General features: G+C 41.0%; 3 protein-coding genes, 1 long non-coding RNA gene and 1 pseudogene across 9 annotated transcripts; 1 reads left to right on the forward strand and 4 right to left on the reverse strand.

Annotated features, from left to right (window-relative positions):
- Nucleotides 1–3,792: 3,792 nt before the first annotated feature.
- LOC310715629 (CCN family member 1-like) lies at nt 3,793–7,479 on the reverse strand (annotated as a pseudogene). Its single transcript has 4 exons — nt 7,324–7,479; nt 7,045–7,089; nt 6,293–6,505; nt 3,793–4,178 (listed from the first exon to the last, which is right to left on the reverse strand). The product of its transcript is annotated as a CCN family member 1-like (transcript).
- Nucleotides 7,480–20,069: 12,590 nt separating this feature from the next.
- Nucleotides 20,070–26,134, reverse strand: LOC310715862 (lipopolysaccharide-induced tumor necrosis factor-alpha factor homolog). 2 transcript variants are annotated; one of them, XM_083522554.1, is made up of 5 exons: nt 26,011–26,134; nt 25,747–25,839; nt 23,716–23,865; nt 21,873–22,005; nt 20,070–20,356 (listed from the first exon to the last, which is right to left on the reverse strand). In XM_083522554.1, the coding sequence occupies exons 2-5, from the start codon at nt 25,823–25,825 to the stop codon at nt 20,251–20,253; spliced, it is 468 nt and encodes a 155-aa protein (XP_083378680.1). In that variant the 5' UTR covers nt 25,826–25,839; nt 26,011–26,134; the 3' UTR covers nt 20,070–20,250. The 2 variants fall into 2 exon arrangements, with proteins under 2 accessions (XP_083378680.1, XP_083378679.1); XM_083522553.1 differs by lacking the exon at nt 26,011–26,134 and having other exon boundaries at nt 25,747–25,965.
- Nucleotides 26,135–26,574: 440 nt separating this feature from the next.
- On the reverse strand, nt 26,575–26,838 carry LOC310715575. The gene is made up of 2 exons (XR_014530366.1): nt 26,696–26,838; nt 26,575–26,664 (listed from the first exon to the last, which is right to left on the reverse strand). It is a non-coding gene; the product is annotated as an uncharacterized lncRNA (long non-coding RNA).
- A 3,184-nt stretch (nt 26,839–30,022) lies between these two features.
- Nucleotides 30,023–48,065, reverse strand: LOC310715971 (B-cell receptor CD22-like). 4 transcript variants are annotated; one of them, XM_083522708.1, is made up of 21 exons: nt 47,917–48,064; nt 47,689–47,778; nt 44,985–45,332; nt 43,054–43,296; nt 41,237–41,494; nt 40,895–41,152; nt 40,549–40,806; nt 40,207–40,464; nt 39,861–40,118; nt 38,881–39,138; nt 38,758–38,796; nt 38,416–38,673; nt 38,076–38,327; nt 37,750–37,989; nt 36,999–37,104; nt 36,765–36,801; nt 35,257–35,343; nt 35,111–35,182; nt 32,269–32,355; nt 32,123–32,194; nt 30,023–30,571 (listed from the first exon to the last, which is right to left on the reverse strand). In XM_083522708.1, the coding sequence occupies exons 2-21, from the start codon at nt 47,744–47,746 to the stop codon at nt 30,551–30,553; spliced, it is 3,468 nt and encodes a 1,155-aa protein (XP_083378834.1). In that variant the 5' UTR covers nt 47,747–47,778; nt 47,917–48,064; the 3' UTR covers nt 30,023–30,550. The 4 variants fall into 4 exon arrangements, with proteins under 4 accessions (XP_083378834.1, XP_083378835.1, XP_083378836.1 ...); XM_083522709.1 differs by lacking the exon at nt 35,111–35,182 and having other exon boundaries at nt 47,917–48,065; XM_083522710.1 differs by lacking the exon at nt 47,917–48,064 and having other exon boundaries at nt 47,678–47,778.
- Nucleotides 48,066–49,668: 1,603 nt separating this feature from the next.
- Nucleotides 49,669–59,792, forward strand: tekt4 (tektin 4). Its single transcript, XM_083521942.1, has 6 exons — nt 49,669–50,880; nt 52,652–52,722; nt 58,030–58,173; nt 58,299–58,521; nt 59,158–59,312; nt 59,422–59,792. The coding sequence occupies exons 1-6, from the start codon at nt 50,389–50,391 to the stop codon at nt 59,633–59,635; spliced, it is 1,299 nt and encodes a 432-aa protein (XP_083378068.1). The 5' UTR covers nt 49,669–50,388; the 3' UTR covers nt 59,636–59,792.
- Nucleotides 59,793–72,089: the final 12,297 nt, after the last annotated feature.

Below are 72,089 nucleotides of genomic sequence, written 5' to 3' on the forward strand. Positions count from 1 at the left end.
CAAATATTTATGGAGTTATTCATAATTGGAGTACAGCGGAACCCGGTTATGTGGCCGGCCTAGGGGTTTGCCAAAAAGCGTCGATATAACCGATGATCGAGATAAATGAAAACCAATATGGCGGCAATATATTAACGTGCTTGAAATTTCTTTATGTACATGATGTGCGTTATTAAATGAGAATGTACATGCACGTGTTTTTGGAGGTTTTTTACACAACAGTGTTGCCGCGATTTGTTTGATGAAGGCATACTATAAAAATGTACATACATGTTTGCTAACAACAAAAGGCATATGTGCACCAACTAACAGCAGAGATTTACCAGTATAGAATACAAACCACCGTCGATTCTCAAAACAAACCTTTATTTTATTCTCCAACATTGCAAACACAAAGATCGCTCACAAAATCACAAAAAATGTGCGGGGTGTAGTTCGTTTTTACAAAAAGCTAACCAGAGTCAACATTAAATTCTCGAGTCATTTCACTCTGACACACAGCTCTGAAAAGTATCCTACACTTCCAACATCTGCATCTGTAAGGCTTGATTTTTACTACAGTGCTGTCTCACTACCGTATTTTCGCGTATATAAGACGCACCCTGGGTGAGGGGTATGTAAAAATTTCTATAAGATGCGTCTTATATACGCGAAAATACGGTAGTGAGATGGTGACGTGGCAAAAGCCAGCGATTGGTCATGTGGATCGAGATAACTGACGGGGCAAATTTGCCCCCCCTTGTGCTCAAGATATTAGGGTTCGGTGACATATAAGAATCAACATAACCGATGAGAAAATGCTGAGACAAAGAAAGAATTTGGCGGTTCCACTTCAAAAACGTCGACTTAATAGGGTCGGTGAGTTAACCGAGGTCGAGATAAGTGGGTTCGACTGTATATACTGTATCAGTTCATATACAGCTTAATAAATGAGATCCAGTGTTTGCCTTAGTACTTTGTCTCTGTTTGAGGAAATGTATTAGATTTCATTCCAATTATTTGACATAAACTGGTTGCAGTTTGGGCATACTAGCAACAACACTTTAAGTCATTTTCATTAGCAATACTGTGTGCTCCTCCTTCTCTACTGAATGTATTTATAGAGCAAGAATTGAGCAGCATGATTCCTAACCCAATGGAACTCTTTGTGATGTTTCCATTTCTGATCACCCCTTTATTGTGAAATACTAAAAAAAAAAAAAAAAAAAAAAAAGGAAACAACTGTGGAATCGTTTTTTTGTTTGTTTGTTTGTTTGGGTTTTTTTGCCATAGGAGTTCTTTATTGGACCTTGTCCTTGACCTTGACATTACTAAGACTTGTCATCAATAGCTACCAAAAGCTTATACAGTGAGGAAAATAAGTATTTGAACACCCTGCTATTTTGCAAGTTCTCCCACTTAGAAATCATGGAGGGGTCTGAAATTGTCATCGTAGGTGCATGTCTACTGTAAGAGACATAATCTAAAAAAAAAAAAATCCAGAAATCACAATATATGATTTTTAAACTATTTATTTGTATGATACAGCTGCAAATAAGTATTTGAACACTTGTCTATCAGCTAGAATTCTGACCCTCAAAGACCTGTTAGTCTGCCTTTAAAATGTCCACCTCCACTACATTTATTATCCTAAATTAGATGCACCTGTTTGAGGTCGTTTTCTGCATAAAGACACCTGTCCACCCCATACAATCAGTAAGAATCCAACTACTAACATGGCCAAGACCAAAGAGCTGTCGAAAGACACTAGAGACAAAATTGTACACCTCCACAAGGCTGGAAAGGGCTACGGGGAAATTGCCAAGCAGCTTGGTGAAAAAAGGTCCACTGTTGGAGCAATCATTAGAAAATGGAAGAAGCTAAACATGACTGTCAATCTCCCTCGGACTGGGGCTCCATGCAAGATCTCACCTCGTGGGGTCTCAATGATCCTAAGGAAAGTGAGAAATCAGCCCAGAACTACACGGGAGGAGCTGGTCAATGACCTGAAAAGAGCTGGGACCACCGTTTCCAAGGTTACTGTTGGTAATACACTAAGACGTCATGGTTTGAAATCATGCATGGCACGGAAGGTTCCCCTGCTTAAACCAGCACATGTCCAGGCACGTCTTAAGTTTGCCAGTGACCATTTGGATGATCCAGAGGAGTCATGGGAGAAAGTCATGTGGTCAGATGAGACCAAAATAGAACTTTTGGGTCATAATTCCACTAAACGTGTTTGGAGGAAGAAGAATGATGAGTACCATTCCAAGAACACCATCCCTACTGTGAAGCATGGGGATGGTAGCATAATGCTTTGAGGGTGTTTTTCTGCACATGGGACAGGGCGACTGCACTGTATTAAGGAGAGGATGACCGGGGCCATGTATTGCGAGATTTTGGGGAACAACTTCTTTCCCTCAGTTAGAGCATTGAAGATGGGTCGAGGCTGGGTCTTTCAACATGACAATGACCCGAAGCACACAGCCAGGATAACCAAGGAGTGGCTCTGTAAGAAGCATATCAAGGTTCTGGCGTGGCCTAGCCAGTCTCCAGACCTAAACCCAATAGAGAATCTTTGGAGGGAGCTCAAACTTCGTGTTTCTCAGGGACAGGCCAGAAACCTGACTGATCTAGAGAAGATCTGTGTGGAGGAGTGAGCCAAAATCCCTCCTGCAGTGTGTGCAAACCTGGTGAAAAACTACAGGAAACGTTTGACCTCTGTAATTGCAAACAAAGGCTCCTGTACCAAATATTAACATTGACTTTCTCAGGTGTTCAAATACTTATTTGCAGCTGTATCATACAAATAAATAGTTATAAAATCATACATTGTGATTTCTGGATTTTTTTTTTAGATTATGTCTCTCACAGTGGACATGCACCTACGATGACAATTTCAGACCCCTCCATGATTTCTAAGTGGGAGAACTTGCAAAATAGCAGAGTGTTCAAATACTTATTTTATTCACTGTATGTACTACATGTGTATTAGTGCACATCTTTGTTAAACATATAATACACATTAATGCACAATAATTTGGACATGAATTTAGACATAAAAAATGCACTTGTTAGAGTAAGAAGTAGAGCAAAATTAAAAAATGAAATTTACTCTAATATATTTTAGTCTGAATAACTAGACTGGTATTGAACATCGATAGAAGGATGTGTCAGTTGGTGATCAATTGATTAACGGGATTCCAGCTTTCTAAAGAGGACCTAAATTTGGCAAATAAATAACCCTGTTTTTTCAAACTGAACAAATCTTTTTTACTTATATATAATAATAATAATTATAGAAATAATTTGCGTAAGGGTGTAATTAGTTGGATTTGGTAATCCTACTTGACAACATAATTCTTTTCACCAGTACAATTACAGAAGCAAAAGCAGTCTTTGGCATTTTCACAGATATTGAAACATTTGGTTGAGCGTGAAATCTGTTTTTAAACAGGGTGTGGTACACAGAATGGAGCTCTGGTCCACCTGAAAACAGTGGTTTAACGTTTACATACAGTGAATTCAATGGTGGTCCTGGTTCAAGGTTTATAAAATTTTATAATGGGAGGAAAAGGAATGTTGCGGTCTTGCGCTTGTGGAAAAGGAAACAACTTCTTGCTATGTGGAGTGGGAATTAAAACGAATACGACCCAAAGAAGATTGAAATGTATATTTTAGATTGGCAGATTTGATAAAAAGGCTGCAGCTAAGCTTTTGACCAGTGTAGAGCAAAAGTAAAAAAAAACATTAATTCAGTTAATATTCTGCTGTTTTGCAAAAACCGCAGAACAACTTGTGTAATTTGTGTATTCATCCATTTATTTTAATTTTGGTGGTTTCACAGAGGATCTCAAGCTTATCCTGGAAACACTGAGCATGAGGATGGCAATCGAAATTAGCCTTTCCACCTATGGGTGTGTGACGTGATAGAGTCCTCCGCTCCCACAACTCATTGCCCGTTCTTGTCATGAGGACCATTAGCCTGCTGATTTGTGGCAGTCCACGCTGAAGCAGAATTGGCCAGGCACCCGCACCAGTCGAGAAGAGGGGCAGGAGGGTGATGACAGGGGCAGACTCGTTGTACAAAGAGGACCAGGACCCACAGCGCCATCTATGCAGGTACATTGGTATTTGCAGCCCATACAAATACTCTCACCATTCTGGTACATTCGGCCATGCACAGCCGTCTAGTTTGGCTGAACAAAAAATAAATAAATTAAGATGGATGAAGACTTCAAATAATGTGGAATGATGTACAGTATTAACACATATACCACAAAGTTCGATTCCGATTGATTAGAAAGTATACATTTTCTGTAACATTATCTGTATATCTGTAACAGTTATCAAATATCTGTAATGTTATATTAACATTTAAATTAATTGTCCTATTGTAATGTTGTGCACAAGGACTTGAATGAAAAAAGCATATTAATTGGCCAATCTCTTCGGTATAAGAGGAATAAAACACGTGGGACAGAAAATGATAAACTCTGCGGTGGTAACAGTAACTCCACGTCTAATTCCAGGCATTCCCCTAGCTTGCATCATCAGGCAAATTTCTGTAAGCACTATACAGTGAAAACTGAGCATTTCAATAGGAACTCCCCGTACAGAGATTTCTGCTTATGCAAAGGCAACACTCTACTTAAGATATCAACATGTCTTCCAGAAGGCCAAGCCTTTCAAGCTTGTAAGGGTAAGAAGCTATTTAAGACTTGACACTATCAAACCACTAAAGCAAGGCCTCAAGAGACAGAAATATGCTCTTATGATGATGAGCAGTTTTATTTGCTTGTAAAAGACATGGACACACTTGTTACTGATGACCCTGGCATTAATTCAGCAGTTCCATATTCTAAAATATTAAAGTTTTTTCTGAAGGTTCAGATTACAGCAGTTGGCTTTGTCCTTTCCCCAACAACAGGCAAACATGGCAGCAATCTTAGTCACAGTCACACCACAACTGACATGGCAAAAAACAAGCCCAAAGCAAGGGTCGGGGGTTACAAAAAGGTCAGATGTGATTGAAAAGTTTGACGAGGGTGACAGGAGGTAGAGACAGAGATGTACCGTAATTTTTGGACTATTAAGCGCACCCAAATATAAGCCGCACCCACTAAATTTTACAAATATTTAAATTTTTTACATAAATAAGCCGCAGGTGTCTACACTGAAACTAATGAACTTTACACAGGCTTTAACGAAAGACACGTTACACACTGTGTAACGGGTGAAATATGTGGCGCTTCCTTTAGGAGCATAGCGGTATTTTGGGAATAGCATGCCACTGCATTTATTCGGTATTACTGCATGTGTGCAAGACTCAGGATTACGTCCTTATTATTTTCTGATGCTCATTTCTAAGTTTCTTTGACTAACACGTAACGCTGTTACCAAGAAAAATAAAAAAGCACGAGTTTTGGAAACCTGTCTGTGCTTATATGATTTCTGTTGCAACAGGAGTTAGCGAGCTCTCCCTTCACCCAGACTCAACGCGTTACTACGGCTTGTATCTAAACAAGAAAGTAATTGTTCACTGTCTTCCTCCTTCCTTTCACAACTATTTCTCTCTAGTTTTTCTTTTGGCATCGTGGTGCGTTTAAAAATCACCACCGGTGATCTCCCGATGCCTGCACCTCAGAATACAGGTAAGGTGCGTTTTTTCATTTCCGTTCGGAAATTTCATTGGTCTAATGTTATGTCGCTCAGTTTTTTGGCTTGAAGTTTGTGAAACCGGGAAAAACCCAGGAAAAATACATAAATAAGCCGCTTCGTTGTTTAAGCCGTGGGGTTCAAAACGTGGGAAAAAAGGAGCGGCTTATAGTCCGAAAAATACGGTAATATCCGCTTTGTGATCAAAAGATGTCTATTCATTGCATAGACCGGCATCACCAACTTGGCCAGAATGCAATTCCATTTCCATGCATCTCTGGTGGGACTCGATAAAAAAACATCATCATCAGCTTCTAAATATCTTCAGTGTCCATCATGGCTCATGTTGTGCTTCATTTCTGTTTGGAGCCTCTCCTACCACACTACTCTTACACAATAAGGACTATTAGGTTACCATGACACGAATAAAAAAGATATGCAATTTTGTTGCTGTGTATAAATTTGGGATGAATAATGAGTCTGCAGATAAAAATAACACCAGTCGTTATTTATCCCAGTGTAACCTGTTCAAAACATGGCTGACCAAAGCACATAAAAGTATCCTAGCTCTAAATGAAGACCCAAAGCATCACGCTTTCGAGTTTCCACAACAGACACATACACACTCAAATATTCATAGTTTTACTTTACTCACCTCGACATATTCCTGCTCCCAACATCACATCATTGCCATAGTTGCACTCCAAGCCCTTATGGTGGTCACAGCGTTTGTAAGTATTACAGTGCTGGTTGAGTTGGGGGGCACACACTTTACAGCACCCCCAACCATCAAACACCAGCCTGACTCTAAGAGAACACATTGGCGGCATAGCAGGGCATTCTCACACACCCGGCAGCTGGCATCAACCTGGGAAATGAGATCAAATCATTGTTGGATTGTGGGTTGAAGTAACAAATTGGTAATAGGGTGAAAATTGAGAAGAGGAAAATTGTAATTATGTGAATGAACATCAAAGCTTTTGGAAATATCTAGATTCCTGTGACTGCGAGACTTGTGAAAGTCTTCCACAAGCTTCCACAAGCTTTCAACAAGCCTCATGTAATCAAGAGCCAAGGTGGTTTGGAAACTAGGAACAGGAAACAAGGACTAGAAAAACCTCTAGAGGTCTGGATGAGAAGCTTCAAATAGCCTGACTACTAACTATAGTCATCCAAGAACATAATAATTAGTTACAGTAAGTTGTAGATGATTGTATTGAATGAAAGGCAGGCTTGAGATTCTTCTGTGCTCTGAGTAAAAAGTGAAAAAACATTGAAAATTAGATTTTACAAGACACAAATAACTTCTGTTAAACATAACCGAAATAGAAAACAGTAAATACAAAGTTCACTTAGATAGTAAATTGATGCACATCATTATTTATTTGCTAATTATTGAAAACTTACCATGCAAGCTGATGCAAAAGTTAAAAGAGCCGCACAGGTCAATATCTTCCATTATTGCAAATTTAAGTTGACACAATGACATGAATCATCTAAACAGGACACGGTGCACCAAGAGCCTCTGTCTGTGAACTGTTATAAATAGCCAAACACACACACTATAAAAAGCGCAGAATGAAAAAATAAATAAATGAAAGGAGAAAGCACAACGAAACAATAAAAAAACCCAGGTGTCCTTATATACCTTTGATTTTGTCTGTATAAAGCTGGGCTCATGCGTGCCTTATAGCTCAGACTAGATTTACCAAATTCGTGTGGCTCGCTCAGGCTCCGCCCATCTTCATATATCCGCCTAATTATGTTTGGGATTCGTCCAATGTCTTCCAAAGGGGTGGGGAAGTGACCCTGTGAAGCGGTGAAAGGGGCGTGGCCAGTCATTCATAAAAACAGAATTAGTCTGCGCTTTGAGGCGGCCATGCAGAGCTGCGCTTATTTTCTCTGGTTTGTATTAAAATATTACCAGGGCTTATAAGTGCCCTTTATTTATTTATTTATTTATTTATTTATTTATTTATTTATTTATTTATTTATTTATAACAGTGTTTTTGGTTTTATTCAGTATTCTAGGTTGAACTGAGTGAATACAGCCGGATACAACAAAAACTGTGTCTGTTTTCAATTCCAGCTTAAAAGCAACAAAATGTGTTTATTTTAGGTTTGAGAAGTCATTCATTTCTATACAGACTGTATATTCATAGAAATATAGTAGTATAGTATATACTAGCATCATATTAAATGTAAAGTCTATCTTTAATATTCCAGATATTCTATAACATCAAAACAACTAGCAGTCTGATATGAAATACAAGATGACAATTACACAACTATGCAAAGGGAAAAAATGAATATGATTAAAAAAAAGGACTCAAGTCATTTAAAACCTTTGCCTCAAAAATGTGCACTGTGAGAAATGTGAAATTATCACATACAGCAGAAGGTTCTATACACAGGTTCACCATTTACTAACTAACTAACTAACTAACTAACTAACTAACTAACTAACGAACTAACTAACTAAATAAGTAAATAAATAAATAAATAAAATTTATTTTATCAAATTAATAACATTTATTGCCAAATGATATAATAATGCATATATACTTTTTTTTTATAAGAAATCACAATTGGAATTGTTTTTGTGTTACAGTATCATGACAAGGAACCTGACTTGGCTGAATTAGCTTATATATCTACAGAAAGCAGTGAGGAAAAGGACACATTCTTTAAATGTAGTTTGCCACAAGAGCCATGGTTCTTTTTTATTGACAAGAAAGAATGGCAAGAGCTAAGAAAGCATCAGAAAGGAAGATGTTTTCAAGGGTTACAGTGGACAAACGTGATTGCGAAGGGAATACGGTTCAATTCACCCATACTGCAGTTTTGGTTTTAAAAGACACAGTGTGAAAACCCTGCTGTCACAAAAAAACACACCTTTATTCGAATGTACGGGCTACTGCCGATTTGAAAATTGCCCAATTAATGTTAGTGTGGAAGTGACCGATGAGGTCACCCTGAAGGCAGCAGTGCTATTCACAGGAGGAGATGTTTATCACAGTACCACTGAACTGAAAAGGAGACCAGTGCGTGCAGATGCACGTTTATCTATTGCACAAACTCTGGAAAGCAAACTGCCCAGAAATGTATATTTGGAATCCATGCAAAAAATCCCAGAGATGGTGGTACAGTCTGGGTGCAGGGATGAAGCACCAACAAAAGAGGTTTTGAAAACCATTGCATGCACCCAAAGACAACTGAAAAGACCTCATTCAAACAAACTTTTAAGTCTACAAATATTAATTGATGAAAAGAAAGGATCAGACAATGAAGTCCTACAGAGGGTCATGATGCACCCAAAAGCAATAATGCTATGGTCTAAGAAAACACTGTCAGTGTTTTACAGAAGGTGCAAAGAAGACATTGTCTATCTGGATGCAACAGGAAGTATTATTCAGAAAGGAAGCTCCACGAGTCGACCATACTATGTGTATGAATTAGTTGTGCGTAATCCTTCCAAGGGGGCATCTCCTCTTCCAATTGCAACCTATCTTACTTGTGACCACACAACAGCATCTGTCATGTACTTCTTGCAGGCTTTCCAAACAGACATGATGAAAAAAGTCAGTCAAAAGTCCAATTATGATCATTTGTGATGGCTCCCTTGTGCTTCTGAATTCTATTTCTTTTACATTCTGCCAAATAAGTCTGGAGGATCTCCTGAAGAAGTACTTTGAAATAATCAGTGGACAATACCAGGCAGAAAAGTTTGATCTTCCCATCCTTCATAGATGCTTAAGCCACATAATGAAAAATGCAAAGTGTCTGTGCAAAAAACAGTAGGTTTTTATTTTTTTGGTTGTTTTTTTTTTTTAACTAAGATTAATGTATAAAGCATTTGAAACATAACCAATTTCTGTTTTTATTGCTGTCATTTTAGAGTGCCAAAACATTACAAACTTGCAATGCACACATTTGGGCTACTTGCATGTTCAGAAAATCTGAAGCAGATGGATGAGGTGCTCCTCAGTGCCACAGTCCTGTTTTGTAGTCCATGCACTGGAGACAATGTGGCTAAGCACTATAACAACTTGCAAGCACTGATGCAACAAATAGGAAAACTGGAAGTTGAGGAACAAAACATTGTTGCTGAAGACTACAAGGTAATTAACATGTTATTAACAGTTATTGCTATATATGTAGACTGCTGACAATACACACTATTGCGGCAAGGTGCTATGTTAAATCTCTGTCTTGACCTGCAGTGGATTTTTATAAAGGACATCTCCACCATGTGTGTTTTCATCATGTACATAAGTCCAAACTTTACATTCAAGGACATAAAAGAAGGTTTTATTGAAGACATTCCCTAACATTTGCATGATGTTTCTAAGTATTACTTGAACCACAATTTGATTTAAATTAAATGCCTGCTAAATTGTCTTTATGTGCATTAGCATAAATAATTTATATGTGCTATTAATAATAATATACATTATAGATAGATAGATAGATAGATAGATAGATAGATAGATAGATAGATAGATAGATAGATAGATAGATAGATAGATAGATAGATAGATAGATAGATAGATATTATATTTATATATAACTAATTCCTGTGTCTTGCTTCTCCAGCTACACAACGTAATTCGCTTCATAAACATTAATGTTTAAATTGTATATAATACAAAACATTTCCTCAGAATGATGTGGGAAACACACCCCTTGAAAGCCACTTCCAGAAGGTAATAGTGAAAGCACCTCTTGACCTTAATGGGAAAAAAAAACAGCTATTACGCCCCAACATTCATTGAAAATTTGACCAGGTACTTCCTTCCACACGCAACTCTGTGGTCTGGTCTATTGCTAGGTAGGTTTTTTGATAGGAGTGTTTTCTAACGTTACTACTGATTAAAAAAAAAATAAAAAATTTAACAAACAAACAATGTAATTCTTTAGGTGATATTGGACGTCATGGTACTGTCAGGGATCCCCCTGCCACGCCCCCCTCGATAGCTGTCAGGGATCCCCCTGCCACGCCCCCCTCGGTAGCTGTCAGGGATCCCCCTGCCACGCCCCCCTCGGTAGCTGTCAGGGATCCCCCTGCCACGCCCCCCTCGGTAGCTGTCAGGGATTCACCTTACATTGGGATTAGGCGTTGGACATTCGCGCTCATGGTGGATACTTCGTTACGAGCGGATGTCTGTGTTTGTTTTTGTTTTCATCGGCTTATGGGTGTTTTGTTTTTTGCACATCAATAAAGACAATGATTGGACTTTATCTGCTTCCGCGTCTGCAGCCTGACAGGTACAGGCTCAGCCTACCAACATTTCAGGCAGATTTATAAAAAAGTCAGACAGTCCAATAATCAGGTAAAAACTCAACTGATTGATTTTAATAGCTTGTTGATAAAAAAATTATATATTTTTTTACATAAATGTAATGCCTTAAATTACTACAATTTGTTGTCCATAATTCAGCCTGACTGAATTTTTTATAACTGGGCCACTAGATGACGCTAATCAGCGTTCAAGCCAAATTAATAAACTGAATCAAAAATGTTAAAGCTCAGTAATTTTTGCATGCAGGTATGCATTTATACATCTAAAATTTATTTTTGGAAAAACTTTGTCGACATTTTAAACAGTTACATTTGTTTTGCTTTGCTTTGTATTTATTTTTAATTATTCAAGTCCCAGTTGCTTCTCAATTTGCATTTTCCCTGACACTTTAAAAAAAGGTCAAACAATGAAAGTTGACTATGGTTTTTATATGATTTTTACACAGTGTTCATAAGCTGCGGCAAAATGCTTGCGGGAGCGGGCGGGAGTGGGTCACTGCTCGAATAAGAGTCAAGTCTTATGGGGGTGCCAAGTTGTAGTGTATTCCACTTACTTTTTTACTCAAATAATCTTTGGTACTCCTCCAAGCCTATTTTGAACTTGCCATGGGGGGGTCCCTGATACGTTATGGGGGTCCCGGATCCCCCCAGCCCCCCTCAATTCAAGCACTGGTAACAGTCCTGCACAGGGCTCTACATAAAGGTGATTATATATATTACCAGCAACCACGCAAATAGTTAGATAAATCGCATTTTTTTAACAAATATATATATATATATATATATATATATATATATAGGTTGTAATAGCGTATTTTTCTTAATTAAATAGCAAATTACCTTGGTAAAAATCAACACATACCTGTGCCTAAGATTACTCATCCTTTATCCTGAATATTGTCAACCTTTCCATGCAAAGAAATGCTAATCGATGCTTTAATGGCTCCACATCGTCACAAAAAAGATTTACAGCATGTGAAAGCCTATCACTGTATTAGAATAGTGACTAACTGCCCAATGAAAGTGAACTTTTTGTCAACTGTGATTGACTCGATGGTTCCATAAAATACATTCGAAGTAAAAGTAACTTAAAAACACAATACATAAACAAAAACAGGCTAGAAAAGTACAGAAAAGAAACGACTGCACTCCACTTATAGACAAAACACAGCAGAATTTTATATATATATATATAAAATATCAAAATAAGAAATAGCTTTATTGCCAAGCACGATTGCAATTAATGAAATGAATTTGAATTTGAACAAAAAAATGAATTTGTGTTGGTGACAGAAGCCTCCAGTTGCTCATTAAAAAATAAAGGTATGTGAAATAAAAAAAAAAGAATAAAAAATAGTTAATGCACATTTTTGTAAAGAAAAGTACAGATAAAAGTGATATTGGACATTTATTTTATTGAACAATGGGGAAAGCATTTAATGGTTCATGAGATTAACAGAGGTAAATATAATATGTACATTTCAAACAAATGGTAAAAAAGCTAGTAAAATGAAAGAAAAGAGGACAAAAAGAAGTCTGGAAAGTTATATTTGATGACATCTAGAAGAAAATATTGACCTGGTTAAACTTATTAATGGCTTGCAGCCTGTTAAATCCCGAAATTCGGAACACATAACTTATCTTGTTTGTTAAAAAATACATATTATTTCATAAATAGTAATATAATAATGTTACTATAATAATAACATAATTATAGTAATAACATTATTATAGTAATGTTATTATTATAATAATAATAAATATTAATAATTATTATTATTATTATTATTGTATGTCCTAATAATAATAATAATAACATATAATATTATTATTGTTTCGGTGTGAGTAGTATAAACATATTTTTGGACAGGAAAACCTTGTTAAATTTTTTGTTATATTTTTTTCGATTTATTTATATATTTTGTCCAGAAAGCTTGTAATCTATTACAGTCCTCATCCTTCTGCAGAACTCATTTGTAACATTCTGCCACAGACTCTAGTGCAGCTTAGTCCTATAGTAGTTTAATGATCATTAAAATGCATTTTATTAGGCACCTTTCAAGACTCAATGACACCTTACAAGCACAGGATTGATTGATTGATTGATTGATTGAATGCATTACAACCAACAATTTGTGATATTGATTATGATAAACAGACATTTGATAAAAATAGAAATATGTAATTTCCAAACAATAAAACAAAAGCCTAATATAATAGGATCATTTTAGGTGTGTGAATCAGTGCGCAGAAGAGAGTCAATAAATGTCCACAGGTGCTGAAGTCAAAGTAGATACTGTTGTGCAGTCTGGCGGATTCTTGATTGAGTTTGCTTAATCTTTAAAATGTCCAAATTGTAATCTGGGTGAAAAAAAGGCAAATAAAAAAAAATATATACACTTATTTGAAAAAAGAGTACAGTATAAAATCTTGAAAATAAATACACTAATTGACAGGGTAAATCTGAATGAGAAACATTTGAAAGATTGAGCAAACCTATAAAGAAAAATGTTTTATGAGTGTATGAATATGTGACATGATTGAAAACACAGTGATGCTTGGACTTAATTTGCCTCTACTTTTCTCCAAAACTCCACAGTAAAATCAGTTGAAAATTAAGAGAGTAATAGACAGGGACACTGTAAATAAAAATAATTTGAAAGATTGAGCAAACCTATAAAGAAAAATGTTTAATGAATGTTTGAATATGTGATATGATTGAAAATGCACCTGAGGTTTTGAGTGATTTTGCCTTTAGTTTTCTCCAAAACTCCACAGTAAAATGAGTTGAAAATTAACAGAGTAATAGACAGGGACACTGTAAATAAGAATTATTTGAAAGATTGAGCAAACCTATAAAGAAAAATGTTTAATGAATGTTTGAATGTGGAACATGATAAAAATGCACTGAGTCTTTTTTATAACGGAAACGCCTTTCTGAAGCGTCTTTACATGTATTTTGACCGCTCCCAGCACCCGTACCGTAAGTGCACGATTAGACGCGCAACACTAAACAAAGTGCGGCTGTTTAACCGTGTATTTTCAAGATGCGGCTGCTGAACCGCAGTTGCATTAAGGTGTGTTGTGGGCCCAGAAAAAAGTCTGGTTTAAGTGATTTTTAAGTGATAAAGGGGGAATATTGAGGTTTTCTGAATTAATCCATTTGAGGGTTTCATAGAGTTTAAATAGTTTTCTGTGCATTTATACATGATACAGTATTGAAAGTGTTTACAGTTGTTGTGTTTAAAAGAGAGTTCATAGTTTAGATTGAATTCTGTGCATTTATATGGTACAGTATTGACATTGTTTACATTGTTGTGTTAAGAAGAGAGACAATTCAATAACAGTATTTTCATAAAAAAGAAAAGAAGAACATTTTATGTTGAAGGTTTAAAAAGAACAATTATATTTTTATTTAACTTTGTTTATTTCCTTTGAGATAATAACTTATTTTTTGAGTAAATAACTAAGAGATATTTTCAAAAACTTTGTGTTGTGTTATTTTCATATTTACCTGGAAAGAGGTTATTATTGTATTTGGGGGGAGACCTACCTAGACACACGGTTAAAATCTTTATTAATACTATAACTGAAGAAAGGTGAATTCATAGTTAGGTAAGGAAAACATTTCATGTGTGTATTTTAAAAGAGAAATCCAAGATAAAATTGAGTTAATAAGGGTTAACACATTTAATTAATACATTAACAGAACCCAGAAGCCTTGCCCTAGTTAATATGAATACTGAGGGGAGCGCTACATAACTTTAAAACATTCACAGAATGTAGCAATTAACTCAATATAAATTAGTTTAGAGTAAGTGTATGATTTTCATTCATTCACAGAATTGAAAAAAAAAAGCATCACATCATCAGGTGTGATACAGGCCTGTCTAACGTTAATGTCTCCCCGTTTTACTGCATTTAAAATGTAGCAAGGTAAAACATGAAATCCAAACTATTCAGCAGATTGTGATTGTGTACCGTAATGTGAAATGAATGTGTATGGTATCAGAGTGAAAAAGAACTGATTGTTGTGACTTTTCAATATTAGTACAACTACATACTGCATCACTGTATACACACAGCTTGTGTATTTACTGGACTCTTGTTAATGTACTATTACAGGATGGACGACCTTTTCAGCTTCCTGAGGGAGAGAAATGTTCCTGAGTCCACCATAAATAAAATGATTTATGATAAGTTAATCAGCATTTATGAATACAGTGCATATTAGTCACACTTTTGTACACTGAACATAAAGAGGAATATGAGAGTATAACAGTTGATGGATACTGATAAGTGAGCACTAGTTTTACACTACACTACTTATAGGCAATGCCATCTGAAACCAAGCAGGTTATAAAGCAGGTGTGGGAGAATCAGTCAGTTTTACTTTTATACTTATAGATAAATATGAAGTTTGTGTCCTTAATTCCATGTATTCTATCATAAAAAAATCTTTATAAAATGGTATCTCCAATGGTATAAAATCATATGTGGGCAAATTTGTTTATCTTTAACACTTTACATTTTCAGTTACCATTTTAAAAGTACTATGGTAATATTTTAGGGGTGTAACAATACACTGTAACCAAGTCTTGTGTTGTGTATTTTTTTATTTTTATCTTGTTTTTATTCCAATGTCTTGCAGTTATTGACAGATGAGGAGCTGAGGAACTGTTTGCCTTCTCATAGAGAGACCGGTTGGCAGCAATGGGGTTTTGCAGGAGGCAGGAAGATACGGCAAGCTCTAGGGCAAAAGTGTAACGCTTACAGAGCTCGGACATACGTTTCATACGGCCCCTCGGGTTGTTGCATGTCTATTTGATTTAATTTGATCTTAAACGTTTTTATTTCCCTCATTATTCACACTGCTTTAGGTTCAATCCCGCCATACTGCTCAACATCATAAAGCTCCATCTCAGTCATGGCTCATGGGTCCTCTGACACCATAATCACCTCTAACATACAAAGACTTATATAAGACTTCCAGGATGCGTTCCAGAAGAGACAGAAACACTGGGAGCTCTTTATCGCTGTGCAAGCGGACTATTTTAAGGGTGATAGTGTGTAAATGTAGAAAAATTAAGAGTCATGAGAAAACTGGATAAACCTTTTTGTTGTCTCTTATAGTGAGGGAAAAAAGAGGAGGAGAAAATAAAAGTCAAATTGCTGTCTGATCCCTTTTTGGTTTTGTAATCGGGTTTTTTCTCTCAGTTTATTTGACAAAGGTATGTCTGAGGTATTGCATTAAACATCAACACCTAAACCACTGCTAGTGTAGACCTGCAAGTGTGTTCTGGACACATACCTGTAGTTATGAGGGTCAGGAGTTCAACTTCATTGTCATTGCAAAGAGTGAATCGCAGAAGGCGCTTGACATGCTTCGAAAAAGAAGATTTCTAAAAAGAAGATATATAATAATAAGGATATCTATATATCTTATTTTTATTTTCTTTATTTGTACTATGTAAATAAAGGTAAATGTGTTTACAGTGCCTCTTTATGTCTGTGTTGGAATGTTACATTATAGAGGAGTCCCTCTATAATGTAACATAGTTTGAAATGTTATTCCTAACATTCCTGAACATTCGGTCCTGCTACGGATTTACGCAAATTTTAAGAAAATATGCAACTTGCTGTTAGTGAGGTTCCAAAAGAGAACCAGCGATTTTCCGAGGGCCGAATTATCAGGCGTTGACTGTGCAGCAGATAGATATAAAGGTTATAGCAGTGAAAGATCTACATTTTCACATTGGATTTCACATTTAGTCCCAATTCCCTCCAGTCTTCTGGGAAGATGTTCCACTAGATTTTGGCGTGTGCTTATGGATATTTGTGTTCATCAGCCATGAGGGTGTTAGTAAAGGCAGGTTCTGATGTAGGTGAGGAGACCTGAGGTGCAGTCAGCGTTCACATTCATCCCAAAGGTGTTCAGTAATGATGAGATCAGAGCTCTATAGCAGTAGATCTTCCTCTCCAAAGCATGTAAACCAGATCTTCAAGGAGCTCACTTTGTGCACAGGAGCATCACCATGCTGGAACAGATTTGGGTTTCCAAGTTCAAGTGTATGCAGAATTTACCTGTACAATTGAGTGACTCCAGTTTTGTGGTAACGGTTTGAAAAAGAACCACATAGAGCAGGAAAGATCAGGTGTCCCAATACTTTTGGAAATATATTGTAAATGTGAAATATTAGGCAGGATGTGTGTAAGGCACAATATGTGTGGGGAAAGAGGGGGGTGTGAAATTACATTGTGCAATATTTTTGGAGAAAATATTTATAGATGTGACATTGTATTATTTACTATCCAAATATACATATGGTGTAAAGAATATTTTCCAAACAAATCTGGTCCAGGTGTAGAGAAGCTTGAGGCCCCTGGTCTAGATGACAAATTGGCAGCAAGGTGTCCTGATGGATTGAGTCGAAACTGGTGAATTATGGTGAATTAATATATTAGTGAGAGTTATTAATGGCAGTTGGATGTAACCTGTGTGTTATTGTGACCTTTAACCAGTAGGTGGCGCTGGTACAAAGATTTGCTGCATAGCCTCAGCTCATGGTTCTGAAGATGCCTTGAAAGATGTGTCTCCGTGCACAAAAGGTTGTTGCTAAGATACACCCTATAGAAATAATCTTGAGACCCTCACATCCTGTTCTTTGTCTGATTATAGGAACTCTTTTGGAGTCTTTAAAATTCTGTAAATAACTTTTATGAGCTTTTCTTTGGCAATGATGCGTCATAAACTATCCAATCATGATTGGAAAAAAAGCTTGTAGGAGGAGCAGCAAACTAATTTTGGACAAAATCCAAGATGGTGGAAAATCTATTTTGGGGAAATTTGTACAGAAGGAGGCGTCTTAACTCAAGATTATACTCAAGTTTCACCTGAGGGTGGCGCTAGAGCATTGGCAGCACTTGGTCTAAATTTAGTCAGAATGTTCATCAGTCTCTGCTCAATCAGTGTTTTCCGAATTTCACAACTTTTAACCAGACACTTCTATGGTCTGAACACAGACCCCCCCCCCCCCCAAATCCAGGAGGAGGAGAGGAAGAAGAAGAAGAAGGAGGAATCAGTGGCAGAGAATATGACAAAAAAGGGGACGTTTTGGAGACAAGGTGAGGGAGGTGAGATTGAGATGGTGTGGACATGTGCAGAGGAGGGACATGGGGTATATCAGTAGAAGAATGCTGAGGATGGAGCCACCAGGAAGGAGGAAAAGAGGAAGACCAAAAAGAAGGTTTATGGATGTGGTGAGGGAAGACATGCAGGTAGTTGGTGTGAAAAAGGCAGATGTAGAGGACAGGATGGTATGGAGACGGATGATCCGCTGTGACGCCCCCTAATGGGAGCAGCCAAAAAAAAAAGACGAAGACGACTTTGGACGCTCGAGCAGTCCAAAGAGCATTTTCCCTTCACTTGAACTTAAAAAAAATATAAACAGCAGTATATTTATATATTCAACTGCAGCATCAGCATCATTTTTGGCTTTATGGAAAAGGCCTTGCTGGAACGTTCGTTTTCTCTAAATGGCGCGTTTTTTTCTCTCGTCTTCCAGGTACTTCTCACTCTGTTCTCCGTGTTTAGTCAATGCTCGAGATTATATTCCTTTACAACGGCGACTTTTTTTCTTTGCATGTCAGACTGGTGGCATTTCCATTCAACTCCACAAAAAATACTGCAAATCCATCTTTCTTGAAACTGTCTGTGTTCGTCGTCCACCTGCTCTTTTTTTTTTTTTTTTTTTATAGAATCATGTAAAAAAAAACTTTTTTCAGGATGAATTGTGTTTTTATTTCTTTATGTTTGTTTTTCATTTATATTTTTATTAGTTTAAGACCACTGCTATAAACTGTAGTTTAAAAAATGAAACGGTAGGTGTCAGTAATGAGTAAAGTGCAGTATTTCAAGAAATTTCCACAGGACGGATTTTTTTTTAAATAAAGTAGAACCTCTATACTCGCGACCTTGACACTCGTGACCTCGATGGTTGCCGACTTTTCGTTCGGAGCCGTACTGAGAGTAAGTCTGATAAAAAATCTGATCGTCCGCGAGAAGCCGCGAGCGGCTCGAACGTCTGGAGTCACGTTTCGAAACAGAGTTTGTACCAATAAATGACAAAAAAATGTTGGCAAAATTATTTATTATATTATGCATTTAAAGTAGTAAATAAAACATTCATGACAAGTAATTCACAATTTGTGTTGAGTTTACACTACAGTACATGTACAATCCCCCTGGAAAAAGGAACCATCAAAAGAAGAGTCGAAACCTCACTGCACTGTACACCTTCATACAATGATGAGTGAAGAGAGTGACACAAATATGAGGGAAAGAGACAACTGTGATTATATATCATATACATATACATGTCCAGGGACAGATAGAAATTTGTACAATACATATAAATCCAACAAAAGTCTTTTCATCATTGCAGGACATGTGGAGGTTTTACACACACATGTGAAGTGGAACCTCGTCGTGATCGACCCCACAGATTTCCTGCTCAGGACTCCTGATCTCCTGAAGGCTTTAGTCTGTAACGTCACGCTTGGTAATCAGAGGTACAGGTTATTCATGACTGACAGTAAACAGAGTTCAGTCCATGAGATAAATATTTATACACTGAATATCACAGATATACGTGTTGGATAAACAGATAAACGTCTCTCTTGGTCTCCATCTCATAGAAGTTCTTCTTTTCAAATTTGTACTCCACAGAGCATTCCTCCACTCATTCGCTGTCCAATTATTGTGCGATTTGTTCGATAGAAACAGAAGGAACTTGCATGTATCGCAAAAAGTGTGTTTACACACTTTTTAAAGCACAAGTCAGTGTGGATTGTGATTGGCTGGAATTTCTAGTTCAACTTAAGCTCAAATTTGCATCATGGGATTTTTGAGTTTCATTTTATACACAGTCCCTTACGAGGGAAATATCAAGGTCCGTGACGTCGGAGTGACGTGGGGCCGCCTTCCCGTGGGCTCACCACCTGCAGGAGGGACCGTAAGGGACGGTGCTGTGGGGATTGGGCAGCAGTCGAAGGCGGGGGCCTGCTTAGACTGCTGCCCCCGCGACCCGAATTACGGATAAGCGGGAGAAAATGAATGAATGAATGAATGAATTTTATACACATATTCTGTAAAAGTCATACTGTTGCTTGTTTGTGTCTCTCAGTACAGGTTGATTTGATAAAAATCCTCACTGTACGAGAAAATAAAGCATTGTTGAGGAACATGAAGACAGTAGAAAACGAGAAAAAGACATTTGACGTTCTTCAAGTTCTCCAGGTGGTTCGGGTTCTTACATGCGCCGGTAAATGTGCAGAACGTTCCTGCAGTTTGGGCATATGTGCTGGACGTCTTTACAGGAGTTCACACAGAAGGGGATCAGGCAACACGGCCAAATTCTGCGCAGAGATCAGACACAACATGGCAACATGGCATGAGTACAAATAAGTAGAACTTTTCTACACGATGCAGGACTATACAAATCATACTGAAATACGTTGGGTGCAAAAGTAATCACCCCCCCATAGATCTGTGTGTGTATATATACCGCTTTTTAAAATATGCTGTACTGTTTACATTAGGGGTGTAAAGAAGTAAAAAAGGCTTCGATTAAAAACCGAGTTCCTTCAGGAACGTATTAAGTGATGGACTGCAAGTTTGTTTCGTCTCCGCCTCACACTTTGAGCGCAGTGTCACTGTTTTTATTAAATTATTATTATTAAAAAAGAAACTAGAGTTAGTGCAGTGTCACTGCGCATACTCACTCTGTACCGGATATAAGACTTGTGTGTTGTTTTTGCACACACACACACACACACACACACACACACACACACACACACACACAGTTTTTTACACATCTTTATAACCCAAATAGGGTCTAAAATATGTAAACTCTTTAAGCTAATTAAATTTTTCCATTTATTAATTTTTATTAATTTAATTTAATCAATATAATAAAAGTGTATTGCATTAATTAGATTTATTCAATCAAATTTATTTTGATAAAATACTATGAGTTTATTTCACATATTATTTAACCAAACAGGCATTTATTGTCAAATTGTTTAAAAAAAAAAAAAAGAAAGAAAAAAAAAAAGAAAAAACACGATGAAACGACGAAAATGTTTTGCATTTCTTTCCCCTAAAGAAAAACAAACAACGTTTAGTAGCTGGCACTAGTGAAGCGGTCGGGGACATTTTCCTGCCTCCACCTAACCTCCACCCAGAACAAAACTGAAAAAAGCTTCTGTACAACTGTCAGGATCTGGAGGAGGTTTTTCTGGGAATGTGTTTTCAGTTCCTGCCACTAGTTGGCGCCCCGGTGCAACAATTAACTCATCATTTTCCACCTCGAGGCGATTAAATGTATGATTTTCTCCCCCGGTTTGTTGATGTTTACACGTGTATCCATTGTGTTTTCTTGCCAACAGTTAATGTTTCCTTTCCTGTCTTTTATATTTTCCTGCCTTGGCGTTCTTTTTATCCTTCAATAAACGACATCAGCCTCTTGTTTGTCTCTGCACATGGGGTCACACACTCCCCTGAGGCAAAATAACCAGCAACGTCTATGTCTAAATGTCTATAACCAGATAGTTTAAGAGATCTTGCTTGATCTTGCTCATGAAAGCTCATTTGTACAGCTCTGATCTCCCACACTGAATGATGTGTTCACTGGATTTGATGGAGGTTTCCCACAAACCCGTGGAGCTCGAGTGCATGCAGTCATTAACCAGGGACGCACTACGAAATTCATGGCAATATTTCTGAGGTTCTACTCGATTAAGATAATAAAATTAGATTTGTGATGAAAAGGTTTGTCTTAAATTCATGTGTGTGTGTGTGTGTGTGTGTGTGTGTGTGTGTGTGTGTGTGTGTGTGTGTGTGTGTGTGTGTGTGTGTTAGGTCTCTCACCCGAAGATGCACAGGGCTCCGAAAACAATCCAGACGAGGAGGCCGTTGACGGGTTCAATCGCAGTGATGATTTGTTGTTGGCAATAAGTGCACTGTATTTGAGCTGGAATGTCTCTCATACCTGACTGAATGACTACACACACACACAGACAACGCACACACACACAAACACACAAAAGTGTGTGTCAGATAAAAGTGTGCATCGTTTTGAACACATTTGCGTTTAGAAGTCAGGAGGCACTTAAGTAAATTGATGGTTTGCTGTCTGTCTGAACCAAAGAAATAAAAGTCACTTTTCGTATCGTATCACATCGCATCGGTAGCTGCTTCTTATGTATCTTTAACGTATCGTATCGTTGGCTACACATCGAGATGTGAATTGTATCGGCCTCAGTTATGGAGCTTCATAATATATCCAGAAATGGCCTTCTGCATCCATCACCGCTAAGTACATTATCTGCACATGTATCCACCTCCATTAGATCTCCATGACACAAAGCATGACCAAGTTTTCAACTCCTGGAGAAGATCCGAACCCTCTGTAGGCTTCCGGACAGGTTAGAAACCTTCTGCTGGCCTCCACACTGAGCAATTCATCCCTGATGTCAGAACACCTAATTACAGCATAACTTTTGAAACACTCACACTGCACACACTGGAGACTCCGCCTATTATATTTGAGATCTCAAAACTCTGGGCTTCTAGTAGTTCCTAGAATAGTAAAGTCCACTAAAGGCAGTAGAGCATTTTCACATTTAGCTCCTAAACTCTGGAATAGTCTTCCTGACAGTGTTCGGGGTTCAGACACACTCTCACAGTTTAAGTGCAGATTAAAAACATATCTTTTTAGCAAAGCCTACACATAACACACATCACGCACATCACATCACAACCTTGTGCTCCAGAACATCTGATCACATGCACATTATCAACTTGTGCTGTTAATATCATGAAGAGCAGCTACGCTAATTCCTCTCCACTGCTTCTCTTTCTCTCCCCATCCCGAGGCTTTCTGAGGTTTGGCCAGCTCCAGTCACGTCCCACCTCGTGAAGATTATGGACCTATGGGTGATCATGGAGAAGTAGATGCCAAACTCGCAAACATCCCGAACCATCTACAGACGTACGAGTGCCAATTGGATCCCACTACATGTGTGGCATTGGACCTCCTGTAGTGTTTAAAGGCTCTGGCATGGAGAAGCTGATGCTGGATCTGTGATGATCACAAATGTTGAGCTCAGTAGCTCCTAATTTCTACCAAAGACTGTAGAAAGAACATTTACTTATAATCTTATACTCCAGGGCTCATGTTAGTTTTCACTCTCCAGTGTTCTGTATTGTTGAAAGATTTATGATCAAACTCTTGATGTCACCCAAATGAGGATGAGTTCCCCTTTTGAGTCTGGTTCCTCTCAAGGTTTCTTCCTCATAAAATCTAAGGGAGTTTTTCCTTGCCACAGTCGCCACGGCTGCTCATCAGGGATAAATACACACCATTCACCTTGACTGTTCATTTCTGTAAAGCTGCTTTGAGACAATGTCTGTTGTGAAAAGCGCAATACAAATAAACTTGACTTGACTATTAATGTTCAAATGTCTTCTTGAGGAAAATCGTCCCCATAGCAACGATTACAGTTTGAATCCATTTCCATGGAGCGCCATGACGTTGTTCCTATAGAAACGCTAACGAGGGAATTAATAGAACAATAGAGTGGCTGTATGACATACACAAAAGCTAAACTGTCTCACACACACACACACACACACACACACACACACACACACACACACACACACACACACACACACACACACACACACACACACACAGTTAAACACTCACCCACAGGGTTTACCACCATTACAGCAGGCTGTCTCTGGATGACTGTGGTCGATTGGACCATGGCAAAATCGGGCTGCATGATGGTGGGCACAGGCTGAACCACTTCGGCGCTGTACTTCGGAGGAGCCGGGTACATGACGTCCTGTGCAACTGTTGTCAATAAAAGGCAAATTCATATCCCGTATACACCACACATATGGGAATATTAACACTTAGACATGCAAATCTGCAAATGTTACAGTGCAGAGCAGAGCGCAGGGCAGCTATCCGGAAAAACAGGTTTGGGGGTCTGTGGGGTCTGGGTTTATTGTTTTTAAGAGCGGCTGGGATTGGTCCAGATTTTTTAAGGCGCATAAAGGATTGTTCTGAACTTTGCAGTGGGTGGAATTGGTCCAAATTATTGGTGGGAATGGATGGGACTAGGGGTAAATGTGGGAGTGCTGGAGATTGGCGTCTGAGTCACAGTTTTTATGGGAGCCGGTGGGATTGATTCAGCTGTCTCAAAACAAGTGGGATTAGTCAAAGCTTTTTAGTGAGTGGATGGAATTAATTAAATCATTAGTGGGAGTGTACAAGTTTTTTTTGTGTGTGAGCGTAGAAAATAGTCAAAACATAGGTGGGAGTCTGTGAGATTAGTCGATGTCTTGGGATCAGGTGGGATTCGTTCAACTGTTTTGAGTGAGCGGGTGGGATTTTGTCTATTTTTTAGGGTAGGAAATTGGATTAGTTGAATCATTAGTGGGAGTGTACACGATTGGTCATTTTTGAGTGGGGGATTAGTCAAAACCTTGAAGACGCATGAAAGATAGTTCAGACTGATCTGAGCTTCATAGTTGGTGGAATTTGTAAACAAATTTTTTGGAGGGAATGGGTGGGACTGGGGGTCATTTTGGGAGTGCCAGAGATCGGTGTCAGAGTCAAAGTTTTAAGAGAGGGGGTGGGATTGATTCGACTGTTTAGAAGCAGGTGGGATTATTCAAAGCTTTCAAGTGAGTGCACAGGTTTTTGTTATTTTCTGTGGTAGAGGTTGAATCAGACAAATCATTAGTGGGAGTGTACAAGGTTGTTTTTTTTGTGTGTGGGCGGGGATTAGTAAAAACTTTGGAGCGAGTGCATGGGATTTCAATTTCTTGGGTCAGGTGGGATTAGAGGTGTAGTAAGATTTAAGTGGTGGGATTTTGTATATTTTTGGTGGTATAATAATAATATTAATATTTATTTTACGTAGCGCCTTTAAAAGTAGAATCGCAAAGCGCTTTTCAAGCATAGAAGAAAAAAATAAAACTAAAGATAACAAAAAATAATAAAACTATTTAGAAAAAAAAATAATGAGTAACATAAAATAAGTAAATAGACATCACAGAATACATCACAAAAATAAGAAATCATATAAAAGTTATCCTGAAAAAGTGCGTTTTAAAGGCAGATTTAAAAACAGTAAAAGACTCGGCCGGTCTAATCTCAGTGAGGAGAGAAATCCACAGCCTTCCAGGAGCATGAAGGTCCTGTGACCCTTTGCAGTGGGTGGCATTGGTCAAACATTTGGACAGGTGGGATTAGTTAAAGCCTTTTGAGTGAGTGGGTAAAATTTTTGTCCATTTTTAATTGTTCAATCAGGTGCAATCAGCCAAATAAAAAAAAAAAAAAAAGATATATTTGAAAGTGGTGGGATTAGTCAAGCCACTAGTAAGAATTGATTGGATTGATAGGATTTTGTGGGTCATGGGTGGGATCAGTCAAACCTTTAAAAGGAAAACGAGTGGGGTTGCTAGAATTCTTTTTTTGGTGGGATTAATCCAAATTCTGGTGGGTGTGGGTGGGATTAGTTAAACCTGGTCAGATTTGGGAATAAACACGATTGCGTACACATCTACACCGATCTTTATTATTCTGTTATGGATACAGAGATCAAATCAAATCAAATTAGTATGAGAAATTATGGAAGCTTCAGTTGGCATTTTCTTGTAAAGGATGCAAAAGTATTGGCCTCCTCTTTCAGACGCCTGGAATAAGCAAGATCATGTACAGTACCTGTGAATGGAGGAGAAGTAACTCCAAATGTGGGATCAGCAGAGCCTGGATATGGTGGAGGAGGGTTGAGCTCCATCATTAGCCGTCCAGGAGCTTCAAAAAATTAAAATAAAATAAATCACTCTTCCTTTTTTTCTTAGTTTAAAATGATTGTCCTTTCCATCAATAAAATGAGCTTCTCTCTCTTTTCTCTCTCTCTCTCTCTCTCTCTCTCTCTCTCTCTCTCTCTCTCTCTCTCTCTCTCTCTCTCTCTCTTGCTCTCACTCTGTTTGTTTCCTCATGTCATGGGAGATATTTGTATACGCATTTGCACTGTCCTGTCCAGCAAGTCTGGTGGCATTCAATTCCTCAGCGTAACATGACGGTGCAGTTTTTCCACTAAAGTCAGTCACATACATGCAAACACACACACACACACACACACACACACACACACACACACACACACACACACACACACACACACACACACACACACACACATTCTTGTTTGATTGAATGTGTACACAGGTGCCACATATGACAATGAATCAGGTAGGAGGAATTAGAAGCAATGTCAATAACGCCATGCTGGGGAGTTTTTGAGTCCTACACTGTATACATGCATTATTATTATTATTATTATTATTATTATTATTATTATTATTATTATTATTATTAATATTTTTATTATTATTATTATTATTATTATTATTATTATTATTATTATTATTATTATTCAGGAGTGTTTCCAAGCATTTAAAACTAAAACATATATAAATAAAGAAATAAAGAAATAAATATATTTATTAAAATGAAAGAAATATTATATATATATATATATATATATATTTTTTTTTTTTTAAATACACACTAATAAACAGCATTTGCATTGTCAATTTGCATATGCGATGCCACAGCGCCACTGTATTGGATTTACTTTTTGGCATTAAGAAGTGTTCAGGATTACAAACTAACGTCAGATACACATCGAATCTTGGAGTTTGACCTCTTTTAGAAACAACCACATGAAACACACAGGAGAGAAAGAGTAGGAAAACAAAGCCTTATATTTTTGACACAAACCCAATGAAATAAACACACGTACAGGACACACACACACACACACACACCTACTGTACTGTACATACCAAGTTTTGTGAAGAAAAAAGGGGCTTGTCCTCTTGAGAGATACAAGGTGAAAAGGTGCTCTTGCTCATGTATGAGGTGAAAAGGTAGAGAGAGAGAGAGAGAGAGAGAGAGAGAGAGAGAGAGAGAGAGAGAGAGAGAGAGAGAGAGAGAGAGAGAGAGAGAGAGAGAGAGAGAGAGAGAGAGATAGGGAGGGAGTGTGCCAAAATATTTTTTTTAAGGACAAACTCACATGACTTCTCATCTCAACCAGATCTGCCTACATTTCCTTCTTTTATACGATTTGTTTAAAAAATTCTTTATTTTTCTCTCACTTTAAAATTGGACTGACAGCACAGTCTGTACTATTTTTATAGAATAGTATATTGTTTCTACATATTTTATATGTTATAGTTAAACTTTTACACTTTATTTACATGTAGGGCAGCAGTAAAATGCATTTCACTACGTCATATTCTAAGAATGTGTACGTGACATTAAATTCTATATGATTTCCTACTTTCTCTCTTTTTATTTACTATTTTATTTGTGCTTTTAAATATGAATTACTTGTATATATCTTTTCACATAACAACTTAAATTTAGATTTAATGATGATGTTACTTTTATTAGATTTCTCTATCTATCTTGTATTTGTACTCCTCCAGTTCTACCCCAATCATAGCTCCTCCCCCTTACATCACGATTCTTTACATTGTGCCAGAATTCCTTCTATTCATCATGAACTAAGCAAAATCAGAGGCATGAAACAGACAAGATTTAACAACTGGGGAGTCAAAACACAGAATATAAGAAAGGATATAATTAATGGTGGCTAAAATAAATCAAAACAGACCATTAAAACCAACAAACTCAAAACAAATTTAAAACACAACAAAGGACACCCAGAACTGTTGAGCAGCTGGAATCCTTTATCAGACACATATAGGGACAACATTCCTCTCCCAAAACTTCAGCCATGTCCCAGATGTACAGTATAAGACGTAATGCTTTACAGTGATAAACACGGTCCTGTCAAATCAAAAGGACCTCATTTGATTCCTTAAAATGGTATATATACACGGTTTAAACATTTTATATATGATATTCTACTGTGAATAAAATATGGATTTATGAGATTGCGTTCTATTTTTATTTACACTTTACACGAGTGTCCCAACGGTTTTGGAACCGGGTTTGTACAGTGGGATTGAAGAGTTCAAGCCCTACCGTAGCTCCTCCCCCTCAAATCACGAGTCTTTACAGTGTGTGAGAATTTCTTTTCACACGCCACCAACTGCTGCTGTCATCAAACCAACTATCTCTGTACATAATGGCAAGAATGTAAATATTTGTACATTCAACACACCTGTTTTGACCTTAAATAGATACAAGAATAAAAAGATCCACTCATGGAAACATCAATACAGTTTTCAAGCCGCCTGCATTCGACTCATTCAACTGAGATTTATGTATTTGATCCTATTTGATTTGATTTGATTATCTGCTATGAGATCACTGTTCACCACACCTGGATATATATTCCATACACATATATAATATACGTATATAATATTTCATAAACCGTTCCAAGCATGGATAAATTGGGGAGGGTTGCGTTAGGAAGGGCATCCAGCGTAAAACATGTGCCAAATCAAACGTGCGGAGGATCCGCTGTGGCGACCCCTAACGGGAGAAGCCGAAAGAACGTTTTTTAATATTCCATAAACAAGCAAGACTTTGGTTGCATGATCAGACCTTTTACCATTGTAAATGGGTATTAAACATAAACTGTGTGGAAAAGCAAAGAGATTGGGAAGTGCTAGCTCAGTGTTGGACTTCTGACCAGAAGTTTGCAAGTTCAAATCCCAGCACCACCGAGCTGCCACTGCTGGGCCCCTGAGCAAGGCCCTTAATCCTCAACTGCTCAGTTGTATAACTGAGATCATTGTAAGTCGCTCTGGATAAGGGCTTTTTTTTTTTTCTTAGTTTTTGATCGCTAGTAGTTGGTCATGAGAGCTCAGATGATGCAAAAAAGTCGAGAACGTGCAGCATACGGACGTCCTAATCGGCCATGCATTACAATATTTTTTTCTTTCTCGATTTCTCGTGATCGATACTTCATTTTCTTGAGATCTCAACATACCGAAATTGTTTTCTCCTGATTTCGACATCGAAAAAGTTCTTTCTTTTGCAACGTAAAAACCTGTTTTCTTATAAAGTAATTGTATAGCAGGAAAATCTTGCGCCTTGTGAATGTTGCTGGTGAATAGCATATGTGCAGAAGGATTCACAATACCACATTGATTTAGACAATTTTTATAACTGTTAAAAAGTTCACATAAAATAGGATGAAAGTGGAAATTAAACAAGGAATTTGATTCAAAATAGCAATCAATAGAATTTGCAACCGAATAAAATATGGTTGTAAAAATAAAATAATATACAAACAAATAAATGAACAAAGTGCTTTAAATAGTTGGCATTTAAAAAGAGTATGTTATTGGATTGGTATGTTATTCTATGTTTTATTACTCTCTTTCTGAATAATGACTTCTCAAACCACACCTGAATCAACACAACTCTCGAACCCGAACACTGCTGCACAGAAATCAAACTATGAGGTGGCGCTTTGCATGGTGTTGGATTCTGGTGCCTTTTTTACAAATGTTGTACAAATCTGAGCAGGTTGATTTGCATGGAAAGACGTGAGTTTGACTCAGTGTTGTGTTGTGTGGTTCGGTGTGGATGCTGTAGGTTCCAGGAAGCTGGAAGAGTTTTTTTTATCTCGTTGTAGGTCTGAAGCGTAAAATGATTAAAACTCTTTATGTGTTGTAACCGAAGGCAGGCAGTGTGAACACTTTATTCGGGCAAATCCATTAATCATACCAAGAATAGAGATGTAAAGTGGGGACCACAAAAATCCACAGAAATAATCAAACTAATCAGATTATGGTAGTCATTCAGAAGGTCATTTCAAGGGAATATGAAAAAAAAGGAGAAGGAACCATAACTCTAGAGTTTGTGCAGGGTCTTAAAAAGTCTAAAATATAAAAAAGTTTAGGCCTTAAAAACTTTAAAAGTGGTAAGTGGTGGTTAGAGTGGACTGGTAGTTATAGGGGTAGGTGGGGGGTAATGGTGGTAGGTGAGGGTAATGGTGGATGGGTGGGTATGGTGGTAGGTGAGGGTAATGGTGGATGGGTTGATATGGTGGTAGGTGAGGGTAATGGTGGATGGGTGGGTATGGTGGTAGGTGAGGGTAATGGTGGATGGGTGGGTATGGTGGTAGGTGAGGGTAATGGTGGATGGGTGGGTATGGTGGTAGGTGAGGGTAATGGTGGATGGGTGGGTATGGTGGTAGGTGAGGGTAATGGTGGATGGGTGGGTATGGTGGTAGGTGAGGGTAATGGTGGATGGGTGGGTATGGTGGTATGTGAGGGTAATGGTGGATAGGTTGGTATGGTGGTAGGTGAGGGTAATGGTGGATGGGTGGGTATGGTGGTAGGTGAGGGTTAGGGTGGATGGGTGGGTATGGTGGTATGTGAGGGTAATGGTGAATGGGTGGGTATGGTGGTATGTGAGGGTAATGGTGGATGGGTTGGTATGGTGGTAGGTGAGGGTAATGGTGGATGGGTGGGTATGGTGGTAGGTGAGGGTTGGGGTGGATGGTCTCTTTCTCTTGTGTGTTCTGATGATCTCATGAATGCTTTTTCACAGCCTAGAAAAAAACACAAAGAATACACACACACACACACACACACACACACACACACACACACACACACACACACACACACACACACACACACACACACACACACACACACACACACACAGAGTATAAATCTGTGGAAGAGAAAGAATTCAAGCACATGCATCTTTCTTAATATTTATATGAGTTGAAGCCTCTAGTCTCTATAAAATCCAAGGTGAAGAAAGATACCACTTTTTTTAACAAAAAATTAAGATAAATTAATTAAATAAATATATTACAACAATTTTTTGGAGAAAACTCTAAGATTATGTTTCTGTATCGTAAATTAAATGTTATTTATACGGCGCTTTATTTAAACAAACCACATCCCTATCAGTGTATCTCTAACAAGGGCTATATATATATATATATATATATATATATATATATATATATATATATATATATATATATATATATATATATATATAATAGGGGTGTAACGGTACACGTATTCCTACTGTACCATTTCAGTTCAATCCCTTTCGGTTTGTACACATGTGTACTGAATGCAGGCCTTTTTTTATGTGCGGAACATAGTTCTAATCCGAGTTCCCTCAGGAACGGTATTAAGTTGCGGACCACAAGTTTGTTCCGTCTCGGTCTCGGGCATTTATTATTATTATTAAAATAAATACACAACAATGCCAGGGCTGTAAATAAGAAACCAGAGTTAACGCATGAAGAATTGATTTTTATAAATAAAACAATTGAATGAATGAATAAATAACAAATATCTGCTTCATCTAACTGTGACTTAAAAACGGAGGTACGTACTGAAGCGTGAATTTTGTGTAAAGTTACACCCCTAATATATAATCAGTGCAGGAGAAAGTTTTCACAGCGCTTCACTTTTCCCACATTGGTATTTTACAGCTTTATTCCAAAATGGATTCAATTCATTATTGTCCTCAAAATTCTACAAACAAAACCCCATAATGACGACGTGAAAGCAGTTTATTTGAAATCTTTTCAAATGTATTAAAAATAAAAAACAAAACAAAAAAATCTAATTCAGGTGAATTCAGTTGATTGGGCATAATATGGGAAGACACACACCTGTCTATAGAAGGTCCCACAGTTACAGTGCATCTTAGAGCACAAACCAAACAATGACACCAGCCTGAAAGCCAAACACCGTGTCTGGAGGAAACCAGGCACTGCTCATCACCTGGCCAATACCATCCCTACAGTGAAGCATGGTGGTGGCAAAAAAATAAGTGTCAAGCTTAAAAAGACTTGAGGCTGTAATTGGTGCCAAAGGAGCTTCAATAAATTATTGAACAAAGGCTGTGAATATTTATGTACATGTGATTTTTTGTTTTGTTTTTAGATTTAGATTTTAAATAAACTTCTTTCACATTGTAATTATGGGGTTTTGTTTGTAGAATTTTGAAGAAATTAATGAATGTAATCCATTTTGGAATAACGCTGTAACTTAACGTGGAAAAGGTGAACCGCTGTGAAAACTTTCTGGATCAACTTTATTGGCTATGAACAAACGGAAACACTCACATGTAAGGTGTCATAATCAGGCGAGATGGTGTAAAGATCCAGAGCTTCGTACGTGTCATCGGGGTGAGGTTTCTGTGTGAAGACGTAAATTAGGTGCTCATAGGGTTTCTGCATCAGTGAAGTGCGTCATGTGAGTCGTCACTTACCGCGAGCGTGAAGCACACATCTTTGGAGCACATGGTCATGGGTTCGAGAGATGTGTAAGTGTTGTCTTCAATATGAGTGTCAACGTCCTGCACAGAGAGCATCAGCACAATGCATGATATGATTTGACTCAGCAATAAAAGCCATTCTTTTCCTAAATCTATGTGGTGAAGGAAAAACATTCCATCAAGAGGAAGAAACATTGAGAGGAACCAGACAGTTTTATGCTTCAGAATATTTGGACTTATGTTTTATCGTGTTTTATCTTTTTTTTTCTTTCTCTTCACTCTCTGTTTTTCCCTCTTACTTTTTATTCTCTTTTGTTCTCTTTCTCTCTTTCTTTCTTTCTTTCTTTCTTTCTTTCTTTCTTTCTTTCTTTCTTTCTTTCTTTCTTTCTTTTACTCTTCACTCTGTTTTTACCGCTTTCTTCTTATTCTTTTTTGTTCTCTTTCTTTCTTATTCTTTCTTTCTTTCTTTCTTTCTTTCTTTCTTTCTTTCTTTCTTTCTTTCTTTCTTTCTTTCTTTCTTTCTTTCTTTCTTTCTTTCTTTCTTTCTTTCTTTCTTTCTTTCTTTCTTTCTTTCTTTCTTTCTTTCTTTCTTTCTTTACCTATCCCTCTCTCTGTGGCATGCATGCTGGAAGTGTGAGCGAAAGCGTGTGGAGTGTGAGCTGGAGCGTGTGGAGTGTGAGCTGGAGCGTGTGGAGTGTGAGCGTGTAGAGTGTGAGCGGGAGCGTGTGAAGTGTAAGTGGGAGCGTGTGGAGTGTGAGCAGGAGTATGAGAGGAAGCGTGTGGAGTGTGAGCGGGAGCGTGTGGAGTGTGAGCGGGAGTGTGAGCGGGAGCGTGTGGAGTGTGAGCGGGAGCGTGTGGAGTGTGAGCGGGAGTGTGAGAAGGAGTGTGTGGAGTGTAAGCGGGGGCGTGTGAGCAAGGGCGTGTGAGCGGGAGCGTGTGGAGTGTAAACGGAGGCGTGTGGAGTGTGAGCGGGGGGGGTGTGGAGTGTGAGGGGGAGCGTTTGGAGTGTGAGCGGGGGGCGTGTAGAGTGTGAGCGGGAGCGTGTGGCGTGTGAGGGGGGCGTGTGGACTGTGAGCGAGGGCGTGTGGACTGTGAGCGGGAGCGTGTGGAGTGTGAGCGGGAGCGTGTGGAGTGTGAGCAGGAGCGTGTGGAGTGTGAGCGGGAGCGTGTGGCGTGTGAGCGAGGGCGTGTGGACTGTGAGCGGGAGCGTGTGGAGTGTGAGCGGAAGCGTGTGGAGTGTGAGCGGGAGCGTGTGGAGTGTGAGCAGAAGCGTGTGGAGTGTGAGCATGTGGACTGTGAGCGAGGGCGTGTGGACTGTGAGCGGGAGCGTGTGGAGTGTGAGCGGAAGCGTGTGGAGTGTGAGGAGAAGCGTGTGAAGTGTGAGCGGGAGCGTGTGGAGTGTGAGCAAGGGCGTGTGGACTGTGAGCGAGGGCGTGTGGACTGTGAGCGGGAGCGTGTGGAGTGTGAGCGGAAGCGTGTGGAGTGTGAGCGGGAGCGTGTGGAGTGTGAGCAGAAGCGTGTGGAGTGTGAGCGGGAGCGTGTGGAGTGTGAGCAAGGGCGTGTGGACTGTGAGCGAGGGCGTGTGGACTGTGAGCGAGGGCGTGTGGACTGTGAGCGAGGGCGTGTGGACTGTGAGCGAGGGCGTGTGGACTGTGAGCGAGGGCGTGTGGACTGTGAGCGGGAGCGTGTGGAGTGTAAGCGGAAGCGTGTGGAGTGTGAGCGGGAGCGTGTGGAGTGTGAGCAGGAGCGTGTGGACTGTGAGCGGGAGCGTGTGAGCAGGAGCGTGTGGGCTGTGAGCGGGAGCGTGTGAGCGGGAGCGTGTGGAGTGTGAGCAGAAGCGTGTGGAGTGTGAGCGGGAGCGTGTGGAGTGTGAGCGGGAGCGTGTGGACTGTGAGCGGGAGCGTGTGGAGTGTGAGCGGGAGCGTGTGGAGTGTGAGCAGGAGCGTGTGGACTGTGAGCGGGAGCGTGTGGAGTGTGAGCAGGAGCGTGTGGGCTGTGAGCGGGAGCGTGTGGAGTGTGAGCAGGAGCGTGTGGGCTGTGAGCGGGAGCGTGTGGAGTGTGAGCGGGAGCGTGTGGAGTGTGAGCGAAAGCGTGCCCACCCAGTGCCCAACTGAGGTACGTCCTGAAGCGTGAATTTTGTGTAAAGTTACACCCCCAATATATAATCAGTGCAGGAGAAAGTTTCAACAGCACTTCACTTTTCCCACATTGTAATGTTACAGCTTTATTCCAAAATGGATCCTGAGCAATCAGGGGAAAAGAGCCTTAGTCACATAAGTGACCAAGAACCTGATGGTCACTTTGAAAGAACTTCATCACTACTCTGTTTAGAGAGGAGAACCTTCCAGAAGAACAACCATCTCTGCAGCACTCCACTAATCAGGCCTGTATGTTACAGTGGCCAGATGGAAGCCACTCCTCAGTGAAAGGCACATGACACTGGCCTGAAAGCCAAACACCGTGTCTTGAGGAATCCAAGCACTGCTCATCACCTGGCCAATACCATCCCTACAGTGAAGCATGGTGGTGGCAAAAAAATAGGTGTCAAGCTCAAAAAGACTTGAGGCTGTAATTGGTGCCAAAGGAGCTTCAATAAATTATTGAACAAAGGCTGTGAATATTTATGTACATGTGATTTTTTGTTTTGTTTTTAGATTTAGATTTTAAATAAACTTCTTTCACATTGTAATTATGGGGTTTTGTTTGTAGAATTTTAAAGATAATAATGAATGTAATCCATTTTGGAATAACGCTGTAACTTAACGTGGAAAAGGTGAACCGCTGTGAAAACTTTCTGGATCAACTTTAATGGCTATGAACAAACGGAAACACTCACATGTAAGGTGTCATAATCAGGCGAGATGGTGTGAGGATCCAGAGCTTCGTACGTGTCATCGGGGTGAGGTTTCTGTGTGAAGACGTAAATTAGGTGCTCATAGGGTTTCTGCATCAGTGAAGTGCGTCATGTGAGTCGTCACTTACCGCGAGCGTGAAGCACACATCTTTGGAGCACATGGTCATGGGTTCGAGAGATGTGTAAGTGTTGTCTTCAATATGAGTGTCAACGTCCTGCACAGAGAGCATCAGCACAATGCATGATATGATTTGACTCAGCAATAAAAGCCATTATTTTCTTAAATCTATGTGGTGAAGGAAAAACATTCCATCAAGAGGAAGAAACATTGAGAGGAACCAGACAGTTTTATGCTTCAGAATATTTGGACTTATGTTTTATCTTTTTCTTTCTTTCTCTTCACTCTCTGTTTTTCCCTCTTTTCCACTTTCTTTCCTTCTTTCTTTCTTTCTTTCTTTCTTTCTTTCTTTCTTTCTTTCTTTCTTTCTTTCTTTCTTTCTTTCTTTCTTTCTTTCTTTCCCTATCCCACTCTCTGTGTAGTACATGCTGGGAGTGTTAGCGGGAGCGTGTGTTGTGTAAACGGGAGCGTGCTCACCCAATGACTGCCCCGCGAGAGGGGCATAACAGTCTGCGATTGCGGACATGTACACCTTCAGGGTGAAAGAAGCCAACCCTTTGGTGACTTGTTCTTGAAGAAATTCTAACACTGGGCCAACCAGGCAGTTAACTGAATCCAAAAGTTGCCGATCGCACCGTGCCATGAACAGACGCCATCTCACAGTGTACAACCTCCTTGTGGATGGAGCTTTGGACTGGAGAATGTTTCCTACCACCTCAGTGGAGAGACCGGAGGCTTGGAGCTTCCATAGTTTTCTGATTGTTTAGTTTCCCAGTGAATTCTTGTGCCCCCTGCCTGAGAGAAAAGATCCCTCCGGAAGGAATCTCCCAACGAGGGTGTTTTCAAGATGGGCTACCAGGTCCGCAAACCATGGCCTGTCTGGCCACTGTGGGGCCACCAGGAGGAGATGGACTGCGTGACAGGAGGGAAGGCGTACAGGCGCGGCCTCAGCCACACCTGTACCATGGCATCCAGCCCAAGAGGGGCTAAGAGAGAACCAGAGGGGACAGCGCAAAGTCTCTTGAGTCGCAAACACCTAAGCTCTGTAAAATCTCTCCCAAATTTGTTCCATCACGTTCGGGTGGAGACGACATTCCCCGAGCCTCGGCTCTTGCCTTGAGAGGGCATCTGCTCCCTCATTTAAGTGGCCTCGGATATACGCTGCCCTCAAGGAGAGATCGCAGACTCCCTGGTGGTTGATATAAGAAAACACAAAGGTGTTGTCGGAACGAACCAACACATGGCGGCCTCTGAGGTCCAGAAGAAAACGCTTCAGAGCTTGAAGCACGGAGGTGCCTTCAACCTTCACAAGGTTTCTTCCTTATGATGGTCTCAGGGAGTTTTTCCCTCACCATTGCCTTGCTCGATAGGTTATAGGGACGAACTAATGAGCTGGATGCATATTCGTAACCGGTTTCTTGACGTAAACCTGCGTGATAATGTTAAATGTATTCATACAAATAAAATTGAGTTGAATCGAATATGGAAGTTTGCTGTGCAACACTCTGAAACACTCACCTGATGTTTTGTTGTGTTTTTCTTCTGTCTCTTGCTCCTGCATCGAAAAAAAAAAAAAAAATTATTATAAATTTGATGTTAAAATTAAAAAATTTAAATGAGTAAATAACGAACAACAAGCTGGAGTAAAGCTCCATATATGATGCATGTCATGATGTTGAGATCGACTCAATTAATATATTAATTATCATCTCATGCTTAACATCTACTGGTTTACACACTCCTGGGATTTACCTGACGCAGAAAAGTCCAGCTATGAACGCCGCCACGCCAACAATGACTCCTACCCCGACCCCGACTCCAATGATTATCCATGAAACCATGGAATTCTTTGTTTTTCCTGGAGATGAAGTCAGAAACATTATATATATATATATATATATATATATATATATATATATATATATATATATATATATATATATATATATATATATAAGGGATAGAAGTGATTCTACAAAAGACTTACCTATGAAAAAGAGTGATTTGTTTGTTTTGAATGAGTCTATAATGTGACTCTTTAGAATGAGTCGACTCAAAGAGCGATCTCTTGACTCTTTAAGTCCAAATCATTAGTTCTTTAATCACGTGACTCCTATATACACTATGCAGTGTATTACACAGGAACAATATTGAGTAGTTCAACTCATGAGTCCTTTGGTCCGAGTCGTTCATTCAATCAGCACACAACTCCCATAGACGCTCCATACACAATGCAATAGATAGTTTTTTTTTTGGTCCAAATCTTAACATTATTGTTACAATAATTATGGGAGTCATTTAACAATAGAACTAATGACACAGCCCAGAAGATACGAGTGGTGAAGCTCTAGTCAGAGTTGGCGTAAGTGGACGAGTTGTGGATCTGCTTATTAATAGTGTAAAATTACATTGAAAAAATTTTTTGTTAATTTTGATGAATGAGATTCAGACAACCGGGTCACTAAAACCGCTCCGATCTTCTCATCACTTTCCATCATCTTACCGTTTAGCACGAGGGACACCGGAGGAGCTCTCTGATTCCCGTATTTATTCCGGGCCTCACAGGAAAACCATCCGTCGGTGCTGAAATTCATTGTGATGCTGTAATTCTGTCCGACAGCCAACCTTTTATTGTCCTTAAACCAGGTGTAGTTGTGGACGGGTGGGTTAGCGGCGGCGCTACAGGTCAAAGTCACTGTCTCACCTGCGGAGCCCATAGACATTGAGACATTCCTAGGGGGGTCTAAAAAAAAAAAAGGGACCATATAACAAAGAAATATACAAATATTCAAGTTTAGCTGAATATCATTTGTTTAAAAAAAAACATACACAAAACGTTTAGAACACCGCTCGAGTATTTCACTCCGAATCGATTGCCGGACTTGCACTTATACTCGCCGCTGTCTTCAGGGCTGATCTTGGTAAAGGTGTAGGTTCTCGCTGTACTTATAAACACGTTTTCTTTGAACCAGGTGTAGGTGACGGGTGGGTTTGCATCACTGCTGCACCTCAAAGTCACTGAACTGCCCTCCACAATATCCCCCGAGGGGCTGATAGACACTGAAGATTTCTTGGGCGCATCTGAAACCCAATAGAAGGCATTCAGCAGATCGTTTTGAAGCAATACGGTATTTGTATCAGAATTTTCAGAGTTCAGGCTGCGACGTACACAAAACGCTGACAGTCACGTCATTGGAGTATTTCTCCCCGTATCCATTGCTGAACTTGCACTTGTACTGTCCCCTGTCCTCAGGTTTGATCTTGCTAATGATGTAGGTGCTCCCTTTCCCGAGAATCGATGTTCCTTTATACCAGGTGTAGTCAGGGAGAGGCGACTTATCATCGCTGCTGCAGGACAGGGTCACTGTAGCGCCCTCTACTATCTCACCTGAGGGACTGATAGATATTGAGGGTCGCTTTGGAAGAACTAAGTTAAAAAAAGACATTAAAAAATCAATATTTAAATAAGTCTCAGAGTCCCACTACATCCAGCATCCCTCTACTATCTCACCTGTAGGACTGATGGACACGGAAACACTTTTCGAGGCGTCTGAAAAAAACAGACCACATGACAGAGGTTTTAAAGCGATACGTGTATAAATGGCGGGAAACGAAAGCTCGATGCAACACTTACACCGAACATTTACAACTGCTTCATCAGACTCTTTCTCTCCGTATGGATTCCTGGCCGTGCACTTGTAGCCTCCTCTGTCTTTAGAGCTGATCTTCTTGATGCTGTGCGTTTTTCCCGTTCCTATTAAACTCCTCTCTTTATACCAGGTGTACTCAAGGGCAGGTGGGTTTCCATTGCTGCTGCACGTCAGAGTAACTGAACTGCCCTCCACAATATCCCCCGAGGGGCTGATGGACACCGAGACGCTTTTCGGAGGATCTGAAAAATACAGACCACATGACTTAGAGGTTTTAAAGTGATGTGCAGTAGTAGACGAAGTACACAAAGCATGTATTTGAGTTAAAGTAGAGACAATCTGTAAAATCTGACTCCAGTAAAAGTAAAAGTGTCCCTTCAAACTTTCACTTGAGTAAAAGTACAAAAGTACTTCAAATGTTCTTAAGTATCCAAAGTACTATGATTAATTATAACTATAATGTTCCTATTATATTTATCACAAGACTCTTCACTTAATCAACTCAGTTCATGTGAAAAGTTTGTGTCGAGTTCGAGTCTGGAGTTTGTTCATCATTTTTTCCTCTCTAAATGTTCTGCTTGATGTTGAACTGATGCTGAACTGTATGTTGCTGATTAGTAGATCCACAAAGTGCCAATCAGAACAAGTTTAAAACAGAGCGTGCGCTTGACCCTGATTGGTGACTCGCTGCGTGTTTCACCAGTTACGTTTTTATCCTTATTAACAAAAAGGAACAACTGATTTATACGTTTTTTACGTAGTTGAGTAAAAAGTCAAATATTTGAGTTTGAAATGTAGTGAAGTTACAGTAAAAAAATCTCCCCAAATGGAAACACTTCAGTAAAGTAGAGATACGCGACAAAACTATTAAAGTACAGTAACGAATTACATTTGCTTTATTACTGTCTTACACTGGTGATACGTGTATAAATGCCAGAAAACTCAAATTCAACGCAACACTTACACCGAACATTTACAACTGCTTCATCAGACTCTTTCTCTCCATACGGATTCCTGGCCGTGCACTTGTAGCCTCCTCTGTCTTTAGAGCTTATCTTCTTGATGCTGTGCGTTTTTCCCGTTCCTATTAAACTCCTCTCTTTATACCAGGTGTACTCAAGGGCAGGTGGGTTTGCATCGCTGCTGCACGTCAGAGTAACTGAACTGCCCTCCACAATATCCCCCGAGGGGCTGATAGACACTGAAGATTTCTTGGGCGCATCTGAAACCCAATAGAAGGCATTCAGCAGATCGTTTTAAAGCAATACGGTATTTGTATCAGAATTTCCAGAGTTCAGGCTGCGACGTACACAAAACGCTGACAGTCACGTCATTGGAGTATTTCTCCCCGTATCCATTGCTGAACTTGCACTTGTACTGTCCCCTGTCCTCAGGTTTGATCTTGCTAATGATGTAGGTGCTCCCTCTTCCGAGAATCGATGTTCCTTTATACCAGGTGTAGTCAGGGAGAGGCGACTTATCATCGCTGCTGCAGGACAGGGTCACTGTAGCGCCCTCTACTATCTCACCTGAGGGACTGATGGACACTGAGACGCTTTTCGGGGCGTCTGAAAAAAACAGACCACATGACAGAGGTTTTAAAGCGATACGTGTATAAATGGCGGGAAACAAAAGCTCGATGCAACACTTACACCGAACATTTACAACTGCTTCATCAGACTCTTTCTCTCCATACGGATTCCTGGCCGTGCACTTGTAGCCTCCTCTGTCTTTAGAGCTGATCTTCTTGATGCTGTGCGTTTTTCCCGTTCCTATTAAACTCCTCTCTTTATACCAGGTGTACTCAAGGGCAGGTGGGTTTGCATCGCTGCTGCACGTCAGAGTAACTGAACTGCCCTCCACAATATCCCCCGAGGGGCTGATAGACACTGAAGATTTCTTGGGCGCATCTGAAACCCAATAGAAGGCATTCAGCAGATCGTTTTAAAGCAATACGGTATTTGTATCAGAATTTCCAGAGTTCAGGCTGCGACGTACACAAAACGCTGACAGTCACGTCATTGGAGTATTTCTCCCCGTATCCATTGCTGAACTTGCACTTGTACTGTCCCCTGTCCTCAGGTTTGATCTTGCTAATGATGTAGGTGCTCCCTCTTCCGAGAATCGATGTTCCTTTATACCAGGTGTAGTCAGGGAGAGGCGACTTATCATCGCTGCTGCAGGACAGGGTCACTGTAGCGCCCTCTACTATCTCACCTGAGGGACTGATGGACACTGAGACGCTTTTCGGGGCGTCTGAAAAAAACAGACCACATGACAGAGGTTTTAAAGCGATACGTGTATAAATGGCGGGAAACAAAAGCTCGATGCAACACTTACACCGAACATTTACAACTGCTTCATCAGACTCTTTCTCTCCATACGGATTCCTGGCCGTGCACTTGTAGCCTCCTCTGTCTTTAGAGCTGATCTTCTTGATGCTGTGCGTTTTTCCTGTTCCTATTAAACTCCTCTCTTTATACCAGGTGTACTCAAGGGCAGGTGGGTTTGCATCGCTGCTGCACGTCAGAGTAACTGAACTGCCCTCCACAATATCCCCCGAGGGGCTGATAGACACTGAGACGCTTTTCGGAGGATCTGAAAGATACACACAAGAAGAAAAAGGAAAGATATGAACCAAACACTTAATTTTGAATTAATAGTGAATTTTGAATTAAAAGATGTTACCATGTTTTTGTAAGAATAAATTATATCATAGAATAATCAAGAACAATCAAAAACAATTATATCATTTAAGCAACTTAACAGCTGAGGTTTAAGGGCCTTTCTCAGGGGCCCAGAAGTGGCAGCTTGATGGAGCTGAACTCACAACCTTTTGATCAGAAGTCCAACATCCTAAACACTGAGCTACCAAATGCCACAACTGCTTCTTCTGGTTTAGCGATAATGGAAATCATGTGGTGATGGTTTTAATTGTTATCTATTGTTATGTATTGATATGTATAATGACGTAATTGTTTGTTTTGCTTTTCCAGCTGGAACACAAGGAAATAATGTGTTTGTTAATCATCCATCCATCCATCCATCCATCTTCTCCCGCTTATCCGATGCCGGGTCGCGGGGGCAGCAGTCTAAGCAAAGATGCCCAGACTTCCCTCTCCCTAGACACTTCTTCCAGCTCTTCCGGGGGGACACCAAGGCGTTCCCAGGCCAGCCGGGAGACATAGTCTCTCCAGCGTGTCCTAGGTCTTCCCCGGGGTCTCCTCCCAGTGGGACGCGCCCGGAACACCTTCCCAGGAAGGCGTCCAGGAGGCATCCGGAACAGATGCCCGAGCCACCTCAGCTGACCCCTCTCGATGTGGAGGAGCAGCGGATCTACTCCGAGCTCCTCCCGAGTGACTAAGCTTCTCACCCTATCTCTAAGGGATCGCCCAGCCACCCTGCGGAGGAAGCACATTTCGGCCGCCTGTATCCGGGATCTTGTCCTTTCGGTCATGACCCAGAGCTCATGACCATAGGTGAGAGTAGGAACGTAGATTGACCGGTAAATCGAAAGTTTCGCCTTGCGGCTCAGCTCCTTCTTCACCACGACAGACCGGTACATCGACCGCATTACTGCAGAAGCTGCACCGATCCGTCTGTCAATCTCCCGTTCCACCCTTCCCTCACTCGTGAACAAAACCCCAAGATACTTAAACTCCTCCACTTGCGGCAGGAACTCCCCACCAACCTGAAGTGGGCAAGCCACCCTTTTCCGACTGAGGACCATGGCCTCGGATTTGGAGGTGCTGATTCTCATCCCAGCCGCTTCACACTCGGCTGCAAACCGTCCCAGTGCATGCTGAAGGTCCTGGTCTGATGAAGCCAACACGACAACATCATCTGCAAAGAGCAAAGACGAAATCGTGTCGTCACCAAACCGGACACCCTCCGACCCCTGGCTGCGCCTAGAAATTCTGTCCATAAAAATTATGAACAGAACCGGTGACAAAGGGCAGCCCTGCCGGAGTCCAACATGCACCGGGAACAAGTCTGACTTACTGCCGGCAATGCGAACCAAGCTCCTGCTTCGGTCATACATATTGCATATTCGGTTTGTTAATCATGTATGATTAAATAAACAAATAAATGAACGAAGCAGACAAACGTGACGAATTTGTATTTATTTGTTTGTCAGAAGGTGAACGTATACTTACAGTGCACAAAAAGAGTGACATGAGGGGAGCGAACACTTTCTCCCTCCACAGAGCAGCTGTATTTGCCTGCATCCTGCTGAGTGACTGACAACAGTATCAAACTCTCAAAAAAGGAGTCCAGTTCACGATCGTTTTTGTACCAGGTGATTGTTGGGGTGTCGGTAAAAATGCAGCTGGTTTTGCATGTCAGAGCGACTAAATCTTGTTCTTTAACCATACTAGGAAAAATCTCCACCTGAAGATCTGTGGATGAGAGGAAAGATGGAGGAAAACAAATTAAACTGAAGGTCTCAAATATTTTTAGCAGTCTTTCTGAGTTTCCGTAATAAAGCAAGCTACAGTGGTGCAGTGACATAATTGTGCCTCTAAGTGGTGCTATTTACTCATTTGTAAAAATTGAACAATTGATAGTTGTATTTTGGAACGCGGTAATTATTAACAAATCAAACCATTTTTTAAACCACATTCAAACTCTCACATCTACATTCCTTTCCCTTCGTTGAAGGAAACGAGAGAACATCTGCATTTTCTGTTTCTTCTTTAATTGTCTCCTAATTTTGAAAAAAACAATTTGAGGATGCAGCAATCCCAAGCCACAGGGCGCTAGTGACGGAACGCTAACAAATATAACAAATGAAGGCACAGAGAAAGAGGAAATTGTTCCTATACACGCTGAATACATATTTAACTCGTTTTGGTCTTGCTAGCTTCCGAACAAATGAAACCACCTCATACAGCTAGTTATCATTTAATCAATGCAGTGGCTTTGGATATCAGACAGATTAGCAACCTGGTCCTTCGGCAAGCAAAACTTGAAACTCTGACCGATCGCCCATTTCACCAGTTTCAGTAGACACACATCAACGTTAGCCGTCATACTGTGCGGTGAATCTGTGAAGCTAATACCCAATAGCATGATTGAACACACAAGGATTGTTAGCGTTTCACAGGACAATGCAAAGTAACTTGTGCTGTTGCTAGCATAAGGTCTTCTAGCAATAATATATTGCATAATTTTCTTCCTCAAATGTATCATTTTTTATTCACAGTGTAACCCTACGAAGTTAAATGTTGTTAGCGCATAGCAGCTTTCAGCATGTAAAAGCGTTAATGAAAATAACAATAATAATCGTCAAAGATTCAATAGCGCTAATCTCACAGACGAATCTTCCCAGAGCTGTTATGATACGAGGATCATACAATTTTTGGTGATACAGGGGTGCTTAATGTCTGATTTCGCACGGAACTACTGGTTTCCTCCCAATTAGTTGATATACAGCGAATTATTTTAAGAAACAGCAAAAACAGTGAAATTCAAATCCTGTTTGCAAGTGTTGCCTTTCTGCACTTCTTTACGTCATTATTTTAGGTTTATTGATCCAAAACGTTGTTTTTTAAAATCTACATTTTCTTTATCGCTTTATGTAATGTTCTTTGGTTTGGACATGTGTAGAGGAGAGACATGGGGTATATCGGTGGGAGACTGCTGAGCCTCGTGCATTTTTAATCTCTGTGATCCAAACCGTAGTTTTTATCGAGAAATACTGAAACTGTGCATCACACTGACAACACGACTAAACATTTTGACGGTCTTGTTTGTGAACAATGACGACAGGACTTTTTATTCTGATGGGAATGAGATGTTCATTGACACAAATATTTTTGAGAGATGAATTTAGGATTTTGAGAAAAGCTTTGCAAGAAATCCAAGGTGTGTACAAATTGTTTAGAGAAAATGGAACTTGGATGGAAACGCTGAAATGGTCATGGTGAAGGTTTGCTAAAACATCAGCTCCTGAGTTGGCTTTGATTTGGAGAGCTGAAAAAGCTTAAAGTCATTCGAAGAGATGGTGGAATTTTAGTTCCATTTGAAAATCTCGATCGTGTTCCAAACAGTCTTGAGGAGCAAAATCGGAAGTACAAGGTGTTACCTGTGACTGAAAGGTTGACTCCGCCTCTACCTTGGATGACTTGCCCCTTTGAGGTAACACCCGTCGCATAATATTTGCTGGAGTCCTGGTCCGTCACGTTGCTCAGTCTGAGGGTACAGTCTTGTGGGGTGTTTTTGAGGTACTGAACCCTGCCTCTGTACTGAGGATCTGCAGACAGATCAGGAGGCTCCTTCAATGTGAAAACTGCTTTGCTCCAGAAAACTCTACTGAAACTTCTGCTGAGAAAGCTGGAGTATCTGCAGCCGAGAGTGACTGAAGATCCCTTCAGAGCACAGACTGAGTGGTGTGTATAAATCATCTTCAAACTTCGCTGGGACGCAACAACCACTGAACACAAAACAGAAAACAGTGTTAATGATTAGAGGCAAAGAAAACAGAAATAATTTGCTGTTTCCCGGACGAAGAATTTGGTGACTTCAGGCTGAGATCTGAGCAGAATTCAGGGTTCTCCCAGGTTCTCCCACATTACCCTCTGCTCCAATATCCCACCCCACACTGATCCTTCCATTCATCCTTGACCACACCATCATCTACAACCTCCATCATCTACCACTGCTCCACTCATCCCTCCATTTTCTACCACTGCACCAATAATCCCTCTATCCTCTACCACTGTCCCACTTGTCCCTCCATTCTCTACCACTGCCCCACTCACCCCCGTATCCTCTAACACTGCTTCACTCATTCCTTCATCCTCTACCACTGCACCACACATCCCTTCATCCTATACCACTACAAAACTAATCCCTCCATCCTCTACCACTACTCCACTAATCCCTCCATCCTCTACCACTTCTCCATTCATCCCTTCATCCTCTACCACTGCTCAATTCACCCCTCGATCCTCCACCACTGCTCCATTCACCCCTTCATCCTCTACTACTTCTACACTCATCCCTTTATCCTCTACTACTGCTACACTCATCCCTTCATCCTCTACCACTGCTCTATTCACCCCTTCATCCTTTACTACTGCTACACACATCCCTTCATCCTCCACTACTGCTCCACTCATCCCTTCATCCTCTACCACTGCTCCATTCACCCCTTCATCCTCTACTACTGCTACACTCATCCCTTCATCCTCTACTACTGCTCCACTCATCCCTTCATCCTCTACCACTGCTCCATTCACCGCTTCATCCTCTACTACTGCTCCACACATCCCTTCATCCTCTACTACTGCTCCACTCATCCCTTCATCCTCTACCACTGCTCCATTCACCGCTTCATCCTCTACTACTGCTACACTCATCCCTTCATTCTCTACCACTGCTCCATTCACCCCTTCATCCTCTACTACTGCTCCACACATCCCTTCATCCTTTACTACTGCTACACTCATCCCTTCATCCTCTTCCACTGTTCCACTCATCCCTCCATCCTCTACCACTGCACCATTCATCCCTCCATCCTCTACCACTGCACCACTTATCCCTCCATCCTCTACCACTTCTTCACTGATCCATTCATCCTCTACTACTGCTCTACTTTTCCATTCATCCTCGGCCAATGCTCCACCCATCCACTCCCCAAAGCACTACCCTACCACACACACACACACACACACACACACACACACACACACACACACACACACACACACACACACACACACACACAATCTAGCAAAGGTTTAAAATATTAAAATATTTTTTTTTCATGACATCAGCATCTAAATAGGATTGTGTAAAGACGGGAGGTACGCTTAAGCAAGCGTGGAAATGTTTCTAAGCAACATGGAAAGTCCTTTCGAGTGGAAATACATTGGGCAATAGATGAGGTCAGTAGGGTAAGAACTCACATTTAACAGCATTTACACACATCGACCTAGAGACAGAGCATGAAGGTGTGTGTGTGTGTGTGTGTGTGTGTGTGTGTGTGTGTGTGTGTGTGTGTGTGTGTGGTGAGATTCATTTCTAAATGAAGCACTAATGAGATTTGTAATTATGCTGTCTCTTCAGGTTTGTGTTAGAATACGGGGCAAACAAATCAGACAAGTTCGGCTTTTGATCGAGTGAGAATTAATTAAAAAAATTTTCAAACAAATAAAAAAGAAATGATTTCCTGTTTTTTTAATGCAGATGGCACTCGAATGAAAGTACAGAAAGCTGAGTGACAGCACAGTGATCACTGCCTTTCGAACCGTTTCTGGCCTTATAACCCTATGACTCGTCTTGTTGGTTTTACTGGTCACATGGACTTCACAGCACAGTGAAATCTTTTCACATATCCCACTTAAGACGGTTAAGGGCCTTGCTCAGGGGCCCTAAAAGTGTCTGCTTGGCGATACCGGAGCTTGAACCCCCGACCTTCTGAGCAGTAACCCAGAGCCTGATCCACTAAGCTACTGCTTCCTTTTGGAACATCATCAAAAGTATTGGGACTGATTAAAATCTATTAGTCACAAATGATCTTTTTAAATAATAAAAATATCGCAAGTCTAATAATAATTTTATATATTAAAAAAACTTTTTTTACTGATGCGAAAATGTTCAAAATGATGCACCGCCAACTTAAATCAACTCATTTTATACCGATGCACTGATGAATCTTATGTTCAGGTGTCCACAAACGTTTTTTTTGAAGATGAATGATGAATTAATTCATTTGTCTTTGATCTTTTTTTTTCTTTTCTTTATTCTGCTCGAATAAACATTTGCGTCACTCACGTCAGACTCACCGGATAACGTGAGAAGGAGGAAGAGAGAGGCAGGAGTGATCACCTGGAGCAGCACCATCACATCACAGCAAAGCCTACACAGAGATATTTCTACATGACAAAAACATAAACAGCTCGTGTAAGCAAAACCAGACGTGAGTCAAAGGCGGAGACCCGATGTGTCTCGTGTAAAGTCTTAATATATATTCTGTAGGGTATGTGGTATCAGGAGGAAAGGTGTGATCTCACCTTGTCGATCCGCACTCGAAGATAATCTTTTAGCGGTTTAAGAGAAGAAACATTAGTCGTGAGGTTTAATGTGCACGTAGCAGACCGTGATTTCCACATTTCCACATTTCCACCAGGCGTTTGGTAATTCACCTCGGCACACAGGAAGTTGCGCAATGAAATCAAGCTGCGTATTAGATTAAAAAAAAAAATAGGGTGTCACAGTACACATTATCACATGGAGTTCAAATCGACATCAGAAGATCAGGATTGTGATAAAAGAGACCCACTCTGTGTCTCTGAAAGTATTCTCGAACCCCTCCATCTGGTCTGAAGCATCCTCAAACTCAAACCACAGATTTAGAGGAACACGATTGGACGTCTTTCGGATATAATTCTGAACTAGGAGACCAAAACGGGGCACACATCCAGCTCCATGAAAATATGCTTTCCATGGTTTGAAAGATGTAGAAGATCTCGAGCTCCAAACATATTGGGATTAAGTTTTCACGCTCACATCACCATATCTGACGGAATCTCCACGGAATTTAGAACATCTTCTCAAAAGAGTGGAGGTTGCAGTAAGATCAAACAGGGACTACAGGTGGAATGGGATGCTCAAAATGAAGTCAAGCTTATGCTCAGCCTTCCTCCACTCTACACTACTTTGTGCACCTGTACCACATTAGCTCACTGATCGTTTGGTGTGTACAAAGTGCCACTAAAAAGTTTCGAAACTGATTTTGTAACAGGCCAGCAGATGGCAGCACAAGGCCGCACACACAGTCACAGGGAGCACCGATCCGTACGAAGACTTCAGGGACACGTTCCAGAAGTGTCAGGAACGCTGGGAGCGCTGTATTGCTGTGCAAGAGGAATATTTTTAAGGTGCTGGTGTGGATGTTCACCTGCATGTTCTAGACTACTCAGAATGGAAGACACCTGAGCATAAGATTGGCTCCTTTCTGAACATCCCTTTCCACCTTTAGTCCAAATTTGCTCTTATAAGAAGCTCCACTCTTCTGAGAAGATGTTCCAGCAGATTTCTGTATAGCTTTCATTCAGCCACAAGGGTGTTTGTAAAGTCAGGTATTGATGTAGGTGAGGTGAGATGAGGTGAGATGCAGTCTGGTGAGGAGAGAAGCCCTGGGGTGCAGCCAGGATGGAGTGAAAAATTCATCCTAAAGAGGGTTGGAGCTCTATAGCAGAGGGTCTTCAACAAACAATGAAAAGCATATCCTCATGAAGCTGGATTTGTCCACTTTGTGTCATGCTGGAGCTGGATTAAGTCTCCTAGTTCAAGTGAAGGGGAAATTTTATGCTACAACATCCAGACATTCTACACAATCATGTGCTTCTGACTTTGTGGGAACAGTTTGGAGAAGAACCACATCTGGGTGGAAAAAAATGGGTGTCTGACAACTTTTGGACAAACCATCGAATAGTATCTGAAGGTGATTATTTTTATTCTGATAAAAACTTTCAAGGTTTTTAACCTTTTTATAAATTCAAGATGTTGAAAGAATGAAAAAATGGGTGAGTAGAAACATAAGTGATTTCTTCAGTCTAAGTTATCTAAAAGATGTCTAGACGAATGAGTCAGAATGTGTCCAAAACAGCAGATCTTTTGGGGTATGCAGTGGTACCCAAAGTCCTCCAAGGAAGAACATATGATGAAGATCATAGTTGCTTGAGACTCATTGATGAAAAAAGGATAATAGTTTTCTGGTCTAGTTCAGAAGATCTCCTGTACCACAAAAAGCTATAAAAAAAAAAAAAAAAAAGATCTGAGCATGATGCATATGGGGCTGTGTATCTGCAGTGCGGTCAGAAATCCAGGGCAGACCCCTGAACACCACCCAAAGCTTCTACAGAGGACATGTGGGCACCAGAGTTGGAACATTGAGCAATGAAAGAAGGTGGCCTGGTCTGATTAATCACAGAGATGGCCACAGGATGCACTGTAGGAAAAAGGTAAGATGATGGAAGCTGTATAATGCTCTGGGTGATGTTCTGCTTGAAAACCTTTGTGGATGTTGCTTTGATGTTGCACCAACTTGTCCATTGATGCACACTTCCAATGAAGACTGTGTCCCCTAACAGCAGTGTCCTCGTTCTTTAGTATAACTAACTCTCCTTGCACATCCACACTACAACACACCGTCCAAGGAACATGACTTCAAGGTGTTCCACAGACTCTTCCAAAGAAGTTCCACAGATCTCGAAAGATCCACCTCCGCACACCTTCACAGATCCTTTGCAGGCACATTAATGTAATGAATGAAATATGAGCCACAACACACAAGCAGCAGGTCAACTTCAGTGTGGAGTTGAATGTCCTTGTAACCATGGTAACCGGTTTCTAGGCAACAGAGTAAACACAAACACTTGGTGAACGCCTTCGCAGGTGGTCGCGGATGAAACCTCAGTATCTCGGTGACATCGTATTGACTCAGGAGTTTGATACTGAGAAAAATCTCTCCTGTGACTAAAATGTCTTCTCAGCTTCTGCCGGCGCACGAGGAGGATGAAATCCTGGAGCGGACGCGCTACTCCGGCACTTCCGGCGGCCTCGCGACAGCCGGCTACCGTTCGGCCAAGTACACGCCGCACGAGTGGCTCGAGAACGCGCGCGCCGCGCTGCACCGCGCCGCCGCAGAGACCGCGGGTGCCGAGCGCGTACGGGGAGCGGGCCGGGTGGCGCGCACGGAGACCGAGGCCGCGGCCGCGCAGCGGCAGTACGACGCCACCAGGCACCTGGGTGCGCGCCTGCAGGACGTCCACGCGCGGAGGTCGGAGCTCGAGCGGCACGTCGGGCGCCTGCTGAGCGACACCGAGCGGCTCGCGACGCTCAAGCGGAGGCTGGAGAGGGCGCTGCACGCGACCGAGATCCCGTTCGCCATCGCCGCGGACAACCTCACGTGCAGAGAGAGGCGCTCCGGTCCCGAGCTCGTGCAGGACCGCGTGGAGGAGGAACTTCTCAAAGTAGCTGCTTTACTACTTATTATCCTTAATGACTGCTTATTAACCTTTATAACGGGCTGTTAACCGCAATAATGAGTTATTTGTCCCTCAGTGACTCGTCATTAATGACTAGTTATTTATCGCTCAATGACTAACTATTACCCTCACTGACGAGCTATTAACTAATTATTAACCTTAATAATGGATCAATTAACAGCACTAATAGTTTATTAACCCTAACGATTATTTATTATTATTACTTCACTGACCAATTACAGATCTCACTGACTAGTTATTAACCTCACTGACTAGTTATTACCCTCACTGACTAGTTATTAACCTTTACTGACTAGTTATGTATTTTACTGACTAGTTATTAACCTCACTTACTAGTTATTAATCTTACTGACTAGTTATGTATCTTACTGACTAGTTATTAATCTTTTCTGACTAGTTATGTATCTTACTGACTAGTTATGTATCTTATTGACTAGTTAATAACCTCACTGACTAGTTATTAATCTTTTCTGACTAGTTATGTATCTTACTGACTAGTTATGTATCTTATTAACTAGTTATTAACCTCACTGACTAGTTATTAATCTTTTCTGACTAGTTATGTATCTTACTGACTAGTTATTAACCTCACTGACTAGTTATTAACTTTAATATTGGGGTATTAACCTCACTGACTAGTTATAAACCTCGTTGACTAGTTATTACCCTCAGTAAGAAGTTATTGACATTAATACATAGTTATTTATTTTCTACTAATTAAATATTTAACTCACTGACTAGTTATTAACCTCACTAATAATTATATGCTTTCACTGACTAGTTATTACCCTCACTGACTAGTTATTAACCTCACTGACTAGTTATGTATCTTACTGACTAGTTATTAACCTCACTGACTAGTTATGTATCTTACTGACTAGTTATTAACCTCACTGACTAGTTATGTATCTTACTGACTAGTTATTAACCTCACTGACTAGTTATGTATCTTACTGACTAGTTATTAACCTCACTTACTAGCTATTAATTTTTCTGACTAGTTATGTATCTTACTGACTAGTTATGTATCTTACTGACTAGTTATTAACCTCACTGACTAGTTATTAATCTTTTCTGACTAGTTATGTATCTTACTGACTAGTTATGTATCTTACTGACTAGTTATGTATCTTACTGACTAGTTATTAACCTCACTGACTAGTTATTAACTTTAATATTAGGGTATTAACCTCACTGACTAGTTATAAACCTCGTTGACTAGTTATTACCCTCAGTAAGAAGTTATTGACATTAATACATAGTTATTTATTTTCTACTAAATAAATATTTAACTCACTGACTAGTTATTAATCTTTTCTGACTAGTTATGTATCTTACTGACTAGTTATGTATCTTACTGACTAGTTATTAACCTCACTGACTAGTTATTAATCTTTTCTGACTAGTTATGTATCTTACTGACTAGTTATGTATCTTACTGACTAGTTATTAACCTCACTGACTAGTTATTAACTTTAATATTGGGGTATTAACCTCACTGACTTGTTATAAACCTCGTTGACTAGTTATTACCCTCAGTGAGAAGTTATTGACATTAATACATAGTTATTTATTTTCTACTAATTAAATATTTAACTCACTGACTAGTTATTAACCTCACTAATAATTATATGCTTTCACTAACTAGTTATTAACCTGGCTAGTTATTAGCTTTAATTAGGTGAGGTGAGGTTAATAACTATTAACCTCACACATGTTGAATTATTTATAACAGGAAGTGGAGCTGATTAAGAGCATCCAGGCTCTGCTGAAGAAAACTTTGGATCAAACTGTCAGCCAGATCAGGTAATTATTAACATGAAACTAACCAGAGCCTAACTAGAGCCTAACCTGAACCTAACCTGAGCCTAACCTGAGCCTAACCTAAACCTAACCTGAACCTAACCTGAGCCTAACCTGAACCTAACCTGAGCCTAACCTTGTGCTAACCCAACCTGAACCTAACCTCATCCTAACCCAACCTGAACCTAACTTTATCCTAAACCAACCTGAACCTAACCTCATCCTAACCCAACCTAAACTTAACCTTATCCAAACCCAACCTGAACCTAACCTCATCCTAACCCAACCTGAACCTAACCTTATCCCAACCCAACCTGAACCTAACCTCATCCTAACCCAACCTGAACCTAACCTCATCCTAACCCAACCTGAACCTTACCTTATTCTAACCCAGCCTGAACCTAACCTTATCCTAACCCAACCTGAACCTTACCTTATCCTAACCCAACCTGAACCTAACCTCATCCTAACCCAACCTGAACCTAAACTTATCCTAACCCAACCTGAGCCTAACCTGAACCTTACCTTATCCTAACCTCACCTAACCCAACCTGAGCCCAACCTGAACCTAACCTTATCCTAACCCAACCTGAACCTAACCTCATTCTAACCCAACCTGAACTTAACCTAATCCTGACCCAACCTGAACCTAACCATATCCTAACCCAACCTGAACCTAACCTAATCCTAACCCAACCTGAACTTAACCTTACCTTATCCTAACCCAACCTGAGCCTAACCTGAACCTTACCTTATCCTAACCCAACCTGAACCTAACCATATCCTAACCCAACCTGAGCCTAACCTGAACCATATCTTATCCTAACCCAACCTGAACCTAACCTTACCTAACCCAACCTGAGCCCGACCTGAACCTAACCTTATCCTAACCCAACCTGAACCTAACCTCATCCTAACCCAACCTGAACTTAACCTTATCCTAACCCAACCTGAAACTAACCTTATCCTAACCCAACCTGAACCTAACCTCATCCTAACCCAATCTGACTAGTTATGTATCTTACTGACTAGTTATGTATCTTATTGACTAGTTATTAACCTCACTGACTAGTTATTAATCTTTTCTGACTAGTTATGTATCTTACTGACTAGTTATTAACCTCACTGACTAGTTATTAACTTTAATATTGGGGTATTAACCTCACTGACTAGTTATAAACCTCGTTTATAATCCTAACCCAACCTGAACCTAACCTGAACCTTACCTTATCCTAACCCAACCTGAGCCTAACCTGAACCTTACCTTATCCTAACCCAACCTGAACCTAACCATATCCTAACCCAACCTGAGCCTAACCTGAACCATATCTTATCCTAACCCAACCTGAACCTAACCATATCCTAACCCAACCTGAGCCTAACCTGAACCATATCTTATCCTAACCCAACCTGAACCTAACCTTACCTAACCCAACCTGAGCCCGACCTGAACCTAACCTTATCCTAACCCAACCTGAACCTAACCATATTCTAACCCAACCTGAGCCTAACCTGAACCATATCTTATCCTAACCCAACCTGAACCTAACCTTACCTAACCCAACCTGAGCCCAACCTGAACCTAACCTGAGCCTAACCTGAACCTAACCTGAGCCTAACCTTGTGCTAACCCAACCTGAACCTAACCTTATCCTAACCCAACCTGAACCTAACCTCATCCTAACCCAACCTGAACCTAACCTCATCCTAACCCAACCTGAACCTAACCTCATCCTAACCCAACCTGAACCTAACCTCATCCTAACCCAACCTGAACTTAACCTTATCCTAACCCAACCTGAACCTAACCTCATCCTAACCCAACCTGAACCTAACCTCATCCTAACCCAACCTGAACCTAACCTCATCCTAACCCAACCTGAACCTAACCTCATCCTAACCCAACCTGAACCTAACCTCATCCTAACCCAACCTGAATTTAACCTTATCCTAACCCAACCTGAACCTTACCTTATCCTAACCCAGCCTGAACCTTACCTTATCCTAACCCAACCTGAACCTTACCTTATCCTAACCCAACCTGAACCTAACCTTATCCTAACCCAACCTGAGCCTAACCTGAACCTTACCTTATCCTAACCCAACCTGAACCTAACCTTACCTAAACCAACCTGAACCTAACCTTATCCTAACCCAACCTGAACCTAACCTCATCCTAACCCAACCTGAATTTAACCTTATCCTAACCCAACCTGAACCTTACCTTATCCTAACCCAGCCTGAACCTTACCTTATCCTAACCCAACCTGAACCTTACCTTATCCTAACCCAACCTGAACCTAACCTTATCCTAACCCAACCTGAGCCTAACCTGAACCTTACCTTATCCTAACCCAACCTGAACCTAACCTTACCTAACCCAACCTGAACCTTACCTTATCCTAACCCAACCTGAACCTAACCTCATCCTTACCCAACCTGAACTTAACCTTATCCGAACCCAACCTGAAACTAACCTTATCCTAACCCAACCTGAACCTTACCTTATCCTAACCCAACCTGAACCTAACCTTATCCTAACCCAACCTGAACCTTACCTTATCCTAACCCAACCTGAACCTAACCTTACCTAACCCAACCTGAACCTTACCTTATCCTAACCCAACCTGAACCTAACCTCATCCTTACCCAACCTGAACTTAACCTTATCCGAACCCAACCTGAAACTAACCTTATCCTAACCCAACCTGAACCTAACCTCATCCTAACCCAACCTGAACTTAACCTTATCCTTATCCCAACCCAACCTTATCCTAACCCAACCTGAACCTAACCTGAACCTTACCTTATCCTAACCCAACCTGAACCTAACCTGAACCTTACCTTATCCTAACCCAACCTGAGCCTAACCTGAACCTAACCATATCCTAACTCAACCTGAGCCTAACCTGAACCATATCTTATCCTAACCCAACCTGAACCTAACCTTACCTAACCCAACCTGAACCTAACCTGAACCTAACCTGAGCCTAACCTTGTGTTAACCCAACCTGAACCTAACCTCATCCTAACCCAACCTGAACCTAACCTTATCCTAACCGAACCTGAACCTAACCTCATCCTAACCCAACCTGAACTTAACCTTATCCTAACCCAACCTAAACCTAACCTCATCCTAACCCAACCTGAACCTAACCTTATCCTAACCCAACCTGAGCCTAACCTTGTGCTAACCCAACCTGAACCTAACCTCATCCTAACCCAACCTGAACCTAACCTTATCCTAACCGAACCTAAACCTGAACCTAACCTCATCCTAACCCAACCTGAACCTAACCTCATCCTAACCCAACCTGAACTTAACCTTATCCTAACCCAACCTGAACCTAACCTCATCCTTACCCAACCTGAACCTAACCTTATCCTAACCCAACCTGAACCTAACCTCATCCTAACCCAACCTGAACCTAACCTCATCCTAACCCAACCTGAACCTAACCTCATCCTAACCCAACCTGAACTTAACCTTATCCTAACCCAACCTGAACCTTACCTTATCCTAAACCAGCCTGAACCTTACCTTATCCTAACCCAACCTGAACCTTACCTTATCCTAACCCAACCTGAACCTAACCTCATCCTAACCCAACCTGAACCTAACCATATCCTAACCCAACTTGAGCCTAACCTGAACCATATCTTATCCTAACCCAACCTGAACCTAACCTTACCTAACCCAACCTGAGCCCAACCTGAACCTAACCCTATCCTAACCCAACCTGAGCCTAACCTGATCCTAACCCAACCTGAACCTAAATCAACCTAAACCTAACCTGAACCTAACCCAACCTGAACCTAACCCAACCTGAGCCTAACCTGATCCTAACTCAATCTGAGCCTAACCTGAACCTGAACCTAAATCAACCTGAGCCTAACCTGAACCTAACCCAACCTGAACCTAAATCCACCTGAACCTAACCCAACCTGTACCCAACCTGAACCTAACCCAACCTGAGCCTAACCTGAACCTAACCTTATCCTAACCCAACCTGAGCCTAACCTTGTGCTAACCCAACCTGAACCTAACCTCATCCTAACCCAACCTGAACCTAACCATATCCTAACTCAACCTGAGCCTAACCTGAACCATATCTTATCCTAACCCAACCTGAACCTAACCTTACCTAACCCAACCTGAACCTAACCTGAACCTAACCTGAGCCTAACCTTGTGCTAACCCAACCTGAACCTAACCTCATCCTAACCCAACCTGAACCTAACCTCATCCTAACCCAACCTGAACTTAACCTTATCCTAACCCAACCTAAACCTAACCTCATCCTAACCCAACCTGAACCTAACCTTATCCTAACCCAACCTGAGCCTAACCTTGTGCTAACCCAACCTGAACCTAACCTCATCCTAACCCAACCTGAACCTAACCTTATCCTAACCGAACCTGAACCTAACCTCATCCTAACCCAACCTGAACCTAACCTCATCCTAACCCAACCTGAACTTAACCTTATCCTAACCCAACCTGAACCTAACCTCATCCTTACCCAACCTGAACCTAACCTTATCCTAACCCAACCTGAACCTAACCTCATCCTAACCCAACCTGAACCTAACCATATCCTAACCCAACTTAAGCCTAACCGGAACCATATCTTATCCTAACCCAACCTGAACCTAACCTTACCTAACCCAACCTGAGCCCAACCTGAACCTAACCCTATCCTAACCCAACATGAGCCTAACCTTATCCTAACCCAACCTGAACCTAAATCAACCTAAACCTAACCTGAACCTAACCCAACCTGAACCTAACCCAACCTGAGCCTAACCTGATCCTAACTCAATCTGAGCCTAACCTGAACCTGAACCTAAATCAACCTGAGCCTAACCTGAACCTAACCCAACCTGAACCTAAATCCACCTGAACCTAACCCAACCTGTACCCAACCTGAACCTAACCCAACCTGAGCCTAACCTGAACCTAACCCAACCTGTAACTAACCTGAACCTAACCCGAACCTGAGCCTAACCTGAACCTAACCCAACCTGAACCTAACCTGAACATAACCCAAATTGAGCCTAACCTGAACCTAACCCAACCTGTACCTAACCTGAACCTAACCCGAACCTGAGCCTAACCCAACCGGAACCTAACCTGAACCCAACCTGAGCCTTACATGGATCTGCTTAATCTAGTTATAATTTACCCTGATTATGGAGAACGTGGATATGGAGCCTGATTAAAGCTTCATTCATTGTGTGTGTGTGTGTGTGTGTGTGTGTGTGTGTGTGTGTGTGTGTGTGTGTGTGTGTGTGTGTGTGTGTGTGCAGCCAAAACAGGAGTGTTCAGCAGGTCCTGGAGCTCGACTGGTCTGATAAACATGAGGCCTACATTCTGGATGATGAGTGTGGACGCTATCGCAGCACAAGTACAAACACACAACATCACGCTAACTCGGCTACAGCACAACACCAGTGAGACACACACACACACACACACACACACACACACACACACACACATCACTTGTAGATAATCAAATTATAAAGCTAAGTGTCCTCTCGTGTGTGTGTGTGTGTGTGTGTGTGTGTGTGTGTAGTGTGTGTGATGTAGATGGCTGGATGAGCTTCACTCAGAGGAACGTGGCTCAGGCTGAGCAGGAGGAGGAGGCGAGTGCGGCGATGTGTGTGTTGTGTGAGCGTGTGCTGCAGGAGACCGCTGAGGATCTTCAGGCACAGTGCAACGCTGTAAACGAAGCCTTCACACAGCACTGCCACGAGCTCACACACGCCAAGAGCCTGCTGGAGCTTCAGCTTACACAGGTATCACACACACACACGCAATCCAGCAATGTTCAGCAATATGTAGAACACAAAGCACATGGAGATCTTGGAGAACATAAAAAGAAGGAAGAACACTGAGAATACAAATATCATGGAAAACCCAGAGAACATGGAGAAGACAGAGAGCACCAAAAACAAGTAGAACACAGAGAACATGCAAAGCACGTATATCATGAAGAACCTGAAATAAAGAAAGTAGGTAGAATGTGACGCATACAGAGAGCCTGAAGAGTTGGGAGAACATGAAAAAGACTGAGAACATAAGAGTATGAAGAACTCAAAGATCAAAGAGAGCATGAAGATCCTGGAGAATAAATTCTAAAGAAGAGTGGAAACATGAAGATCATGGAGCTCATAAAAAAATAGAACATGAAGAGTATGAAGAACAACGGGGACATGAAGATCACGAAGAGCATGAAGAACCTGAAGAACATGAAGAGTACAGAAAACATAAAGAACGTGGAGCTGATGCTAAATGAATGATTATAGCAGATTTACAGAAGTCTAGAATTGGCTTAACTTGGCTTTTGTTTATGTAACTTTGTGTGTGTGTGTGTGTGTGTGTGTGTGTGTGTGTGTGTGTGTGTGTGTGTGTGTGTGTGTGTGTGTGAGCAGGTCCTTGAGCAGATCGGTTCTCAGGAGAGGAACATCAGCTCTCTGCAGCAGGCCGTGTTTGATAAAGAGGCTCCTCTGCGTGTGGCTCAGTCACGACTGCACTCCAGAGCACAGAGACCCAACATGGAGCTGTGCAGGGACCTGCCTCAGATCAGGTACACACACACACACACACACACACACACACACAACATCACCACTGGTAGTTATTTTAGCATTTCCTCAGTTTACAATGTTAAAATGTGTGTGTGTGTGTTTGTGCAGTCTCCTCAGCGAGGTGGACCAGATCTCGGCAGGTGTATGTGCTCTGCAGCAGCAGTTGCATGAGGCGCTCGGTTCTCTCACTCGGCTGGAGGAAACCAGAATGCTGCTGGAGAAGGACATCGGCTGTAAAACTCACTCGCTGCTCATCGACCGTGAGAAGTGTTTAAAACACCGCACACTGTATCCCACCGTGCTCATACTGTCCGGATACTGACACACACACACACACACACACACACACACACACACACACACACACACACACACACACGTCAGAGAAGTCGTCAAGGTTCTGCTGTGTTACCTTCTAGTTTGTCCTATTTTTTGTCTTACAGGGTGATTAATAAACCTGATCATTACTATGAGAATGAGACAGAGGTGTGGTCTCTCTGTGTGTGTGTGTGTGTGTGTGTGTGTGTGTGTGTGTGTGTGTGTGTGTGTGTGTGTGTGTGTGTGTGTGTGTGTGTGTGTGTGAGGTTCAGTAAAGGCCAACTTACTTTTTTGTTAGTCTTAAAAGAAGAGGTGTGACTTTCTGTGTCAGTGTAATAAACCAAGACATGGCAACCCTGCATCAGTTTATAGATGAAGGTGTGGTCTGGCCTCTGTGTGGGTATGTGTGTATCAGTTTTATAGAAGGAGGTGTGGCCTTTGTGTGTCAGCTTTATGAAAGGAGGTGTGGCCTGACCTCTATGTGTAAAACAACATAAACAACACAAAGCTATACAACAGAAAAAAACAGAGTTAAGGACTAGTAAGTGTCCTCGCCACATAAAGTGCATCGTGTGCAACCTGGTACAAACAGTGCAAGACAACAAGAGACAGTTTAGGACAAATACACAAAACACAAAATAGCGCCACCAGTAAACCTACTGTTTATTATACAGTGGTACCTTAACCTACGATTTTAATTTGTTTAATTGAAAATACTTAAAATTGCATTAATCCGTTCCAACCCTCAAAATGACACCCCATTTTATTTTTTATGTTATTAAAATAGGAAAATACATTTCTAAATAACAAATCTTGTATAAAAACATAATAGAAAGAGTATGTAAAGATATGATAAGGTTTTATTCAGTGTACTTACCTTGGAGATGGGACGACTTGAGGTAACGAAGACGCTGGTGGTGGGGGGGTAGAGGTGATAAGCGGAGGAGGAGGGAAAACTCGTTTTTTCTTATCACTCCTGCACACTACGTATCCCTAAACTTAAACATTTTTACTTTTTCTTCTTTGCTTATCTTAATTTTCGTCACAGTCTTCGCTTTCTGGCTTCGCTTCGCCATGTAGCAGCGGCGTCTCGAGCTCGTACCTCAATTCTTTGCTTGCGTAACAATTTATTGTGAACTAAGTAAATTTTTGGTCTGTAAATGGCTTGTGAGTCATTCCTAGATAAGGAGGCGTGGCCTCTGCGTATCAGTCTTCGAAAAAGGAGCCATGGGCTCTGTGTTGAAAAGGGGACATGACCTCTCTCAGGCTTCAAAAAGGAGGCGTGGCCTCTGTGTATTAGTCTTAGATAAAGGAGGCGTGGCCTCTGTGTATTTTGAAATGGGGGCTTGGCCTCTATGTGTGTAAGTTTTAGTTTATGAATATTAAATCTTGATTACTATTAAAGTGTTTCTTGTAATAAATAAAATATAAAACTACCTTCTGTGTAATTAAGTTCCTGATGAAGACCTCTGTATTTCTCAATTGTTATTCTCTACTGTGGCCTGAAGGAGGCAGTAGAGGCTAGAGTGTGTGCGTGTGTGTGTGTGTGTGTGTGTGTGTGTGTGTGTGTGTGTGTGTGTGTGTGTGTGTGTGTGTGTGTGTGTGTGTGTGTGTGTGTGTGTGTGCTTTTAGGAATAAAACTGTCCTGAACATCGTGGGGTGTTTTATTCCGCCCGCAGCCCAACACCTTTGCCCAACAATCCCATTTAATATTTATTGAAGAAAGGCCTTGTACATTTTGTGTGTTTATCATTGTGGAACATCTATTAAACCTTTTAGTTCCTGTTCTCGTCTACGTTACAGCAGCTATAAACAGCAGTTCCCTCAACTCTCTCGCTGGTTTCTCTTCTCTCTTTAAATTATTACAAGGAAACAAACCACGCTGGTCGTGTTAGTGAGAAACACCTCAGCGTGAGCTCTCAGAAATTCACCTGACACTGGAGACTCCTGTCATACAGAGCATTTCAGTGATGAGAGCAGACTGAGCATGTTTAATCTGGTCGAAAAAAAATCTTGTTCTCTAATGAATGTATGCAGACTGAAGATCCACCACGTAGAACACCAGCAGAGAAAAGATGATGATGATGACCAGGTGATCAGGAATGTCTCTGTTCTCAGTCATGTTTACATCACTGACTCCCTCTGTCTCATCCATGTTACTTCTTCTTGTCTTCTGCCTGCTCATTGTGAGCTTCAGAAACTAGTCTACGTCTGTGGTGAATGAGAGACAGGAAATGATCCACCAGTGGGAGATTGAAAAAGCAGCGCAATGACAAGTAACAGGTTGATGGACTGGAAAAAGAACACAATGAGAAGATCAAATATTGATATAGGGTTAGACAGACATTAAGAGAGAGAGAGAGAGAGAGAGAGAGAGAGAGAGAGAGAGAGAGAGAGAGAGAGAGAGAGAGAGAGAGAGAGAGAGTGAGTGATAGACAGACAAAAGAAATAAAGAGACAGAAAGACAGGCAGAAAGATGAGAGAGTCAGACAGACAGACAAGAGGGAGAGCAGGAGAGAGAGAGATTAGAAGACAGAAGGAAGAGACATGTGCAAAAGCAAACAGAAAAACTATAGAGAGAGGGAGAGAGACCAGGGACGGACAGATAAGAAGACAACAAAGAGAGAGAAAGATACAGACAGACAGACAGACAGACAGACAGACAGACAGACAGACAGACAGACAGACAGACAGACAGACAGACAGACAAGAAAACAGATTAGGAGATGGAATGAAGAGACAGGTGCAAAATCAAATTGAAAGACAGAGACAGAGAGAGGTGAAAAGAAAAAAAAAAACAGACAGCCTGCCTGAGAAAGAACGAAAGTTTGAGAGAGAGATGAATGCAGACAGAAAGATAGGCAGTTAAAGTGAAACAGAGAGATGGACTTTTTGATACTTTTTACAATCCTTTATTTGACACAAGTCATGTTTAATGTAAGATGGTGTCAGGTTGACTCGTTAAATAAATAAATAAGATGATAAATAGACAAAATCAAATCGGACATGACAGTTAAAGGTTGTGTGATCATCTAGTTTAGTTCTGGTGCAAAGTGCAGTCCTTCAACTACAGAACACAGAGCGTCTTTACACCACCACACAGACTCCAGCATCCTCAGATCCTCCACACTCTTATACAAACTCAAATCAACCAGAATCCTTCATTTCATTATTTTGGAGAACAATCTGTTTGCATCACACAGGGTATTTTGTGTTATTTTGCTTTCCTGCAAAAATAAAATGAATCATTTGGCACATAAACGTGTTTCTCCAGACGCACTTATAACAATGAATAAATCACTAAAAAAGCAAAAAAGACCTTAAAAAACGTTTTAAAAGCCCAGTGACTGGACTGGACAGGAGTGAAAGGGTTCCTCCGCTACAGGACCGGTCTCATCGATTTTGTAGTTCTTCAACTGAACACGCTCCTCTGCTGTTATTGTGGACCTCCAGTGGAGTAGGAGCTGGTTAGTGACGTGCAGGGACCATGGTCCTGTACGTGCTGCCAGGTCCTCCCCTCGTGGCAGGTCTGCCCCTGCGACGTTCACCAGCTCCCAGAGTGTGATGATCTTTGAGGAGATCAGAGCTCTGGACAGTGTGAGGGCGGTTGCATGGGGAAAGTCCAGACAACTTTCATGTATGACTTCCATGAGCTTGAAGGACTGCATCCATGCGGTTTGGCAAGGATTCATACAATTTATTGATGATGTCATCAGGAATAGCAAAGAAAGCAGTCTTGCATGCCTCCCAGAGTTCATCAATATTCTTTGGTTTCGTCTTCCATGCTTCCTCTTTCATCCTACACCACATATGTTTAATGATGTTCATGTCTGGTGACTGGGCTGGCCAATCCTGGAGCATCTTGATCTTCTTCGCCATGAGGAACTTTGATGTGGAGATAGAAGTATGCGATGGAGCACCATCCTGCTGCATTTGGCCTCTTTTAGGGTTGGGAATATAAGAGGTAGCTAAGATTTCTTGGTATTTTAGACTATTGATGTTGCCTTCCACCCTGCAGATCTCTCACACACCCCCATACTGGATGTAACCCAAGACCATGATGTTTCCGACACCAAACTTCACTGTTATCTGGGTTAATCTCGGATCCATGCGGGCTCCAGTAGGTCTCCTGCAATATTTGCGGCGACTGTGGTGTAATTCAACAGAAGATTTATCTGAAAAATCCACCTTACACTTTTCCAGCGTCCATCCTTTTAGCAGGCTGTGGGCCTTGGCAAATGGAGCTCTGCTGCAGTGGAAAATGGGCATCACTTTTTGAGCCAACAAACGGTCCTCTCGAGCAGTTATCTTGCGGGGTCTGCCTGACCTGGGCTTGATAAAAACGTATCCAGTCTCTTCAAATCTTTTTTTTATCCTCTGTACTTGACGCTGAGACACATTGAAGGTGTCTGCCACATCAGCAGTGGATCTGGTCGTCAGACTCTTGATAATCAAAACTTTAGTCTCAGGGTGAATCTTAGGCATTTTTGCAGAAGTCTAGTTGCAGAAGTCTAGGGGTTCTTTTTATACACACCTGAGACCTAATTGATCCATTATTAGTCACAGGTGAAGCTCATATGACAAGGCGACAACACTTATGTCTTTACATTGTATCTTCAATGTCTGATTCGGGTTCCTTCACCTTTGGACCGTTCTTCACCTGCTTTTTTCTTTGTCCCTTACCACATTTTTCCTCTTAGTTGGTACTTTATACAGAGGCTCATCTTCCGTCTCCCTCGTCCCCTTGCACTGGTGTAGTGACCGGTGTCTCCTGGTGCTGGCGCTGCACCCCTGTGCCTGCTTCTGCCAGAACTGCTCCAGAGTCCACTGTGACATTATCAGTTTCGCTCTTCAGATCTGATTCTGCCAAACAGGGCTTCTCCTGGCCCGGTTCATCCAAGCTTCACACACACACACACACACACACACACACACACACACACACACACACACACACACACACACACAATTATATCAATATAAACCTCTGCAATACTCTCACACACACACACACACACACACACACACACACACACACACACACACACACGCACACACACAACCAACACACCCTCGCACACAACAAACGCACACACACACACACACACACACACACACACACACACACACACACACCACGATAAAAGAGCAGAGACTCTACCAGCAGTATTTACTGAATACATTAGAGGCAGAACTGCACTTCAATGCACAAAAATGCACACATTCAAACCGAATTCTTCACCAAAAAGAACCATTTCATCACCACTTTTAACTCCCCCGACAAGCTGCGCCACCTACTGGGCAGCACAAAGAGCTGCACACTCACAGCCCACAACATACACACCTGTTATCTCTGGTGTTATGTGCCTATATGTTTGATTCTTTGGCAATACGAATGTCCATATTTGTCATGCAGATAAATCAACCTCCCAATCTGGAATCTTGAGAGAGAAACGGAGAAACACGAAGACACGGAGAAACAGGTTCAAAGGCAGACAGAGGAACAGTATGCTTCAAAGGTAGAGAGAGATCTATGACTGTAGTGAGGCCGTTCATTCGATTAACTTTTTTACAGGAACATCGAACATCAAATACAACATCAAACAAATAATGAGAAAAAAGAGAACTGAACCAGTACGATGAATAAAAGATAGTAAGTATGGACAGATCAGCTGTGGAGGAGTGTAAACCTCGCTTTATCCCGCAGCTGATTCATTTCCTCTCCCTGCACTCGGCCGACATCACAGAGACTCTTTATTACCCCAACAAGGCCAAAAGTTTGTGGATACCTGACCATATGGTTGCTAGGTGCTGCTTTTTGAACATCTCATTCCACTCTTCCTCCACTCGTTCCTTTACATCTTTTGGAGATCTGTGTGAGATTTATTCAGACACGAGGATGTTACTAAAGTCAGAGGGAGGCTACTGATGAAGGTGAGGTGGTGAGAAGGTCAGAGATTGAAAGCAAGAGATCTTCCAAACCCAGGTGAAGCAGATCTTCATGCTGGAACAGGTTTGAAGTCAAGTAAAGGTGAAATTTCATCCAAAAGACGTCCTGTACAGTAGTTTTTAGAGAGGAACCAAATATGAGTGGAAAAGTCAGGTGTTCTAATAGTGTGTGTGTGTGTGTGTGTGTGTGTGTGTGTGTGTGTGTGTGTGTGTGTGTGTGTGTGTGTGTGTGTGGTGGATATTTGTATGTGGAATAAAGCCCCGGGCCGGATCTCTGCGGCCGGATTAGCGTCTTTTAATTAACTCTACACAGCACAGACGTTCTTCATTAGCAGTGCTGGTTTGTGAATGGACGTAGAGAAGGACAGAGCGAGGGAACCAGAGGAAGGTTCGGAAGAGGGAAAACAAGTTGATGAAATGGTTAGTAATCGGAAAATAAACGTATCCATTCACGTCACACCGCTGTGACCTCATCGACCTCCGCCACATCCTGCACACCCTCCTGTCCTACACCTACATGCTGGAGGACTCCAGCTTCATCCAATCCTCCTCCGAGCTCTCGAGAAGTGTTTCCTCGCTCCTCTGTCAGTTAATAAACGATCCCGAGAGACGAATAAAGACCTGCGTGATGAAAAAAAATCAAACGGAATCAATGTGCAGTAAATCTCATGTCCCTGTTCCAGTCAACTTCCTGTTTCAACCTTTTGAACGCAGAGGACTGGATTACAGGAATACGCTCTGGATAGAACACCAGGGGACTGTGCATGCACACACACACACACACACACACACACGCACGCACACACACACACACGCACACACACACACACACACACACACACACTGCCAAGGGCAATTTAAAGTAATTCACATAATAAAAATAGCAGCAATGAGCTGTAAATCTTTTCTTACTGTACAACATGTTCACATAGAGAGAGAGAGAGAGAGAGAGAGAGAGAGAGAGAGAGAGAGAGAGAGAGAGAGAGAGAGAGAGAGGTATAATACAGACAACAGTCAAATAAAGAGAGGGAAAAAAACATGACAGACAGACAATGAGATAGATAGATAGATAGATAGATAGATAGATAGATAGATAGATAGATAGATAGATAGATAGATAGATAGATAGATAGATAGATAGATAGATAGATAGATAGATAGATAGATAGATAGATAGATAGATAGAGTGAGGAAAATAAATATTTGAACACCCTGCTTTTTTGCAAGTTCTCCCACTTAGAAATCATGGAGGGTCTGAAATTGTCATCGTAGGTGCATGTCCACTGTGAGAGACATAATCTAAAAAAAATAAATCCAGAAATCACAATGTATGATTTTGTAACTATTTATTTGTATGATACAGCTGCAAATAAGTATTTGAACACCTGAGAAAGTCAATGTTAATATTTGGTACAGGAGCCTTTGTTTGCAAAAACAGAGGTCAAACGTTTCCTGTAGTTTTTCACCAGGTTTGCACACACTGCAGGAGGGATTTTGGCCCACTCCTCCACACAGATCTTCTCTAGATCAGTCAGGTTTCTGGCCTGTAGCTGAGAAACACGGAGTTTGTGCTCCCTCCAAAGATTCTCTATTGGGTTTAGGTCTGGAGACTGGCTAGGCCACGCCAGAACCTTGATATGCTTCTTACAGAGCCACTCCTTGGTTATCCTGGCTGTGTGCTTCGGGTCATTGTCATGTTGGAAGACCCAGCCTCGACCCATCTTCAATGCTCTAACTGAGGGAAGGAGGTTGTTCCCCAAAATCTCGCAATACATGGCCCCGGTCATCCTCTCCTTAATACAGTGCAGTCGCCCTGTCCCATGTGCAGAAAAACACCCCCAAAGCATGATGCTACCACCCCCATGCTTCACAGTAGGGATGGTGTTCTTGGGATGGTACTCATCATTCTTCTTCCTCCAAACACGTTTAGTGGAATTATGAACCAAAAGTTCTATTTTGGTCTCATCTGACCACATGACTTTCTCCCATGACTCCTCTGGATCATCCAAATGGTCATTGGCAAACTTAAGACGTGCCTGGACATGTGCTGGTTTAAGCAGGGGAACCTCCCGTGCCATGCATGATTTCAAACCATGACGTCTTAGTGTATTACCAACAGTAACCTTGGAAACGGTGGTCCCAGCTCTTTTCAGGTCATTGACTAGCTCCTCCCGTGTAGTTCTGGGCTGATTTCTCACATTCCTTAGGATCATTGAGACCCCACAAGGTGAGATCTTGCATGGAGCCCCAGTCCGAGGGAGATTGACAGTCATGTTTAGCTTCTTCCATTTTCTAATGATTGCTCCAACAGTGGACCTTTTTTCACCAAGCTGCTTGGCAATTTCCCTGTAGCCCTTTCCAGCCTTGTGGAGGTGTACAATTTTGTCTCTAGTGTCTTTGGACAGCTCTTTGGTCTTGGCCATGTTAGTAGTTGGATTCTTACTGATTGTATGGGGTGGACAGGTGTCTTTATGCAGCTAACGACCTCAAACAGGTGCATCTAATTTAGGATAATAAATGTAGTGGAGGTGGACATTTTAAAGGCAGACTAACAGGTCTTTGAGGGTCAGAATTCTAGCTGATAGACAGGTGTTCAAATACTTATTTGCAGCTGTATCATACAAATAAATAGTTTAAAAATCATATATTGTGATTTCTGGATTTTTTTTTTAGATTATGTCTCTCACAGTGGACATGCACCTACGATGACAATTTCAGACCCCTCCATGATTTCTAAGTGGGAGAACTTGCAAAATAGCAGGGTGTTCAAATACTTATTTTCCTCACTGTAGATAGATAGATAGATAGATAGATAGATAGATAGATAGATAGATAGATAGATAGATAGATAGATAGATAGATAGATAGATAGATAGATAGATAGATAGATAGATAGATAGATAGATAGATAGAGAGGTATGTGTATTAAAACAGAGACATGCAGACAAAGATAAAAACACAGAGGGGGAAAGATGAACAACAGGTAGAGAGAGAGGAAAGCAGATAAAAAAAAGAGAGAGAGTTCATAGACAGACAGAGAGATGGATAGAAAAGGTGTGAAAAAGGTATTAAAATCAAGAGACAAATGGACAGACAGAATAAGGGAGAGAGAGAGAGAGAGAGAGAGAGAGAGAGAGAGAGAGAGAGAGAGAGAGAGAGAGAGAGAGAGAGAGAGAGAAAAGGAGAGGTAGATAGAGAAAGAGAGAGAGAGAGCGAAAGAGGAAGAGTGGCAAAGACAAACAACATGTAGAAGGAGAGGAAGGAAGAGAGAGAGAGAGAGAGAGAGAGAGAGAGAGAGAGAGAGAGAGAGAGAGAGAGAAGAGAGAGAGAGAGAGAGAGAGAGAGAGAGAGAGAGAGAGAGAGAGAAAGAGAGAGAGAGAGCGAAAGAGGAAGAGGAAGAGTGGCAAAGACAAACAACATGTAGAAGGAGAGGAAGGGAGAGAGAGAGAGAGAGAGAGAGAGAGAGAGAGAGAGAGAGAGAGAGAGAGAGAGAGAGAGAGAGAGAGAGAGACTGAAAAAGAGATTAAAGGCGGTCATTTTCTTCATGTTTATTGCTTTTGCCAGAAAGAGTCATTTTCATTCTCGAGGAGTCGAAGGAATAAAAGAGTCGAGGAGTCACTGAGCAAAGAGATAAATGAAATAAATGATTTGATTAGTTGTTGAATGAAGCAGTTGCTGAGTAATTTTGAGGAGTCAATGAGTCGGAAGTCATTGAGTCGAGGAGTCGAGAAATCGAACAGTTGAGGAGTCGCTAATTTGAGGAGTCGATGAGTTGATGAGTCCAGGAGTCTATGGGTTGAGGAGACGAGGAGTCGAGAAAGTGTACCTGATCAGATTCCAGCATTCAGTTCTCGCCCCTTTCAACATCAAACCTCAAGAGCCTTTCTCTTGGAAAGACATTACGTCGCGTACATGCGTCGCCATGACGACCTTTTTTGTGAGAAAGCAGCACATAAACCCTGTCCCTTCTGGATCAGCAGTCTGAAGGACAAAGGAATGAGGCGGAATGATATGTGGATGGGGAGGAACGGTAATGTGACTTCTGACACAGTTTGTACAGCGTTGTGTTGTTTATTTCATATTGTGATGATCAAAAAAAATTTAAAAATTGAGAAGAACCTGTTCATAATCTCATCATTGATTCTTCAATTCTACAAGATTCAACAATGAAGCAAAATGAAAATCAGGAAAAATCCGGTTTGTTTCTTCCCTGAAACTTCATTTCAATCCATAAATTAAACAATAAATTCATAATAAGAATACACACTGTGTGGCCAAAAGTATCTGGACACCTGTCATTTCCATCCCTACTGTATGTGGTTCTTCTCCAAACTGTTACCACAAAATACCCATACCCCCCTGTCCTCTACATCTGCCTCTTTCACACCAACTACCTGCATGTCTTCCCTCACCACATCCATAAACCTCCTCCTTGGTCTTCTTCTTTTCCTCCTTCCTGGTGGCTTCATCCTCAGCATTCTCCTACTGATATACCCCATGTCCCTCCTCTGCACATGTCCAAACCATCTCAATCTCACCTTCCTCACCTTGTCTCTAAAACGTCCTACATGTGCCGTCCCTCTAATAAACTCATTTCTAATCTTGTCCATCGTCGTCACTCACAACGAAAACCTTAACATCTTCAGCTCTGCTACCTCCAGCTCCACCTCCTGTCTTTTACTCAATGCCACTGTCTCTAATCCATACAACATCTCAGGTCTCACCACAGTCCTATAAACTTTCCCTTTCACTCTCACAGATACTCTTCTATCACAAATCACTCCTGCTATCACTCTTCTCCAACATGCCCATTGAAGTCTGCCCCAATCACTAATCAGTCATTCCTAGGTTCACTCTCCATCACTTTATCTAACTCACTCCAGAATTTTTCCTTCTCCTCCATCTCACAGCTGAGAGCTAAGACACTGATGACAATTATCATCAATTCTTCAACTTCCAGCTTCATGTTCATCACTCTGTCAGAAACTCTCTTCACCTCCACTACAGTCTTACTGTACTCTTCCTTCAGAATCACCCCTACACCATTTCTCTTTCCATCCACACCATGATAGAACAGTTTAAACACCTCCAATGTTCCTGGTCTTACTCCCTTTCCACTTGGTCTCCTAAACACACAACATATCTACCTTTCTCCTCTCCATCATATCAGCTAAATCTCTCCCTTTACCAGTCATAGTACCAACATTTAAAGTACCAACCCAAACCTCCACTCTCCTACACTGCTCCTTTTCCTGCCGTGGTAATCCGGGTCTTGACTGATCCGGTATGAAATTCTGTTCCGTGATCTGCATATTTGATTTGGCAAATGTTTTACACTGAATGCCCCTCATAACCAAACCCTCCACATTTTTCCGGGTTTGGGACCGACACTAAGAGTGACCTGACTTGTGCAACCCTAATAACTAGGTTAGAAAAATAATAATTATAAATAATATTAAAAAGAAATTACACATCTACACAAATACACACATATAAACATAGTTACACATACAAAACACATGGCACATTAATATCCTAAGGTGATACAGTATATGTTAAGCCAAGTTATCCAGAAAATACATTTGGATCGGCTCCCTTCAAAAAAACCCATAAAGGGATTTTGAAAAACTTTCCAGGTTTTATTTTAACAAATATATGTGAGTTTTTCCAAAGCCAAACAATGAGAATTCTTGTAATCATTGTTAAAAAAACTTGTTTTTCCAACAATGAGCTACTACAAGTTTTGCTTGTAATAACCCGAATAATAAACTTAATCAGAGATTGTAAAAGTGCACGTTGCAGGGAAAATATTTAGTAAACAGAGTTTAGGACATTTGGGAAAGTTTTGTTTTAACACCAGGGATAAAAAGTCTAAAACCTTTTCCCAAAAACATTCAACTTGGGGACATTTCCATAAACAGTGATATAAAGTTCCTTTCTCTAGACCACATCTTATATATTGATTGTGAATGTTGGGATTAAATTTGTGTAGTAATTCTGGAGTGATGTATATACTCATTATCCACTTATACTTGCCGAAGTTTGAGTCTTGTATTAATTGTCTGAGTTTGGGCCTTTAGGCAGATACTCTGCCACTCATCTTCTGTTATTTTTAGATTTATATCTCTACAAAATGCCTTACATTTATCTTTGTTATTTTTCCTGCAGTTGGTGGAGATTAGTGTATAAAATAAAGAAATTTGCCTACCCCCAAGGCAAACTGAAGTGGTTTAAAGCAGGGGTGTCAAATCTGGACCGCTGTGTAATTATATTTGGCCCGTGAGATCATATCAGATGTGTATTAGAGCTGGCCCGCCAGTGTATAGCGCATACACCGCTAATACTACAAACCCCAGAATGCTTTGTTAATACGTCGGCGTGTCAGTCGAGACCGCCGAGCGCCCCCTCCTTTTCTGTTGACAATCATTGGTATCTATGCTACCAGTCACCTTGGACGAACTTAATCCACCCCCCTCAAAAATTGCCTAACGAAAGATGGAAAACAGGAG

This window comes from Silurus aristotelis (genome assembly GCF_946808225.1).
Source record: "Silurus aristotelis genome assembly, chromosome: 20".
Lineage (NCBI taxonomy): Eukaryota > Metazoa > Chordata > Actinopteri > Siluriformes > Siluridae > Silurus > Silurus aristotelis.

Bases quoted from the DNA above. Each gene is read 5' to 3' on its own strand.
- LOC310715862 (XM_083522554.1), bottom strand. From the start codon at position 25,825: ATGATGGAGCTCAACCCTCCTCCACCATATCCAGGCTCTGCTGATCCC. The intron at 23,866-25,746 runs GTACTGTACATG...TATTGACAACAG, and splicing joins TACTTCTCCTCCATTCACAG to TTGCACAGGACGTCATGTAC. The intron at 22,006-23,715 runs GTGAGTGTTTAA...GTGTGTGTGTAG, and splicing joins AATGGTGGTAAACCCTGTGG to TCATTCAGTCAGGTATGAGA.
- LOC310715971 (XM_083522708.1), bottom strand. From the start codon at position 47,746: ATGGTGCTGCTCCAGGTGATCACTCCTGCCTCTCTCTTCCTCCTTCTC. The intron at 40,465-40,548 runs GTAAGTGTTGCA...TGTTTTTTTCAG, and splicing joins AGCAGTTGTAAATGTTCGGT to ACGCCCCGAAAAGCGTCTCA. The intron at 32,195-32,268 runs GTAAGTGACGAC...GTCTTCACACAG, and splicing joins ATGTGTGCTTCACGCTCGCG to AAACCTCACCCCGATGACAC.
- tekt4 (XM_083521942.1), top strand. From the start codon at position 50,389: ATGTCTTCTCAGCTTCTGCCGGCGCACGAGGAGGATGAAATCCTGGAG. The intron at 50,881-52,651 runs GTAGCTGCTTTA...TATTTATAACAG, and splicing joins TGGAGGAGGAACTTCTCAAA to GAAGTGGAGCTGATTAAGAG. The intron at 58,174-58,298 runs GTGAGACACACA...GTGTGTGTGTAG, and splicing joins TCGGCTACAGCACAACACCA to TGTGTGTGATGTAGATGGCT.